General features: G+C 37.9%; 4 protein-coding genes, 1 long non-coding RNA gene and 2 pseudogenes across 6 annotated transcripts; 3 read left to right on the top strand and 4 right to left on the bottom strand.

Annotated features, from left to right (window-relative positions):
• Positions 1-16,655: 16,655 nt before the first annotated feature.
• Positions 16,656-18,117, bottom strand: LOC126609315 (chloroplastic import inner membrane translocase subunit TIM22-2-like). Its single transcript, XM_050277258.1, has 5 exons — positions 18,030-18,117; positions 17,507-17,571; positions 17,252-17,324; positions 17,119-17,154; positions 16,656-16,897 (listed from the first exon to the last, which is right to left on the bottom strand). Exons 1-5 carry the CDS (start codon positions 18,115-18,117, stop codon positions 16,656-16,658), a joined length of 504 nt encoding a protein of 167 aa, XP_050133215.1.
• An 11,384-nt stretch (positions 18,118-29,501) lies between these two features.
• LOC126609314 (uncharacterized) lies at positions 29,502-33,028 on the top strand. The gene is made up of 5 exons (XM_050277257.1): positions 29,502-29,655; positions 30,724-31,237; positions 31,314-31,539; positions 32,367-32,686; positions 32,948-33,028. Exons 2-5 carry the CDS (start codon positions 30,950-30,952, stop codon positions 33,026-33,028), a joined length of 915 nt encoding a protein of 304 aa, XP_050133214.1. The 5' UTR covers positions 29,502-29,655; positions 30,724-30,949.
• Positions 33,029-34,583: 1,555 nt separating this feature from the next.
• On the bottom strand, positions 34,584-35,612 carry LOC126609313 (xylan glycosyltransferase MUCI21-like; annotated as a pseudogene).
• Positions 35,613-35,819: 207 nt separating this feature from the next.
• On the bottom strand, positions 35,820-37,818 carry LOC126609312 (pentatricopeptide repeat-containing protein At1g52640, mitochondrial-like; annotated as a pseudogene).
• Positions 37,819-52,715: 14,897 nt separating this feature from the next.
• Positions 52,716-58,623, top strand: LOC126607230 (probable ADP-ribosylation factor GTPase-activating protein AGD9). The gene is made up of 7 exons (XM_050274749.1): positions 52,716-52,950; positions 53,134-53,252; positions 54,560-54,995; positions 55,112-55,378; positions 56,398-56,523; positions 57,964-58,065; positions 58,197-58,623. The coding sequence occupies exons 1-7, from the start codon at positions 52,882-52,884 to the stop codon at positions 58,302-58,304; spliced, it is 1,227 nt and encodes a 408-aa protein (XP_050130706.1). The 5' UTR covers positions 52,716-52,881; the 3' UTR covers positions 58,305-58,623.
• LOC126607232 (uncharacterized) lies at positions 53,259-54,316 on the top strand. 2 transcript variants are annotated; one of them, XR_007617534.1, is made up of 3 exons: positions 53,259-53,643; positions 53,797-53,905; positions 54,078-54,316. It is a non-coding gene; the product is annotated as an uncharacterized LOC126607232 (long non-coding RNA). The 2 variants fall into 2 exon arrangements; XR_007617533.1 differs by having other exon boundaries at positions 53,797-54,316.
• A 267-nt stretch (positions 58,624-58,890) lies between the features above and the next one.
• Positions 58,891-59,801, bottom strand: LOC126607231 (uncharacterized). Its single transcript, XM_050274751.1, has 2 exons — positions 59,472-59,801; positions 58,891-59,379 (listed from the first exon to the last, which is right to left on the bottom strand). The coding sequence occupies exons 1-2, from the start codon at positions 59,491-59,493 to the stop codon at positions 59,087-59,089; spliced, it is 315 nt and encodes a 104-aa protein (XP_050130708.1). The 5' UTR covers positions 59,494-59,801; the 3' UTR covers positions 58,891-59,086.
• Positions 59,802-72,089: the final 12,288 nt, after the last annotated feature.

Raw genomic sequence — 72,089 nt, 5'->3', positions numbered from 1 at the left:
AACCATTTTGTTCTAAACCTAATTTGGGCCAAAATGCAATAACCTCAACCTTTTGGGCTATGTTGCAAAACTTAAACTTTTGAGCTCATTTTGTAAAAACACAAAAGTCCACTACTTCATGTAATCACAACTAGAACCCAAAAATTTCAACAAATTGAAAAACTTCATTAAAGGAACAAAACAATTTGTCCTTTAATGATTTTGGGCCTTTACGTAAATACGTAAACTTTTGGGTCAAACTACAAAATACACAAAAGTACCAAAACTTTATGTAATTGCATAAAAGCCCCAAAAGCACTCCCTTTGAGGGAGTGGCCGGTTTTGGAGAGGAGTGAGGTCACAAAAATTTTGAAAAATTTTCAACTAAGTCATAAAGCCATGCAAGTGGAAATAGGTTGGTGTGAATAAAGCCATGCAAGTGGTGTGTGTGTAAGAGAAGTACTTCTTACACACCCATCACCATTTCTATCACCTTTCAAAATTTCAATAAATGTTTTGTTGATATATAAGTCACACCAACCAACACAAAACAAAGACTTTATGAAATCAACCAAAACTTTGAATCAAAACATCAAACCTTTTTGTTCTTGGCAAGAACATCAAGAACAATGAAGAACATCCATGAAAACCCATAAGAGTTCCATGAACATTTTCACTCAATAAAACTCAATTTTTCACAACTCAAAATGGGGTTAACATCCTAGGGTACTTAGGGGTTCCAAAAGTCACCTTAAAACACTTTTAACAAGTCAAACAAGAACCCAAAAAATCACCCTTTGGATTTGGCTGAAAATCCCCAAAAACATGGCACCAAATTTTAGCTTCAAAATTCATGCTCATATGAACTACATCTACAACATTTGAGATGGCAAATTTTCTAGCAAAATTTACATTCAAAGAAGCAAGAATAAAGCTTGTAACAATTACAACATTCAAATCATAAACTATGAAAAATACAAAACCCAAAAGGATTCACCAACTACTAGACCTAGGCTCTGATACCACTTGAAGGAAATTTTGTGAAAAACATGTTCATTTGAGCAACATCTATAGCATGCAATTAACAAATTAAAGGCGGAATCATGCTTGCATGCACTCAAAACAAAACATTACCCATTAAATTCAAAGCCTAGTAGTTAGGTGAACCAAGACTCAACTCAAAACAAAGTGAGTTGAGAAATTATACCTTTGTTGATTCCTCTTTGCATAAGCAAAGGATAATCACCCAAGAGATAGGGCCTTCATTCCTTGCTTCTTAGATCCATGGATTTGGATGGAAGAATAGGTTTCTCCAAGTTCCCAAAATTGAGAACCTCTAAGTCTCCACACCAAGGTAAGATGTGAAGAAGAGATGAGTGACCTTGGAGGAGAAAGATTACTAGCTAATCCCTCCAAGGGTGGCCGGCCTCTTTAGAGAGAAAAGAGAGTTTGTGTTCTCATCTTTTCTCCAAAAGAAACCCTAATGAAGAAAAGGCAATAAAGTCATATTTATACCTTTGTTCATTGGAGTGGCAAACTTGTAATTAAGTCCAAAATCCACTCCTTCTCTAAATGGCCGGCCATTGGGTTTCATTGGGCTTCTAGGGCCTTTGTGAATTATTTGTCATTAAGTTGTCATACAACTTAAGTCAATGGGCTTGACGTTCGAAGCTCATTGGGCCTTGAGGCCCAAAACTAACCTGTGGTCTTTTAACGAACTTTATTCGTTTGATTAATTAACATATTAATTAATCCTTGCCATAAATAATTAAACCATTTAATTATCCTTACTCATCTCCGTTGTTTCTTCAATCTCTGCCTTACACGGTGTACGATCCATTAGGTTCCTTTTAGTGAGGCAGTGGGCGATTAGAACTCTTTCAAATCGATTGTGAATTGAAACTTACTTTCAATTCTCCCTTTAGTGATTATACACGTTTAGGGCTTCCACAAACCATGAGTGACACCTAGCAGTATGTCATGGTTACCCAAGCTAATCAGAAGAGGTGGAGAACCTATTCAGTTTAGGATTACAATGCAATACGGTCTTTCTCTAATACAATACTCTTGACCACATTGTTTGGTTTGATAGTTTAATCATGTCTACTATCCAATGTGATTCATTTACTGATATGATTACCTTGAATGTGATTTGGAATAACTTCCTAAATCTCATTCATACTCTGGCCAGAGACTCTTAATCATATCATAAAGTATTCTCCCTCAAACGGTTTGAAGGTTAGAGATCCCTTGTTGCGCATTTACTTGCCTCCATGGCTAAGTGGCTTAACCCTAACTATGCCGTGGACACCCGCGAATGGAATGACTTTGACATAATCAAAGATCAAGGACCTAACCACAAGACAACTATGATGCCTCAGGTCAAATAACTACTTTGCATTATCCCAAGCATGAGTTCTCATGTGACATGAGTATGAGAACTCTTCGTTGATCGTGTTCAGTGAACTCATTCGCTATTGAGCACCTACATGCTTGTCTTGGTGTCAATCACACCAATGACTCGAGACTAGTCACTCTTCCTAAGAGAAGACATAGCATGTACTGATCTTAACGGATTGTCAATGCCCAATTGGCAATCCTATGATCAGGAACGTTTAGGATATGTATACGAAAGAGAATGGTCTCATAAATCTAACTTGTTTAAATTACATTCTCCTAATTACATATTCCTTGGACTTATCGTTTAAGCATATAACATTTATATGAGACGGCTTAAAACAATAATCTTTGCCCTTGATATTAAACTAGATTAGTTTAACATGTGAAATGTCCGTAAAGTATCATCACATGATTGGTTTTAGGGCACATTTCCAACATTAAAGTCCACTTTAAATTTTTTGGTATTCCTGCATAAACCAATAAAAAGAACACAATAATTTATCTGATAAAAGAAATGGTAGCATGAGGAAAAAAATATATGGAATAACAGTAACTTGTATTTACATCGTGTCATTCATATATAATCACATGCATAAACTCTCCCCTAACATACGCATTTCTGCCGATTCAAAAGTAGGTAAAAGGGACTTCTGGCTGGGGAGTCCACAAAAAAATGTCAGTTCCTAAAAGAAGCATTATTCGATAAAATTTAATATGTCACATGTAAAAATGTCTAAAAATGTAATGAAAACAAGATCATACGGTATCCCCTCATGCCGATCAGATAATACTCAATTTGAGTGAGTTATCTAGCTCCTACCTAAAAAACAGAAATAATCGAAGAACAAATGAATCCAACTCTACAAAGTCCATGCAATGCAACATATGATGAGATCAAATCCACAACTTGGTTTTGAAATTGCTCATAGATGACCAAGTTAGTTTTCTCTTCACATATTCTCATTTGTTGTCACGTGGGAATTACTACTCCCATTATTCAAAGCTCCATCAGTGGATTGCCCGTTCTGCTGCGGCTCTAACGTTTTCTTTCTACCAAACTTGGCATCATAAAACAATTTAAAATCCCTAAAAATATAAATAATTTAGATGAGATAAATCGATGAGTTCTTTATACAATCCTATCCATCAAGATCAAGATTCGCAACTACACAATCTGTTCAACCAAAATTTAATCCAAATCTACTAAACTCTAAGCATGTAATTAATCCCAAAACAAAAATTATATTAAAATAAAATTGAAAACATAAGCAATAAAAAAAAAGAGCAAATAAAAGGTTTGATTTTGTTTGCATATAAAATTAAAAAAGTACATGCATTCAACATCCACGTTACGAAGCCAAGAAGTGGATTGAGTTCATATCAGCCACATTCTACCCTTATCTCAATCATTACTCTATCTAAATCCTAAATTTGTAGAAAATGAATTGAAATAACATAGTAGTACATTGTGTTGGTACAATTATATAGACACGTTATCATTGACATCCCAAAGTTTGCATGTGTACATTTGAAAAAATGAAAGGAGAAAAAAGTGCAGAGCAAATACCTATCAGGAGTGATATCAGAGATTTCGATGGGAGCCCAAGACATTAACATATTTCCAACATAAAGCAAGCTTCCTTCATAGTCCATACCATTCTCTATACCTTCACCAGCAAAAATGGAAGAATTGTAATAATTATTGCTTAAAGTGAAATGAATAAAAAATTAATTAAGGAGTAGGCAAGTACCGTTAAAAGTGAAGCTAGTGGTTAGGGACGTTGTCGATGAGATTGATCTGATCATAATGAGAAAAGGTGCGCCTGAGAGATGGGAGTGACTGTTGGATTGCATGCTTCAGGTGGTCTTCTTTTCGGAAGGTCCAAATGAGGTTTGTTAATGCCCCAGCTGCTCTCGCTCCCCATTTTTGATTTCGTCTCTGTCTCTATCTCTTTCTCCTTCTCTACATGTTTCTGTCGTTGTTGATATGCTACAAAATAACTTTAATGTTCAAAAAAATAAAAAATCCAAAACATAATTAATTAAAAAAGATAACAATTAATTTGAATTAATTTTAAAAGCCCTTGAATTTCTTATAGTTTTCTGGGCAACCAAACGAAGAAGTGGAAGTTTCGATTCAGGAAACGAACCCATTGACTGTTCTCGATGTTAAATTCATAGAAGGTGACATGGGCGGCCGTAATCAGAACCTCTTCGATGAAGGGATCGTTTCTCTGCAAAGATTGACCATTTTGGTGTTATGTTTTACCTAGAGATAAAGGCAATGATTCTGTTTTTGTATGGAAAAGTAAGACATATACATAGAAACTGGAGGAGTGCAGGGGAACAGGAGTGGTTGGAGCGCAAAGGATCGTGAAATTGGAATGGAGACTACTATGGCAACTGCTTCAAATACAATTTCTTTCTTTAGTGTTGAACCTCCCAACTTAGATAGTGGAAATCTATGGGCGAGAAAACTGCCCACTACCGCTTTGCAGTTTGATAGGCTTAAGCACATCTAATTGTTTTGCTTCTTTTTTTCAATTTTCCGTTTTCTTTTCCAATACTTTTGGATTTTTTTTATTTTTTATATTTTATATCTTGTTTCTACTGTAACCTTTTATACTTCTTTTATACATATATGGTAAAGATAATATATATATATATTTTTTTTTTTATTTGTGTTTTTAAACTGTCCACTACTGCTTAGCAGTTTGTGAGGGTTAACTGTTAAGCACGTCGGTTTATAGATTTTTTTTAATTTGTTTTATGTTCAGTAATGGGTTTTTTACGAATTTGTCCTCATTTTCGAAACTTTTGTGATTTTTTATTGTGAAGGAAACAAAGGGTAATATTAGGTTTATCGACTGTTTCACCAAACTATTGCTCTCACTTTATATATATAGATAAATAAAATATTTTTCTCAATACAATTTTATTATGTACGATTAAGTGTTTCGTAATGTAGTTAAACTTTCTCACATTATAACTCTTAATTATAAATTTAATTTTTTTAAGAAAGGCTTTCCATATTTTTGCAACAAGTTCGTAACATGTATTATAATATTTTTCTGAATTATAATGAATTTATTATGAATTTTCAAAGATAAAGCCAAAAAATTAATAAAATATAACTAGAATGACACTTGGCGAGACTTAATTGGTACAACAAGAAGTGGGGCCTGATAGTGGGGTTAGGATCCTCTCCGGATCTTAACTTTCCGGATCCTGCAAGTCAACCAATCATGACCGTTCGAAACAATATCGACCAGCCAGGAATCAACAAGAAGCAGCAGCCCTCCGCCGTGGAAAGCTGAAGGCTACACTCCAAAACGGGGTGGACGACGTCTCTCAGAGGCGCCTTGCTGCTTCTCCAACAAAGATCGTCGTCCAGTACTGTGGCAAGATGAAGAAGCTCTGAAAACGGTACCAGATTCACGTCAATGTGTAAGTCTAGATTCACGTCAAGCGGATGAATCTCTGCCAGCTGGGAAGAGGGAGAATGAAGTGGACGACCTTGTTTGCGGCGGGGCTGCAGCTTGCTGGTTGATCCGCAATATCTTAGCAGTTAAGATCCGGAGTTGATCTTAACCACTGTTAATGTACCTTTCCCGTAGCCTTTTTAAGGTTGGTTTAAAGATTTTTTTTTTTTCTAACATAGTGGGCCAACCCTCATTCCTGTCATTTCACCTTCTCCGCAGGTTCACTAACCATTTTTAGTGAATACTAGAAATTGAGCTCACGCGATGTTGCGGGTTTTAAAATTATGTTAAATATGTGAAATATATTAGAACATATTCTCATCCATATCAAAATTCATATACACCCTAATGTTTATCAAAGAACCAAAACAGTTTACAAACATGGCACTTGACCCTCAATATACAGAGCCCATTCCTTATCTTCATTATGCAAAAACAATTCATCAGTGAATTTTTTCAGTTTTTTTTATACCGAAATGAAAGCTTTCTTAAGAAGCATTAATTTCATGAAAACCATTCTTACCTGATGATTATAGAGATATCTGCACACCATAACAGCATTCAAACCTCCAGTAATTGAAAGTGCAATGATCTATTGCAATTGGTAAGTAATACTTAGTCACTCAACAATTACCAAATGGACCATGTTGATGCACAAAATCAGTGAGGACTTTGGTACAACAGAAAGTGTCAAGTTTGTGACCTTCGCTAGATTGCTCCGGTCACTAGTGTGGATAAGTATGTAAATGGATAAAGACAGGGAAGCAAACACAAGATGTACGTGGTTCACCCAGATTGGCTACGTCTACGGAGTAGATGAGTTCTCATTAATTGTGAAGGGTTTACACAAGTACATAGGTTCAAACTCTCATTTAATGAGTACTAGTGAATGATTTAGTACAAATGACATTAGGAAATATTGTGAGAGAATGATCTTTATTTATAGAAGAGAGTTTCTAGTTTCATTCTGACATTGACACGTGTCGTGTTGTGATTGGCTTCTGATGTTGACACACGTCGTGCTATGATTGGCTTATGATGTCGACACGTGTCGCGTTGTGATTGGTCTCCTGGTTGGAGGGAAACTCTTCTGGGTCCTTGACGGTATAACGTTGACCGGTGCTCAATAGTTTCGGGATTGGTCAAGTATGGTATAAACAGTGCTCCCCTAAGTTCCCGAGTAAGGGAAGCTCCTCGGTTGGGGACTTGCAAGATCCAAGCCATTGAGAAATCACGAAACTTCTAAGTATCGAAGTGTGGTATCATTTTCACCTGCCTTATCTGTCTCATATATAGATGTGGCATCTTTTCTGGAAGTACTTTTCCTCCATCCAGGAGTGGTATCTTTAACCGATGAAGATGCACAAGGTAATGTATCAATTTCACTTGAAGCTTACTTGTAGTTTCAGACTTGGTCAAGTGTGATACAAACCTTATAGTAAGAGTCCCCCAAGTCGCCGAGCTAGGAGATTTGCCGAAGGAGGTAACAGACAAGGTAAGCAATTAGACTTCCAAGCAAGCAACCTAGATCAGAAGTTCGACTTCGGCTTCTGATTGATTGTTCTCCTTCTCCTTGTGTCGTAAACAGTAACAAGGATAAGGAGAAGCAAATGGAAAAGAGATGATATGAGATACTTTTGCTTTTGAAGAAGTAACTTTCCACAGGCTTATTCTTGAACTGGGCTGGAGGGTTTTCTGGTTTCCTCCAGAGTATAAGGCCGACTTAAGAATTTAAGGGTCAAAACAAGTCCATCAAATCTAGAGTACGTTCGACCCTGATGATATGAGATACTTTTGCTGTTGACAAAGTAGTGGATGTGTCAGCACGTGTTCTGTTACGCTTGTCTCCACATGCTTTCTTGTATCCTTCTCACTTGCCCTATCTGTTCCTCAAACAAATGTGGTATCTTCTCTGGAAGCATAAGATGTTGAAGATGAGTACTCGAGAGCAATGCCAGGTAAGTAATCAGGCAAGGGGTTACAGGCAGTCAATTCCTAACTGGAAGCTTGATTCCAAGTGCTGACTGATTGCTCTCTTTCTCCTTGTCTTGCAGGTAAGAACAAGGCTAAAGGAAAAGACAGGGAAAAAGCATGAAATGGGATACTCTTGCTTTTAACCCTGATGATATGAGATACTCTTGCTCTGGTGTGGTTTGTTTGCAGAGGTATTATCGGGAGGAAAATAAGCTAAGTATTTCGAGAGACTCTGCTGAGAGTGCCCTCTCGGATGTGAAGAAAAGTTAAGCATTTTTTTATTTGTAGGTCTGCCTGGCTATGGAGGATGAAGGTCGACATATATAGGAGTCTCCCTAACAACAAGTAGTAGTGATATTTCTTTACCCTTCTTGGTCATAGCAATGTAGTGGGAGTTGCAAGCTTCACATGTTTTAACTTTGTCAGAGCACTTTGAAAAAGTGGTCTGTTGTATCTGGAAAGCTGATGTTGCGTGTGAAGATTGCAAACAAGCTTTATCCAAGGAAATCTGGCTCTCGATTTTCGAACAAGCAATCATGTCGGGGATCTAGCTCTTGAGATTCAGAGAACGATGCCTTTCGATTTTTAAGAAAGCAATCATGTTGGGAGTCTAACTCTTGAGATTCGGAAAGCAGTGCTTCTTCGATTTTTTAGAAAGTAATCATGTTGGGAGTCTAGCTCTCGAGATTCGGAGGGCGGTGCCTCTTCGATTTTTGAGCACGTAATCCTGTTGGGAGTTTGGCTCTCGAGATTTGGAGAGCGGTGTCTCTTCGATTTTTGAGAAAGAAATCCTGTTGGGAGTTTGACTCTTGAGATTCGGAGAGCAGTGTCTTTTCGATTTTTTAGAAAGTAATCCTGTTGGAGTCTGGCTCTCGAGATTCGGAAGGTGGTGCCTCTTCGATTTTTGAGCAAGCAATCTTGTTAGGAATGTTTTCTCGAATGTGAGTAAAGGTTGGGCATTTTTGCTAGTCTGCCTTGCCATGAAGTATGGAGGTTGACACACATTGGGACTTTTTAGTTATCAAGCAATGGTGCTGTTCCTTTACCTTTGTGGGTAATAATAGGGTAGCTGGACCTTCAAAATTTATGTGTCTAAACTTTGTCAGAGATCTTTGGCAAAGTTATCTGTGGTACCCGAGGAGCTGATGTTGCGTGTGGAAAGTGGTGCCTCTTTGGAATCCGGAGAGTGGTGCCTCTTTGATTTTTGAACCAACGGTCCTGTTGTCCTTTCTTTTATATGGGCACCAATTGTATGCAAGAAATACATTCAGATAGTTATTGCTTGTAGGAATTTTCCCCTTACTTCAGAGATTTATTGCACCTCATTTCTCCTTTATCATTTCTCAGAATGTCTGGGACATCTAACCATCGTTTTGACTTGAACTTTAGTGAAGAGGCAGCCATGCCTTCTCAAGATAACATATGGCGCCCATCCTTCTTATCCCCTACTGGTCCTCTTACTGTTGGGGACTCTGTGATGAAGAATGATATGACCGTTGTGGTGGTGGCTAGGAACCTTTTCACTCCCAAAGATAACAGACTACTTTCCAAATGGTCTGATGAGTTGGCTGTTAAGGATTCTCTGGCTCTCAATGTTTAGTGTGCAGGTTCTGTGTCTAATATGGCCCAACGCCTATTTGTTCGAACCCGCCAAGTTGAATCATTGGCGACTGAAATGATAAGTCTCAAACAGGAGATCAGATGACTTAAGCATGAGAATAAACAGTTGCACAGGCTCGCACATGACTATGCTACAAACATGAAGAGGAAGCTCGACCAGTTGTAGGAATCTGATGGTCAAATTTTACTTGATCATCAGAGGTTTGTGGGTTTGTTCCAAAGGCATTTATTGCCTTCGTCTTTTGGGGCTGTACCGCGTAATGAAGCTCCAAATGATCAACCTTCGGTGCCTCCTCCTTCTGGGGTTCTGCCTAATACTGAAGCTCCGAATAATCACCCTCTGGTGCCTCCTATTTCTGGGGCTCTGCCGACTGCTGAGACTTCTCTTGAGCAACCTTTGTGAATGCTCCCTCTTGTTTGTTTATTTTGATTCATGTATATGTACATATTTGTAACTTATCGGAGATATCAATAAACAAGCTTTGCTTCATTTCAACGTATTGTGTTAAATACACCAAGGCCTTCTTCACTAAGTTCTTTGATTTTTTTCCTTTTGTTGAAGCTTGTATGTTGAAGCATTGTGAGTGAAGCATGTAGGTTGAGGTAGTGCTCCCTTAATTTCCAAAGTGAGCAAAACTTCTCGGTTGGAGACTTGAAAAAATCCAAGTCACTGAGTGGTCGTGAGACTTCCGAGTATCAAGGTGCAGTAGCATATGGTAGGAGTCCCCCAAGTTTCCGGTCGAGGGAGTTGACGACTGAGGTGTCTTGCTAGTAGCCAAGTTTCCAAAGTAACAAAACTTCACCATTTTCCTTTCTAAGTGGTAGCCCAAAACTCCTCTTTCATATATATTTGTTATGAAAGTTGTTAAGCCCAAAGAAGATGAGGCCTATGCAATTTTTTTTTTTTTTTGAATTTTTGAATTTTTGAATTTTCGAATTTTCGAATTTCCAAAATATATATATATATATATATATATATATATATATATATATATATATTAAGCTTTATAGGTGAAGCTTTGATGTTGAAGTTTTGTTGGGTACCATGAATTGATTTTGCTTCACACTATCTTGATCAAGATAGTGTGAAGCTTTTGTAGGTGAAGCTTTTGTGTTGAAGCTTTGTAGGTGAAGCTTTTGTGGGTGAAGCTTTTGTGGTGGGTGAAGCTTTTGTGGTGGGTGAAGCTTTTGTTGGTGAAGCTTTTGTGGTGGGTGAAGCTTTTGTTGGTGAAGCTTTTGTGGGTGAAGCTTTTGTTGGTGAAGCTTTTGTGGTGGGTAAAGCTTTTGTGGGTGAAGCTTTTGTGGGTGAAGCTTTTGTGGTGGGGGAAGCTTTTGTGTGTGAAGCTTTTGTGGTGGAGGAAGCTTTTGTGGGTGAAGCTTTTGTAGGTGAAGCTTTTGTGGGTGAAGCTTTTATGGGTGAAGCTTTTGTAGGTGAAGCTTTTATTGGTGAAGCTTTTGTAGGTGAAGCTTTTGTGGTGAGTGAAGCTTTTATGGATGAAGCTTTTGTAGGTGAAGCTATTGTGGGTGAAACTTTTGTAGGTGAAGCTTTGGAGTTGAAGCTTTGTAGGTGAAGCTTTGGAGTTGAAGCTTTTGTTGGGTACCATGAATTGATTTTGCTTCACACTATCTTGATCAAGATAGTGTGAAACTTTTGAGAATTTGTAGTTGTCCTCCATTAATGAAGCTTTTGTGGTGAAGCTTTGTTGGGTACCACGAATTGATTTTGCTTCACACTATCTTGATCAAGATAGTGTGAAGCTTTTGAGAATTTGTAGTTGTCCTCCATTGATGAAGCTTTGTTGAATTTCCCTTTTTTTTTTGGGGAAACTAAAAATTTGAAAATGTGGGAGAGACAACATATACAAATTTTGCTTCCACACTGTTGAGCAAGAGATTATGATGCAAGCCACACCTTATAGTAGTCAAAGGTTTGGATGAACCATATAAATTAAATTTTCTTCGAATAGTCTTGAATTTGCCTCGAAGGTTTGAGAATTGTAGTTGCCCTCCATTGATGAAATTTTTGTTAGCACCATAAATTGGTTTTGCTTCACACTGTCTTGATCAAGAGTGTGTAAAGCTTTTGAGAATTGTGGTTGCCCTCCATTGATGAAGCTCTTGTTGGCACCATAAATTGGTTTTGTTTCATACTGTCTGGATCAAGAGTGTGTGAAGCTTTTGAGAATTGTGGTTGAACTCCTTTGATGAAGCTTTTGTTAGCACCATAAATTGGTTTTGCTTCACACTATCTTGATCAAGAGTGTGTGAAACTTTTGAGAATTGTGGTTACCTTCCATTGATGAAGCTCTTGTTAGCACCATAAATTGGTTTTGCTTCACACTGTCTTGATCAAGAGTGTGTGAAGCTTTTGAGAATTGTGGTTGAACTCATTTGATGAAGCTTTTGTTGGCACCATAAATTGGTTTTGCTTCACATTGTCTTGATCAAGAGTGTGTGAAGCTTTTGAGAATTATGGTTGCCCTCCATTAATGAAGCTCTTGTTGGCACTATAAATTGGTTTTGCTTCACACTGTCTTGATCAAGAGTGTGTGAAGCTTTTGAGAATTGTGGTTGCCCTTCATTGATGAAGCTTTTGTTGGCACTATAAATTGGTTTTGCTTCACACTGTCTTGATCAAGAGTGTGTGAAGCTTTTGAGAATTGTGGTTGAACTCCTTTGACGAAGCTCTTGTTAGCACCATAAATTGGTTTTGCTTCACACTGTCCTGATCAAGAGTGTGAAGCATTCTACGAGTTGTAGTGTTTGTATTGTTATAGAGGGGAAATGTCTGAAGCAGATGCAAGAGGGCTGAATAGCTTGATCTTCGTATGTCATGCACTGAAGTTGTTGTTGGCTTGCAATAAGACTTTGTTGGTGACTATAACTCTTGTTGGGCATAAGTGCTCCCCTAGTTGAGTTGTCAAGCTTGAGGGTTTTTTATTATTTGTGAATGCTAAGAGTTCAAATGTACAAGTTGTACCACTCGTCTTTTGGTAGGTGGAATGAATGGTGAGTTGCTTTCATCACTTAGTTGGTGGTACGAATGTGAGTTCATTCATCACCTTTCATCACATTTCATCACCTGGTTGGTAGCACGAGGATGAGTTCCTTCTTCACCTGGTTGGTGGCATGAATGGCAAGTTGCCAAATGATATTAGAGTAGGGGTTATACATTTCATCACCTGGTTGGTGGCATGAAAGAGAGTACAGGTTGTACATTTCATCACCTGGTTGGTGGCGTGAAGATGAGTTCCTTCTTCACCTGGTTGGTGGCATGAAGAAGAGTACGGGTTGTACATTTCATCACCTGGTTGGTGGCATGAGTGGCAAGTTGCCAAATGATATTAGAATACGGGTTGTACATTTCAACACCTAGTCGGTGGCATGAAGGAGAGTACGGGTTGTACATTTCATCACCTGGTAGGTGGCATGAAGATGAGTTCTTTCTTTACATTTCATCACCTAGTTGGTGAGAATAAGGGCAAGGTGTCGAAGCACATTGTAGCAAGTGTCGAAGACACAAAGTATGTTGAACCTTTTCGAAGCACAGTTGGCTTATGTATGGATGTGTTGGAATGTATGATGTTTATGTATGAATGTGTTGGAATGCATGATGTTTATGTATGAATGTGTTGGAATGTATAATGTTTATGTTGATTGATATGAGTAATGCTTATGAATGTTTTGCTATGCATGAAGGGATCCATGTTTTTGATATGTGAACCATGTTGGTTGTAACACTTAGTATCACATACTTTGTGTCAAAGTACGCATGTTGAAGCTTTGAGTTGGAGTATAAGGGTAAGTCGGCGTAGACCAAGTGTTCCAGTGCTAGGAACGCAAAAGACTCAAAAGAAGTTGTCTGAATTCCCTCTTCTTTAAATATTTGCCGAATAGCTTGTGTGACAAAAGTCTCAAGCGGTTGAGAGTCAAAGCATTTGTAATGTGTATGCCTTCTTATAATAGCATTTCCTTCAGTACTTAGTCCTCCACTTTGAAAGAATGAGGCTTGGCCCCATAGTCATAATAGTCGATGGTAAGTTCACCCCTGGTTGTCTTGATACGAACTTTTATCCCTCTTGTTGTAATGGGCTTGCTGAGAGTAAAAATCCTTCTTCTTACCAAGAGACAGATATGTTTGGTGACTTAGCGAGTAGCTAAATGAGGCAAGAGATGATGCAATGGGTGTCTGAATGGCCAATATCTCCTCACTTGGTAGAACTTGACTTCCACTTCCCATTTGTTGATAAGGGTTAACCATATGGGGGTTCCCTTGGTATGGCCTTGCTTCGGCGGAGGCGTGGTTATAAGCATGTGCCATCACCTCATAGTAAGTCTTCCAAGTGTTGGCATTGATCATGTACTTGAAGAAACAATCACGTAGGCCTTCCGTGAAGGCCTTGAAGGTGGTCTTGTCATTTGCCTCAACGCAGCGAGAATACTCATGGCTGAGGTGACCGGCATACTCTTGTAGTGACTCGTCCGGCTTCTGGTGAATAGTGTACAAGTCATATGCAGAATGCAAATGATCGGTCTGGAAGATGTGTTGAGAGACAAACAGTTTCCTCATTTTCTCAAATGAGTCTACTATCTCAGGTGGAAGACGACAATACCAATTTAGAGCTTTGCCAGAAAGGGTAGAGGGGAAGAGAAAACATCGTTTTTCGTCGATGTGCATCCGATATGCCATAGTGGACTCAAAGAGGTTAAGATGTTCAATTGGGTCCTCCCTTCCAGTATAGAGTTATGAACCAAGCTTTTATTTTGTCTTCGCTTGAAAGGGTCGATGATCCTTCTTGTGAGAGGGCTAGGCCTGGGTTGGTTCCAGTCAGGTATCTCGGCCTGACGTTTGGCCTTCAACTTGTTTACTTCCTCAAGGAGCTGTAGGACAATGTGGTCCTGAGTGGAGTCATGTACCACTGGAATTTTCTTTCGTAAGCCTCCATCGCCTCTTGGAAATAGGAAAGTTTGAGCAAGGGCGTGTGGTTTTTTCTTGGACTCGCCGTACTGACTTCTAAGGCAAATCTATCAGAATACCTCAGAGTCCCTTATACCTTCATGTTCCTTTGGGACCTGTCGTTCCTTCCCTAGATTGGCAGCTGGCTTGGGTCGTGGGAGATGACCGAGTCTTTCAGAAACCCTTGGGTCATTGAACTTCGAGCATATGTGGAGGGGATTCTCTTGACGTTGCTTTAGGAAGTCTCGGCAGTCATGATAAACGGCTTTCGATCCTTCAAACCTTTCTGCAAGGAGATGTCTTCCTCCACTTCTTCTACTTTCGGTCGAAGCATCTGGGTTGAGAGAAGTCTCATGTTGATCAATGTTTTGATGATTAGCTCACTCCTCATCAGGGATACCCATGTCGAATGGAGGTGACCCTCCGTGTTGGGGGGGCACCTAGATGATGGTTGATGTCCACAGGGGCAACGAGCTCGCATGTTTGAGTACGCCTAGTTTCGTGGAGCGTCTCAAAGAGCTTCTCATACTGCTTCTGGATGACCTTATTCTTCATTGCTATCTTGTTGTTCTGAGCTTCTAGCTCATCGACTTTAGCTTAAAGAGCAACCTTTTTTCCTTCATTCTTTCGTTGCTTCGCACTAGGTGCAAGAGGTGTGTCATTCTGTGTGCTCTGGCTTCCTTCGCTCCCCATGTTGGAAAGGGATGCGTGGTCAAAAGAGAGTGTACAAATGGTGGAAACCAGCTTGGTAAAGCTGAAGAGAGTGGGAATAAGTGTCGTTCCCACAGACGGCGCCAAATGTTGATGCACAAAATCAGTTAGGACTTTGGTACAACAGAAAGTGTCAAATGACATTAGGAAGCAAACACAAGATGTACGTGATTCATCCAGATTGGCTACGTCCACGGAGTAGAGGAGTTCTCATTAATTGTGAAGGGTTTACACAAGTACATAGGTTCAACCTCTCATTTAGTGAGTACTAGTGAATGATTTAGTACAAATGACATTAGGAAATATTGTGAGAGAATGATCTCTATTTATATAAGAGAGTTTCTAATTTCATTCTGACATTGACAAGTGTTGTGTTGTGATTGGCTTCTGATGTTGACATATGTCGCGCTATGATTGGCTTCTGATGTTGACATGTGTCGCACTATGATTGGCCTCCTGGTTGGAGGAAAACTCTTATGGGTTCTTGACGGTATAACGTTGACCGGTGCTCAGTAGTTTCGGGATTGGTCAAGTATGGTATAAACAGACCAAATAATAAAGAAAAAAAATCTTGGTTAATTCATTTAACTAAGAAGAAAGGCTGTGAAGTTCTAAAATGAATATGCAGCCATCTTTTGGAATGTCAAAACTTATTTCTCATATTTTAACCATGATATATAGATTCTCCGTGTTTTCATCTTCTGGATTACATGGTGATTACTACTTTTCTCCTTTACCAAACCAGGAAGCAGAAACATGGGACCCTCATAATCCCTAGCCCAACGTCCATCATGTGCTTGAATTGCTGAATATAAACTCAGAGACCTTCGTAATGTGGTTGTCACTGCCTCTTCTGTCACCTCTTCTTGATCTCTAACTTTTGAGTTGTGGTAGATTAGTGGCAAATGGATTCTCCTTTGCAAACTACATTTCAAAAATAAGAAGAAAACACGTTCATAAAAATTGGAAAGTAGTGTTATAAAATATGTTAATGTTAAATCACGATTTGGCCTGAAACCACTAAAATTCTTCATTTATATTGGAAAGGGTTTAATAAATTAGGCATGCTTGAGGACACTAATTCTAAGGATGGATAGAACACCCTGACAACTATAAGTTCTATACAAAAACACTCAAAGAGCTCAAGTGGAGAATACAGTATCTTAAACATAGATCACACGAACAGAAAACACCATTCAAACTTACAATCCCTAATACCACATCATCCTACAATACTGTGTGACAAGCCTGACCATATTGTTCAACATCATTATCAAATTGAGCACAGTTCTAACTGATTTTATACATAATTCAATGATCCAGAACACTGCAACCATAATTTGAACAGTTTGCATTCAAATATCAGTAAGTAAATAAATAAATAAATACCCTTTTCCACCCATATGCAGTATATTCACTATCTTGAGAAAAAAATACCGATGAATTGAAAAATTAAGAAAAACCCTAATGAAAGAACCTGAATTCTCATAAAGAGGTCTAAGCTGTGCCGCCTTTCTGGAACAAACCTTTTCTTAGGCTAGGTGAGAAGTGCCCTTCTTGAGATTCTTAAAGGAATTGCAAAAGAAGGTGAAACCCGCTTTTAGTTGGACCGGGAGTGAAAGTTGAAGGGGGAGAACCAAGGGACGAACTTGCTCACTTTTCTTCCTCACATAAAATGGTTGTGCTAAAGCCGGCTGCTGCTTGTATAGGCCTTCAATAACAAATGAGAATGCCCCAAAAGTGAGACAGCTTTGTAGAAGAGCCTGGGGTGCACCTGTAAATTAAATAAGGTATTCTATATTAAAGATACAATAGATTGTGCAGAAACTGTTTTATTGATTAGCGAGGAAAATACTTGCTCGTTATAACAATCCAAAAATGAGAGAGAACAAAAATCGGGAGTTCTATAGATATTAAGAATTTTAATTTTAATAGCACAGTCAATGAGTTTATTGCTAATTTATAAATTATCGAACTCTGTAATACGATGGATACCTGGAAAACTAAGAGCAAGACCAATGCAACATCCAGCTACTCCAGCATTAAAAAACGTAGTGGAAGAAATAGTGAACACGATATAATGAACGAATAACGTAAAAGTACTATTTCTGCATTCAAGTTCCCATACCATCATCCTTTCCTCGCAGCCTCTTCAACATGCAGACAACCAAACAGTGCACTTCGGACAAAACTGCAAATGTCTAAAAAAGGAAAAATATAAATAAAATAAAAAAAAATAAAAAATAAAAACCTTAACAACTGAATTACAAGAAACATTCTGACATTGTAAATAGCATTTCACAAGAAAAAAAAAACAAAAAAAAAACTAAACTAATTACACTCATATTGCAATGATATCATTTAATAATAGGAATTCCCATACCTTAGCAGAAGATCCTGCATCTGCAAAGGATCCTTTAAAACCAATTTTCTTCAACAACCCCGCACCTGCAACACATCCAAGCAAGGTAAAAGAAAAAATCTCAGTCCGATTGATATGTGTATGTAAAAAAAAGATAAATTGGGGCTGAGTTTGCTGAAGCTGGGTTTGCTCATCTAATAATTCATTGCTAAACTTGATATCAAGACAATCTTCAATCTCTAGCTGTTTTTACATGTATTAAAATCAGGCGATAGCCGCCGCACTGAGTAACGCAATATCGAGCCAAATTCAACTCAACCAAAGTTTGATCTACATCCCCTCATTATGTGAACACGGTATAGAGAAATGACTGGCATTATCCAAATGGACCGATTACTCCATAAATCTAACAATCACAAACAATCGGAATTCTCTCATAACAACAGTATATTTGTTGATTTGAATTGAACATATAACAAAACAACACTAATATTTCTCATGAAACATGATCATTTTTCTTTAAATTAAACAAGATAACACTTACCTATAGCTTCCCAGATTGTATGTAAATAATTCACTAAACACAGAACAGGAATCCTCCCAAGTTTTATTTCTCCTCTCTCAGTTTTCATGCCTCCACTTTTTCATTTTATGGCTTCAGCACCATTAGATTCCTTGCACCCATTCAAGAATTCAGAAACCTCGCAGCCAAACTTTGCTATGCTGCAGGAGAAACACCGTGCTTTCCAATGATCGACTCTAGAAATGCCTCGGAAAGTAGTTTGTTTTCTATCTCTGTGTTTGCAGCTTCAGGTATGGATGCATCTCTGGAGAAGCTAATCTGTGGGGAAAGTGAGAGGGAAAGATGTCAAAAATTCGATGTAAACTACAGATTTAACCATCCAAAAGTAGGATTACTAGCCGTTAGTGATCCTTTGCAAGATTGCGTGAAAAGAATGGAGGCGCAAACAAAATCTGATTGATTGTTCTTATTATTAATTCTCTCCCATACGGGCATATATATACACATCTATTCCGTGTAGTCTAAAGAATAGTAATACAAGTGTTTATCCTAAACTAGGAAGGAATCCCTTTAATCTAGGAAACCAAATTACATTCCAATACCTATTATCCTATGACTCACGCCAACACTTCCCCTCAAGTTGGTGCGTAGATATCTTCTAGGCCTAACTTGTCAAGTGAGTCACAAAACCTATTAGCAGAAACTGCATGTGTTAAGATATCTGCCAACTGTTCCTCTGTCTTCACGTATGGAATCTCAATCATCTTCACATCTAGCTTTTCTTTGATGAAGTGTCTATCTACCTCAACATGTGTGGTTCTATCATGCTCTGATACCATGTGGAAATTTTTAGGTCGACAGGCCGAGGGCCCACTCCAACAACACCGATATTGTCCCCACTTAACCACCTACACAATCCTCAGGTGTGGGGTTTTTATCACAAAATGCCTCAGTGTTAGTTAGAGTGGGATAATTCTATTTAAAGTACTCTTTCTCCTTCACTCTGTCTATTGTGGGACAATTGGTTTCAACACTCCCCAGCACGTGAAACCCCATTTTATGGGTCACACGTGGAGATCCACACATTGGCAACCACATGGAGCCATGTTGGGACTCACCAAATCGTGCAAGGCCAATGGGGACCCACCCAATCACATGGCATCTTTGGCCTACGTGGAGCCATATTAGGACTCACCAATCACGGGAGGCCAATGGGGACCCACCCAATAACGTGGTAGTACGGGCCCATCCCCTGGCTCTAATACCAAGACAAAATCTGATTGATTGTTCTTATTATTAATTTCTCCCATACGGGCATGTATATATACACATCTATTCCATGTAGTCCAAGGAATAGTAATAAAAGTGTTTATCCTAAACTAGGAAAGAATCCCTTTAATCTACGAAACCAAATTACATTCCAATACCTATTATCCTATGACTCACACCAACAGGCGTCGGGTGGGATCATCAAAATTGTACGCAACAATCATTAGGATCATCCAAAACTCACAAAGAAAATCAATCAAATTCCTCTTTTATCTCAGGGGTGAGATTAGTGTGGGAAGCAAATGGAAAAGTGTACTGGAAAATTACCCCAAGGAATAGAAGAGGGTTATGGTTCTTTCAGTCGAGAAGGAGAGTCAGAGGAAGAGTGAGAGATGAGAGGAGAGAAGACCGTGGAGTGAGAGGGAGAAGTGGAAACGGAAGGAAATGTCGAGAATAATTGGAAGCAGAGCCTTCAACGATGATCGGCGTGTGGGTAGCCTATAAGGGAAATGGTGAGCAACACGTGTTAATGAACAGTGTTTTTCGTTTTGGGTTTTAGTATATGTAAGTATTCAATGCATATATCTACTCTGGCCGGATCCTTGAAATTGTACATTCGGAACACACTCTCTACTTTCTCTCTCTAGAAGAAAGCTCTTTATGCTTAAAACATAACCCCAGGAAACACATTCCCCGCTATCCCCCTCTTTTAGCTTGGGTGCCTGTGGCAACCCCCATTTTTCTCCTATTTCCCTCATTCTCTTCTTTCATTCGTCTCTCTTCTCAGTTTCCTTTTGAGTTTTTCTTAGTTGTCCTTCATCTTTGTCTCTATTTCGTTTTGAGTTCTTCTACTTTATTTATATATATTTGCAGGGTTTGGTGAAAGGGACGGATCCAATGATTATTTCTAAGTTCGGCGTTTTCGGTGACGAAATCTAGCTCTAGTGTGCTTTTGGTTGTGGGTTTGTAATTTTTATGAACGATGTCTTATTCGAATTGACCACTCGGTCGTTTTCTCTAGTGTTGTTGCTTGGTGGCTGCTGGCAAAGATGTTTGTGGCAATAGCGGCGGGAGTTGCTCCTCTCTGGAGGATTGGGATTAGGGTTTTATTTTTCATTTATTTGCTTATTGAGTTGGGATTTTGTATTTCAGCTTGCCCCAAGTGTGTTTTAGGTTATTCCGTCTTCATTTGAGTTGGACTGTAACATTTTTTCTTATCTAATAAATGTTACTTTTTGACAAAAAAAAAATACATTATGAATTAATTATTTATTAAATTTCACAATACCAAAGAAAAGCATGCAAATGTTACAAAATATAAATTTTTAAAACTGAAAACACATTACAAATAGAAGCATCGACGGATCTTAAAAATATACAAATCAAATGTTAATCTTATATTAGAAGTTTGGAACTCTTGACCTATTGGCCTTTTTTTATCACAACTTACCCTACTTAAAAGTAAGTAATTAATCTTCACAAGGACCAAAATGATCGATGTTCATGCATATACATCTAAGTGGCATGTCAGTTTGGGGTCCTACAAAAGAGAAGACAGGGAAAGGAAAGAGGCAAATGCAAGTAATGAAAAGAATTGGATCATTTTCGGATACTATTTGTAAGGATCATAGAAATCAAGTCAACGTAGTCGTTCACTGCCCATTTACAATGACAAATCATTTTAAATTTTAATTCTATCTCATAGCATAATAATTTGTGACCGTAAAATGTGTGGTAAGCGATTATAATGACTTGATCTCTAGAATCCTAACAATGAAAATATAGAAGGATCCAAAATCCGTAATAAAATGGGAAGAAGAAAGAAGTCGCAGGCTAAAAACGTGAACGAAATTTGAGCAAGTGGGGAAAACTCCTGACTCTGCCTTTATCTGCCTTAAACAAGCAATCATGTCTTGCTTTTTCACTTTTCTTTTTTCTAATTTATCTGTGGACCGCAGATTCAGACGCCACGCGTTCTTCCATTTCCAACTCATTCGTTTTATGGCAGGCCGACAATATCGTACACGACAGCGATGTACACAAAATTACATTCTTACTCCTTATAATTTGCTTCTTTTTCTTTCAATTGAAGAATATAGTGGTGGCGCTGTGACATGGTTATGGAGGAGTTGTGGGGGCTGCAGCATGGTGTTAGGGGTGGTGGGATCGCTAGTGGTGGCATGTGTTGATTATTGACTCAAACAATGTAGTCAAAGATCAAAAATTTCGGCTACTTTGTGGTAATGGGAGACAAACAACAATTGTGCCTAATTCTTTTGACTTGATGGTAGGCCTTTGGCCATTGATGTCTTTGAGAAGCTTTTCTTTGGCTATAAAAGAAGAAGCAAGGTGCAGCCTGTAGGAGAGGAGAAGAAATAGTGAGGAGAAAGAGCAAGAAGCCATTTTGGCAGAGAAGAATTTTCTCAAATTGTTTTTGCTTTGTATTTTTTGTTCCCTTCCTATTGCAAGTGTGTGAGCTTGGGTTATTTGGGTCTTTGGGAAATTGAGTGATAAACACTGTTGTAGGTTCTCATTGATTATAGTGGAATACTCCGTTGTCTCCAAACTGGATGTAGGCATTGCCGAACCAGTATAAATCTTGGTGTTCTTGTTGGTGTTAGTTTTAGTCTGTTCTGTTTTACTTTTTTACTTACAGTTGGATGCCGCTTCCGCACAACAAGTGGTATCAGAGCCCAGTTCCGTGAATAGTGTTGGCGCTACAGTTCCGTGAACAGTGAACTGCTACAGTATCTGTGAACGGTATTGTACCTGTGAACAGTGCAATATTTGTGAATAGTGGCGAGTAGATGGCTGGAGATAAAGATGAATCTGTAAAGAAGGGGTCAACATCGTCTTCATCCAATAGACATCCAACTACTACTACAAGGTTAGAGGTTGATAAATTCAATGGCTCTGATAATTTTGGTATGTGGCAATGTGAAGTTATGGATGTGTTGTATCAACAAGAGTTGGATATGGTTCTGGAAGATAAACCAGAAGATATTGATGACAAGCAGTGGACACGAATTAATCTTCATGCTTATGCTGCTATTCGATCATTCCTTGATAAGGAGTTGAAATACCCGTATATGAAGGAAACTTCTGCTAAGGAGTTATGGACGAAATTGGAGGAGAAGTATATGACCAAGAGCGCAGAAAATCGTCTCTTCTTGAAGAAGCGACTCTTCCGATTTCAGTATCGTCCAGGTATCTCTATGTACGAACACCTCAATGATTATAATAAAATACTTGCTGATTTAGCAAACCTTGATGTGAAAATTCCTGACGAGGACAAGGCACTATGTTTGTTAAATTCATTGCCTGATGATTATGATCATTTGACAACTACTCTGTTGTATGGAAAATCCGAGGTGAAACTTGATGAGGTGTCTACGACATTGGTGAATCATGAGTGTCGTAAGAAGGAATTGAAGACTCACAATTCACAAACCGAGGCACTTGTTGCAAGGGGTCGAACAGAGGAAAGAAAATCTGGGAAGCGGGGAAAATCTCGTTCAAAGTCACGAGGGAAGTTTCCTGCTAAAGATGAATGTGCTTTTTGTCGCCAAAAGGGTCATTGGAAGAAAGACTACCCCAAATTGAAGAACAAAGAGAAGGAGAAAGCGGGTTCTGAAGCAAATATTGCAAAATCTGGAGATGATGATTTCGAGTTTGCTTTGGCTAGTTCATATGCTGATGGTCACTCAAATGAGTGGATTTTGGATTCAGGTTGCACCTATCATATGTGTCCCATTCGGGAATGGTTTTCTAATTTCGAGGAGCTGGATGGTGGAGTTGTTTTGATGGGTAATAATAATGCCTGCAAAACACAAAGGATAGGCAAAATCTGTTTGAAGATGCATGATGGAATAGTCAGAGAATTAAGTGATGTTCGGTATGTACCGGATATGAAGAAAAATCTCATCTCACTGGGTGCATTGGAATCCAAGGGTCTCAAGATCACCATGGAGGGTGGAGTTCTTAAAGCTGTGTACGGGGCACTGGTGGTGATGAAAGGTACAAGACGAAATAACTTGTATTTCTTGCAGGGGAGTACAGTTATTGGTGGAGCAGCTGTCACCGAAGCTGCTGACGCAGATAGCACAGACACCACGAGGTTATGGCATATGCGCCTTGGGCATGCTGGTGAAAAAGCGTTGCAAGGATTGGTGAAGCAAGGCTTATTGAAAGGTGCAAAGGCATGCAAATTGGAATTCTGTGAGCATTGTGTGTTGGGTAAGCAAACTAGAGTAAAATTTGGCACTGCTATTCACCACACTAAAGGCATTCTTGATTATGTTCACACTGATGTTTGGGGACCTTCCAAGAATGCATCTTGGGGAGGTAGCCATTATTTTGTCTCCTTTGTTGATGACTTCTCTAGAAGAATATGGGTGTACACCATGAAGCGTAAAGATGAAGTCTTGAAGATATTCCTGAAGTGGAAAAAGATGATTGAAACGCAAAGCGGTCGAAAGATCAAGACTCTCAGATTAGACAATGGGGGTGAATATAAGTCTGATTTTTTCTTGTAAGTTTGTCAAGATGAGGATATTGTGAGACACTTCACGGTTAAGGAGACACCGCAACAGAATGGAGTGGCGGAGCGCATGAACCGTACTTTGCTTGAGAAAGTCCGGTGTATGTTGTCTAATGCTGGTTTAGGCAAGGCATTTTGGGTTGAGGCAATTACTTATGCAAGCCATCTCATTAATAGATTGCCAGCTGTTGCGAACGAGGGCAAAACGCCCATGGAGGTATGGTCTGGTAAACCTTGTACTGATTACAAGTTTTTACACATATTTGGTTGTCCTGCTTACTATTATGTCAGAGAAAGCAAGTTGGATCCAAGAGCAAAGAAAGCTCTATTTATGGGCTTTAGCACTGGCGTGAAGGGATACCGACTCTGGTGTCCAGATGAGAAGAAATTTGTTGTAAGCAGAGATGTGACTTTTGATGAGGCTGCTATGGTTAATCAGAACAAGCATGAAGGTGAAACTAAAACGACCGAGACCATGAGTAGCTCAAAGCAGGTGGAGTTACTGAAGACTCCAGTTGTTCCAGTAAGGTCTGATGTTACAACCACTAGTCTTACAGTTAATTCTGATGATGAGGACGAGGATGATGAAGAGGAAGCACTTACCCAAGAGCCTCCATAGCAACAAGACTATATTGCAACCAGAAGATCGAGAAGGGAAATTCGAAAGCCTGCTCGATTTACTGATATTGTGGCATATGCACTTCCTGTTATTGAAGATGATATTCCATCCGCCTACAAAGAAGCTATCATGAGTTCAGAGTGCGAGTTGTGGAAGAAATCTATGGATGAGGAGATGAAATCTCTTCATAAAAATGAGACTTGGAATCTGGTTCAGTTACCAAAGGGGAATAAAGCAATTGGTTGTAAATGGGTGTATGCCAAAAAGATGGAATCTTTGGGAAAAGACAATGTAAGATTCAAAGCCAGATTGGTAGCTAAAGGCTACGCTCAAAAGGAAGGCATTGACTACAATGAGGTATTTTCTCCTGTAGTAAAACATTCTTCTATTCGTATTCTGTTGGCTTTAGTTGTGCAGTTTGACCTTGAGTTGGCCCAACTTGATGTCAAGACTGCGTTCTTACATGGTGATTTAGAGGAAGAGATTTATATGTCTCAGCCAGAAGGTTTTAAGGTTGCTTGAAAGGAAAATTGGGTTTGCAAATTGGAAAAATCATTGTATGGCTCGAAGCAGTCTCCAAGACAATGGTACAAGCGATTTGATGGATTTATGATCGGGCAAAAGTACACAATAAGTCACTATGACCATTGTGTATACTTTCGCAAACTACAAGATGGAACCTTCATTTATCTGCTTTTATATGTTGATGATATGCTTATAGTATGTAAGAGCAAAGTGGAGATTGAAAGGTTGAAGACTCAACTAAGTAATGAATTTGAGATGAAGGACTTGGGAGAAGCTCGGAAGATACTAGGTATGGAAATTGAAAGAGATAGAGCGAAGGGCAAGATTAGTCTATGTCAGAAGCAGTATTTGAAGAAGGTACTACAACGTTTCAGGATGAATGAAAATTCAAAACCGGTTAGTACACCTTTTGCCTCTCATTTCAAACTTAGCGCTTCTATGTCTCTTAAAACTGTTGAAAAGAGTCTGTACATGGCTCAAATTCCTTACGCAAATGTTGTTGGTAGTTTGATGTATGCTATGGTGTGTACTAGGCCTGATATTTCACAAGCTGTTAGTATTGTCAGTAGATATATGCATAATCCAGGAAAAGGGCATTGGCAAGCTGTGAAATGGATTCTACGGTATATTTTGGGTACTGTGGATGTTGGTTTATTGTTCCAGCAGGATAAAGTTATTGGTAAATGTGTTGTTGGATATGTGGATTCTGATTACGCAGGTGATTTGGACAAGCGTAGGTCCACTACTGGTTTTGTATTCACTATTGCTGGAGGTCCAGTAAGTTGGAGGTCGATTCTGCAATCTACAGTTGCTTTGTCGACTACTGAGGCAGAATACATGGCTGTAACAGAAGCTATAAAGGAAGCCATCTGGCTTCAAGGGTTGCTTGATGACTTAGGGGTTCAACAAGACCATGTGGATGTTCATTGCGACAGTCAGAGTGCTATTCATTTAGCAAAGAATCAAGTTCATCATGCACGTACGAAACACATTGACGTGAGGTTTTATTTTGTTAGTGAAATTATTGACGAGGGAGATATTCTTCTTCAGAAGATTGGGACCGCTGACAATCCTGCGGATATGTTAACAAAGCCAGTTTCATTGCACAAGTTTAAGCACTGCTTAGACTTGATTGGCATTTGTAAAATTTGTTGATTGCCTCATTGGGGATTGGGAGACGACTATTAGGAGTTCTACTTAGAGGGTTTGAGCCAAGGTGGAGATTGTTGATTATTGACTCAAACAATGTAGTCAAAGATCAAAAATTTCGGCTACTTTGTGGTAATGGGAGACAAACAACAATTGTGCCTAATTCTTTTGACTTGATGGTAGGCCTTTGGCCATTGATGTCTTTGAGAAGCTTTTCTTTGGCTATAAAAGAAGAAGCAAGGTGCAGCCCGTAGGAGAGGAGAAGAAATAGTGAGGAGAAAGAGCAAGAAGCCATTTTGGCAGAGAAGAATTTTCTCAAATTGTTTTTCCTTTGTATTTTTTGTTCCCTTCCTATTGCAAGTGTGTGAGCTTGGGTTATTTGGGTCTTTGGGAAATTGAGTGATAAACACTGTTGTATGTTCTCATTGATTATAGTGGAATACTCCGGTGTCTCCAAACTGGATGTAGGCATTGCCGAACCAGTATAAATCTTGGTGTTCTTGTTGGTGTTGGTTTTAGTCTGTTCTGTTTTACTTTTTCACTTACAGTTGGATGCCGCTTCCGCACAACAACATGATAATGGTGGTGGTGACATGGTGTTAGGGGATTGGTGGTGATGATGACCAATGTGTCAATTGTTGGTATATGGTCCAGCCCATGATGAATGTTCTAGATTATTCTAGTAAGTAAGTGAGGTGGCCGGAGCATGCTAGACAATTTTAGCATGTTATCAAGTAGATGGAAGAAGCTAGAGAGTACTAGCTTCCTTGGTTGCAAATGGAAAGATCCATGCACATGCTAGATAATTCTAGCAAAGTTCAAGTTGGTGGAATAGTCTAGAAGAATGGTGAAGATTCCACCAACATACAAGATTAGTGTAGATAATTCTAGCTTACGAAGGTAGTGGAATTATCTAGATATCTCTAGCATGATGTTTCCATGCTTCTTCAAGGTTCCATCCATGCCTATAAAAGGAGAAGGCATCCACACCATTTGTATGAACCAACCAATCAAAAGAGTAGTGAGTAGCAAAGGATCAAGTCCAAAGCTAGAGTTCCACTCCAAGAGTGAGAGTAAGAGTGTTCCACTACACATTATGTGAGTGAAGTTTAGTTCCACTCCAAGAGTGAGAGAGAGAGTGTTCCACTACACATTGTGTGAGTGAAGTTTAGAAGGATAGAAAGTGTGTGTCATACTTTCTTGTATCCATCAAGCCTTGTCTTTGGCTTGGTAAGACTACTCTTATTGTATTCATCTTTTTCATATAGTGAAGATTGATCCTTGTTTCGTGGACGTAGGCATAAATTGCCGAACCACATAAATTCTTGGTGTCCATTTTCTACTTTACCTTGAGCATTCTCTATCTTGTAGTACCGCATTCCTAACATCAATGTGGTGATAATAGAGTGGTGGTGGTGACTATCAAGTCAACATAACCAATCGTCACTACTGTCACCATGCACCTCCATACCCTTGCAGCTGGAGTCACTAAATATGTTATCGGCGCCAACAAATCACAATTGAATTGAAGGCGAGAAAAATGCATTTGAAGGCAAAGAAGTGTAAGATATAATGGTCAAGTGGTCTACCCCCTACAAAACGATGATGTACGTGTCGCACATGGACATGGACGATGGACCACACGTTTGGTTTCTCTTGTAATATCCACATCCACACCCTGACTCCAAACAAGGGCTAAATCGTAGGGCCCCGCGTGTACAATTGCAACATAGATGATTGTCGTGTATTCAAATGAAACATATTTGTTTTGTTAGATAGTGCGGCATTAGGGCGGAAAAAAACCTCTTCATAAGTATAAGAACAACTTACATGACAAATGTATAACGCCACATGACATCTCGTGCTAATGAAACTAAGGATATGTGAACAAAAACTTGCAAATATTTTATTTTATTGACACAGAACGTTAGCATTGTAGTGCACTCATTCCATGTATGTCCTCTATAAGAAATGGTGAAGCCAGGAATTGTCGGGTGGAGGGGCATAAGTTTGTGAGTCTTGAAGTTTTACGCTTTGATTTTTCGAGTGCGAAGTACCCTTATTAGACTAAGTGGAATCTTACGTGGACATTTGAACTTACTTCGTATTTGGTCTCCTTTCTTGCCATAATCTTATGGTATTCCTCATTACAAACATGTGAGTTCAAGCATAACAGAATTTAGAATTAAAACAAAAAAACTTATGAAAAAGAATGTTAAGGAGATCGACTCGCTAAAAAGCGAGTGCTAACGACTCACTTGACACTTGTAGTCCTTGCTTCTTACCATTAACATTGTAGTTTTGGGCACACAAGAACTTTTAAAATATAGTAATTATTTGTATGCCTCTTCCTCCGCTTCGCCAGTGTCTGTAAGTAGCCCTAACCAACCACTAAGTGGTCCCTTCCCTCCTCCTATAACTGATTTTTAAGAGGGTAAAAGGCGCGAAGCCATTTGATTAGATTTGATATAATGAGAGGTTGAAAGTTGAAAGCAAAGAGTGTACTTGTAAGTTGAAATTTGATAAACAATACCCGGACTGGTGCCTTCTTTTCTAATATTTCTCTTTGGGGTTGTCTGTCAATGTTTTATTTTAGCAATCAACTTTCAAATTATAAAGGGTTTTTATTTTAATGCGATATTTTAAACTGAGTTTTTATTTTAACGTAATATTTTAAACTACTGTAATCTGCGAAGAAGAGGTTCGAAGTTCAACTTCAAAGTTCAAAGTACTTGTTTCAGAAAACTACGCTTAAGCTGCTTTCTTGTTGGTCCGGCGCTAAGGGAGCCAGGAGAGGCATTTTCCCTGGGCCCAGGCCTTTAAGAGAAAATAGAGACCCTAACCCATGCCTTTTTTTCCTATTTAAAAAAGAAAAGAGAAGCCATTGTCCTTTTATTCCTTTGTATATCTGCAGAGGCCCAAATTTTTCTACCCAACTACCAAATTAAAAAGGCCTAACATTTTTTTAGGTAATAAAAGGCCCACCATTTTATTACTCAAATTATATTGTATTGTAAATATGGACGCCTACATAATCTCATCTATTATTTGGTTTGAGTTGATGACCCTATACATTCACAAATTGTCAAAAGTGGCTTGGTGGAGAAAACACGTCCCACTTGTTTTCAATTATATAAGGGTGCGTTTGGTACGTGGGATGGGACGGAACAGAGTGCGCGTACCGTCCCACGTTTGGTGCGCTAAAATTATGTGGAACGCTTGTCCCATGAAACGAAAATGGGTTAAATTTTGGTTCTCCCTCCCCCCTGGAACGGGTTTTTCCATACCGTGGAACACAAAAATGATAAATTTTAAGACAAAAATACCCCTTAGCTTTTTCAATATTTACACCTTTTAAATTATACAACAAACCCTAATCCTTCCTTTTCCTCTTCTCTGCCGCTGAAGTTCCTCTTCTCTGTGCCGCTGAAGTTCCTCTTCTCTGCTGCTGAAGTTCTTCATCCTGCATCTCCCCTTCGCAAACTTCCTCCTCATCCTCTTCCGTGTGCCTCTCCGTGAACTTCAGCTCTGCATCTCCGTTCCAGGTTCGATCTGGATTCATTTTTTTTCAGTGTTCAAGTTTCGATTTTTATGTGCTGAAATGTACAAATCTGATGTCTTTGGGTTTTGTTGAATTGGATTATGTTTTGGATTTTCCTCTGTTGGATTGGGTTCTGTTGGATTGGGTTCTGTTGGATTAAATATAAACTAGAACCTTTGATGAATTTATCTGGGTTAATGTCAACACCAATAATTTTATATGCTCCTCTAGCTCTTGCTCCTTCTCAGTGACCTGATCCAGATTGCAAGCCGCATCTAGTTGAGTAATTTGGGGATTAAGAAACCCCAGTTGAGCATGGAAAAGGAATAATTAAATTAAATATTATAAAGCAAAATCATTCAAATTTAATTTAAGTTCATATTCGTGTTAATTTAGTAGAAAATATTGGGTTAAGCATCGACATATTTTGTATAAGTTAATACCTGGTGAATCGTGTATGTTAAAAAATAACTGGTGAACATGCAGTGCTTACAACTAATCTGAGAATTTGACTTCACATTTCCTTCTTTTTAAAGTGAAAAAGTGTATTTACTAACACCTAAAAAATCATCATTAATAAGCAAACTCTCGGCAACTCAACAAAAAGGTTAAGAAACTCACAGCAAGTCCCACAGATCCTAAACCGAAGATCGATCATATAGCAGATACAGGACATGGAACTATCAATTAGCTATAAAATTGGTCTTGGTTAAAACTGAAACAGTTGCACACAACTTCCTGAAAAATCGAACACCAGATGAAATTGGCTAAAACTAAAACAGTTGCTCAAGTACACAACTTCCTGAAAAATCGAACACCAGATGAAATGTATGAAACTTGGAAGTGTACTGTGTATAGTATCCACTAACCCTATGTTGACTTTGTTTTTATTTGCAATTTACTTATTTGCAATTTACTCTTTGTGGTTCAATATGTCATCCCAGGTTTTAGTTTGGACACTTTTATCATTATCAATTCCTATTAGGGTTCTTTCGATGTTTCTGAAAATTTAGTATCATATTTTGATTCATTCAATAATTGAATCTTGCGTATGTTTTTTTTTCATGTGAAGGTGTGGATGAATATGAGGCTCAATTCTTTGTTCTTTTGAATGTTTGGATTATAATGGCATAAGTCTTTAGTATGAATTGCCAATTGTTGAGGTATAGACAACAACAAAGGAGACAACGGGAAAAGCTAGTTTAGAGCAAAGGACATTTGTTAGACTTCATGTTAGGAGAGAGGAAATAAATCGTATCACGCAATTGAGTGATACTAACTGTTTGTGGGAGCTGCAAATGGATAGGAATGCATTTGCAGTTTTATGTGATTTACTACAAACTCATGGTGGGTTGGTAGATGATGGTCATGTTACAATAGAGGAGCAAGTTGCTACTTTTGTTAACATATTAGCCCACCACAATAAAAATAGGTTAATGCAAGTTAGATTCATTAGGTTTGGTGAAACTATTAGTCGGTATATTCGCAGAGTATTGCGTGCGTTGCTCAATTTGCAAGAGGTGTTGTTTGCAAAACCAACCCCTATCCCGGAGGATTGCACGGAATCGAGATGGAAATGCTTTAAGGTAAGCATCATAGTAAAATCATTAATAACATAATTATTTGTAGTTGGTAATTAATATAAGTTTTTCTTTTGCCTAGGGTTGCTTAGGAGCGCTAGATGGAACATACATAGGGGTCACTGTGCCTGAGGTCGATAGACCAAGATATAGAACAAGGAAAGGTCATATAGCAACTAATGTGTTAGGCATATGCACACATGACCTCAAATTTGTATATGTGTTATCCGGTTGGGAGGGATCAGCTACTGATTCGAGAGTTCTTGGTGACGATGTTACTAGAGCTAATGGCCTCAAGGTCCCAACTGGTAAGATAGACAAGACCTAGTATTCTTCCTTACCTTTGTTGGCCAACAACTAAAATTTATTATCAACTAATGTAGGTACATATTATTTGGTTGATTCCGGATATACGAATGGTGAGGGTTTTCTGGCACCATATAGAGGCACTAGATACCATTTGCAAGAGTGGGAAGGCAATTCACTGGCACCTATGAATCATGAAGAATATTTTAATATGAAACACTCACGTGCTAGGAATGTCATTGAGAGATGTTTTGGCCTCCTCAAAAGACGTTAGGCTATCTTACGAAGTCCTTCCTACTATCCAATTAAGATTCAGGGACGAACGATCACTGCATGTAGTTTACTTCATAATTTTATCAGTATGTACATGGCGGTTGATCCTGAGGAAAATGCAAGGCTTGCATTTGATGAATTGCCTATAGGGGAAGATTTACCAGAAGTATTAGCATACATTGAAACCGTTGAGTCAAGCCAAACATGGACTCAATGGAGGGATGATCTTGCAAGAGAAATATATGATGAGTGGAGAGGAATGAGGGCTTGAAAATGGGTTGACATAGTAGTTGTTGTAATTATCTTTTATTGTTTGATGACATTTTACTGAGATGATTGCTGTAATTGTTTTTCATTGTTTGAAGACTATTGAGATGTTTATTAAGTGGATTTGTAATGTGGTAATTGAGATCCCTTGGTGTAAGTGCATTTTCTATGTTTATTAAGTGCATTTTCTATGATCTTTAAAATTTTTGTTTGTAAGTGCTATCCCTTGGTGTTGCCATGTAGCCTTGAGCACATGGATAATAAATTGATAATTGATTACCTTTGATAGATTATACAGCCACCTCACGTAATTGGAATGATAATGAGGAGGATGTGCTGCTTACCATCCTCGAGGAGATGGTAGTTGATGGTGTTAGGTGTGAGACCGGCAGTTTTAAGGCTGGTACATTTGTAATGGTTGCCACCAAGATGAGGGAGATGATTCTGAGCATTAATATAGAGCCAAAGCATATACAAAACAAGCTGAAACGTCTGAAAGAAAAGTATTCCTCTGCATATGACATGATGAATACCTCTGGATTTGGTTGGAATGACGAAAAAAAATGTGTTGTTGTGGATAGTGACGATGTACTACAGCTGTGGGTGATGGTATATTTTGTTTCTTATTCTTTTTCAATTAGTTGCTTTAATAAGATTTTTCTTCATTTGTAGTTAAATACCAAATTATTATTAACTCATAGGCCCCTTCCCAATATATATAGTTGTCTCACCCTTCCCAATATATATAGTTGTCTCAAAAACACAATCTTGCACAGGTTCTACTAAGTTCAATTTTATTTTAAAATATTCAATTTCAATATTTGATTTCTTTGAAGTCATAACTTTGATTTCTTTGGGTTCTTATTGTAGAAACATCCTAATGCATATTACAAACCAAATAAGCCATTTCCATTGTATCCACGCTTGTGTACGGTGTTTGGGAGAGACTGAGCCACGGGTAGTATGGCTGAATCAACAGCAGATGCAATGGAAAACATGGGAATGGAAAATGAGGATTGCGATGAGACCTTCAAGATGCCTCCGACTTCACCTACCCCATCTCCTTATGTTGGTACATCCAGTGCATCTCAACCTATTAGGAAGAGGAAGAAGAATAAGAATGATGCTGATGCAAATATTGTAGCTGTTATTCGTGAAGGTTGGGATAAAGCAGTTACTGAAATGAAGAATTTAGGGGAAAGTTTTACTTTAAGAGAAGTTAAAGCCAAGTTACCTTCTCAGCTTAAGGCCATGGGTATCCCATATGATCAGGTGCTGAAAATTTCAATGAAGTTAGTGAAAGATACTGAAATGTTTAGTTTTTGGTGTACCCTGGATGACTCTGACAAGCCAGATTTCATTAAAATGTTTATGGATGGCATCTGAGCATTAGGGGGTTTAGTATGATATGAACTATATCAACTTCTAGGGCTTAGTAAGACCTTATCTTTCTTTTTTTTCTTAAGTCAGGACGAATGTTTAATTTGGGATTTCATGTTTAAGTTCTAGATATTTCATGTTTATTGCTTTAGCAAGATAATATGATTAAACTTATATATTTTTCATCCTTGCATGACAACCATTACATGGTTCTCATGAATAAGATAATATCATTAAACTTAGCCATGGTGCGGGCTTATATATAGAAGAAATCTGAGGACTTGGTTCTCAATTACAGGGTGATTCAGGGCAGGTGATTCTGTGCTAGATTCCGGAGGTGAGGTGCCTCGCTAATATGCAATTTTTGGACTGTAAATTTGTAGTGAAAAACAGCCTTTTCATTTACAGTAACTGTTATTAAGCAGTAGATAGTGATCTACAAGGATAAAATTTATATATATAGAGAGAGAGTTACTGAGACAGAACTTTAGCTCAAAGGTTTGTCATTAATACTTGCAGCTGATATTGTGTTTAAGATAATGAGAAACATTGATTCTTCTGGACCTCCACGTAATGGATCCGGAGGGAATTCATGTTCTCCATAGACACCCCTTAGCATTTCTCTCACGTAAAAGAAAAAACTCGTTGAGGGTTGCCGGCTTCATTGGTTCCAAGATAATATATATGAATACAACTAGTGAATACAAAACTGAAGGAAGCAACGACCAATGCTCAATTCAATTTATCAAATACTCAACCTTAAAAATAACCGGAAAAGAAGTTGAAGAACAACTAGGTAAATTAATTTCATTGATTCAAGCTGTCCTATCTATCGCTAGAAAGTAAAGAATCATCAAGAGAATAGAAAACGAAAAGACTATTCTTGGCACGAATAATGCTTGTTTACCAAGGTAAGCTCTCATGCTGCCTTCTCTAGACCGAATAACGCTTGTTTATCAAGGTAAGCTTTCAACCGAACATGACCGGACATGACCACTTTGTCCTCTTGGTTGGCTTCAGAGGATTCTTGTTATCTTCTGCTCCTTTTGGTGAGAAATTTGGAGATCATGTTTGTTTAACATCATCCGTGCTATAAAAAATCAGAAAGATATGAAACTGCAAAATATCATGGAAGATTCATAACTGCCAGCAGGCTGTAAGACTGACCACCAAAGCATAACAGCAACAATAGTTTACATACCAAGTAATAAAAGTTTCATTGAGCATGCCTATACAAATAGACATGCAAGAGAAAGATACCTATATTAATAGACAAACTTGGATGCCGATGTATTTCAACCCGAGCTTCCTTGCAGGTTCCCCATAGTATTCCTCCGCTGCCCACTCAGTTCCTAGGGGAACAACTTGGATGAACACAGACCCAGGCCTCATGAACATAAAATGTGTCATGGCAGCGCCATGAACCCCGATCATGACATCACTCGCATTAAGGGCCCGATAAATCTTTGCTAACTCTGTCGTGCGGTCAGGTCTCACAACATTAACTTCAAACCCAATTTGCTCAACCATTCTAACCAAGAAATTCTCATTGGTTATCGCTCTTGATCCATTTCGAGATATGATGACTAGCTTTGGCTTCTTGAATTGATCTTCTTGCACTTCACTCTCAGGTTCGAAAGAGCTTTCAAATGCTAGAGACGCAGAATGCTTCCCCAGTGCTTCCCGTTCCTCATCTTGAATAAGACTTCTAATTCGAGGCCAGTAGGCTATGTCTAGAAGATTTCGAAAGTCAACAATGCTCACATTTCCCTCCATCGGTGAGGAATCCACAGTAAGCTCGTCGTGAATCCTCAGACCAACGGTGACCTTAGGGAAGCAATGAGTTCTTGTATCTCCACTAAAATCTATATGTTGATAATCTGATAGTTGAGAAACAATGTCTCCATATTTCGTCACTTACCAATTATGGTACTCGAGAATGACAAACACAACCTTCTTGTTGAAATGCTGGGAAGTAATGAACAACGGCATAATCCCATCATTGAATTCGTGATAGACATTACCGGTATATCCCCCGGTTACTCAGCATCTGAACAGTAGAAGAGTATGGCGATATACCTTCATCGATCATTATCTCAAAGTATTTACAAGCCTCGTCTAGTTTACGTTTCTTCTTGCATAAGCCATGAATCATTATCTTAAATGCTTGTATCAATTTCATAATGTAGTTTATTACAAAGATTAAGAAGTGAAAATTACCATAGCAGTAGTGGCAGCTCCAAAAAGGGCAATGAGGGATGGCTGGCATAGCTACTTGGCCAACTTATGTGGCTACGGCTTCAAACACTAAAACCCAGTACAATGCATAAAAGGATGTTGTAAAAGAATTAACAAAAGAATAATGATCGCAAGAAACAATTCAGTATAACTTAAAAAACTTTGGGAAGTTGATGGGGCATAATCGTCATATACCAATTGATTCATGAATCGTGGCCATCCATCCAAGCAAACACATCTACATACACTGTGGTGTGATAGATATTTTATGTGCTCCAGATTCATTATCTGCAAAATATGCATCTATCAAACAAGATAATAAGTCTGGAGCATCATTCTGGCCAACAACTATATCTTTTAGATCGAAGTTTAAATTTTGTAGTTCCCATGTTTGTAGGATCTATTACATGATTCCACTTCAAGCATTCTGGCCAACAGCTATGCGGTCAATTAGACAAATTAGATGGTGTATAGTACGTCCTACGTCGTCAATCTCTAGCCCTATATCAATATTGTGGAGTGGGGAACCTTTATCCCAAAAAACCTCAATATGCAGATGAGATATAACATTTGAATCAAGTAATTCATAGATACAAAAATTACTTATTAAATAATTTTGAAAGTAGGTAAAAAAAACTGTTGTATGCCTATTACCTTCGCCGAACCCAAAAAAAGGTGGGAAATGCTTGAAATTGGCCAGAAAAAACTCGCATCTTCATCAGAAAACGCACCGCAAGCTAGGCTTATTGTACTCTTCCATAGAGGGGTAAATTCGAACATACAAAGATCTAGTCTTGTTGTTACTTGTTAGGACTCTCCTGAGTCCCGGGAGAACTGCAAGAGGAAAGAGAGAGAAGGGATAAGGAAGAATTAAAAAAAAAATAACAGTGCATATCTTATGTGATCCAGGGACACCATTGGAATAAGGTTAAAACTGTGAGGTTGAGACTCACCCAGAACATAAGAAATAATTGCATAAAGTATTAACACATAAATTATCAATTGAAGATCATATCATGTGCAGCAAGCCAAAACAAACAATTTGAAATCAAACCAACCAAAACAAACAAAAGTCATTTCCCATGGAAGATTATCACAAAATCGCAGGACCCAGACAATCTAAATAAAATGGGTTCTATGGGGTGGAAGAAAGCATAAAAGGTGGAAGATCATCCACCTCACAATAAGTACGAATGAAAATCGAATAGGTACAAGCATCCGGTTCAACTCCGTTCGACCCCATCTCCCGAAATATCTTATACGCCTCGTCAACTTTCCCACCTTTACACAGAGCCTCCAAATAACTATCATACGCAGGCACATCAACCAAACATCCTCGTTCAGTCATTTCATCAAACAGCTTACGTGCTTCATCCGAATCACCAACGTCTCCCCAACCTCTCATAAAAAAATACTATAAGTTTTCGCATTCAACTGAAACCCACTCTTAACTTTATCAAAAAATTCATGGGCATACTTGACATGCTTTCTTTTACATAATGTGTAAAGAAGCTGATCAAGATCATGAACACTGGGCTTAATTCCAAACTCACCCATTCAATTTAAAGCTCGAATGGCGTCGCGAGGCAAATTAGCTCTACTATAAACTTGAAAAATAACCCAGAAAATTTCCGGGCCAATATCACAACACTTGGACTCTCTCACTTCTATGAGGAAATCCCACAACCAGCATATTGCTTGCTACTTCCTAAAATGTCAATCAAAATGTGATAGCTTTCAACACTATGTCGAAAACCCGGAATTGTTTTAGCCCAAAGAATGAACCTGTGTGCAGAAAGCCCGAGATTTTTGCAGCGTTTCAGAACTTGCTCAACCAAGTCTGTGGAGATTTGGGTAGACAGAGCGTTGAGGGAGAGCTCCAAGTCGTGGTGAGGGTTCCTGTGGTCGTTGAGGATGCGGGAGAACTTGCTTACTAGGTACGATGATGGTGGAGATGGCGGGTTGTGGTGGGTGAGAGAAGAGAAGGGGTGGCGATGAATGTTGGGTTTGGAGGGTGAGAGAAGAGAGTGAAAGATAAAGATGAAGAAGCAGCAGTGGCGATGTTCTGTGTTGCCGTAAGAAGGGTTTTGGGTATACCAAACACAGGACAGAACAACCATCATGTTCCGTCCTGTGCGTACCAAACATAACATAGAACATCTGTTCCGTCCCGTTCTATCCCGTTCAGTCCCATCCCATCCCGTCCCGTCCCGTTTCGTTTACATACCAAACGCACCCTAAAGGAACACAATAGCTCACAAAGAAGACACAAGCAGAAGAAAACAAACACGGAAGGAAGAAAAGAGAGGAGAGAAGAAAGGCTAGAGTGAACATGAGAAAATAGTTACTTATCTTTGTACTCTTATAATTCATGATAATGAGAGTAACAACTATTGTTGCCCGGAGAATATAGGCACACTTGCTGAACTTTGTAAATATTGTGTCTTATTTACTTTATATTCCACCACACATATATCGTCAATTTCACAATACGTTATCAGCACGATAAGCTCTTGTGTGAGTAGAAAGCACAATGCCTTGAATCTGGTGAAGCCCCACCTACCCTTCACTTCTGACGGCTAGAATCTCACATATAAGAAAATCTTCTCATTTTGTTCTCATACCTTAGTACGACTAATTTGGTTAAAGCAAGTATATATATTATTGTACGACTGTATATCATTATTTGCAAAGCAAAAAGGGTACAAACTTGAAATTCGCAAATTATCTGACAGTCATGTTACGAGCTTTGAAACTCTAACTTCATGTGCTCAAATAGAAACTTTTCCATCATACAAGTTGTTCCTTATCCTCTCTCTCATAACATATCATCCCAAAAACATCCAACAATGAATTCATTCCAGATCTTAGAAATACTTATAGACCTAAAAATCCGCATAAACGCAATTGAAAAGCACTGAGAAAGCCCAAAGAAAAAAGGGATGGAAGAGATGACTACAGGAAAACATGAATTATGTGTCGACAGATATTCGTCACATAAATATGAAAATTCGTTACATTTAACTATATGTGACACATTTTCAATGTCTATAGTTGCGTCACCTACGCAACATCACATATAGTTTAGGTGACGAATTTCAAAACCGTCACATATTTTCGACAAATGTGACACCACATACGTCACCTAATACCTGTATGTGTGACAGATTAGGTGTCCCAAAAGGCAAAGGTCAATGACACATAAATTCGTCACATATCAAATGTATAAGTGATGAATTTAACATCTCCCATTATAATCCCAAATGCAATGGTTGACGATAAGTGACGCTGATAACGTCACCTATTCCCTTGATATATGGCACAAGTTATGTCACATGTCAAAACCAAAAACTTATTAGGAACAATATGTGGCAAACTAATTACCACATATTCCCTATTTCGTAATCTAAAATTACAATTAATTACAAATATAAGGAATACTTCATTAATCAACAATTTGAGTACATTCCAGCACAGACACCAAGTGTATGTCCCAAAAGTTAACATAAATATCCCTTGACTTATTGAGGTGCTAACAAAACATGCTTGTTTGAAACTAACAAAACATAATATAATAAGTCATACATCCATATTATGGTCTTCCAATTCAACATAAGTATTGTTGTCTTCTAAAACATCATCATCGGTACCTCTAAAGTTGCTACTAGTCTGGCCCTGACTTGCGCCACTGACTTGTAGTCACAAAAACCTTCAATTGTGATGCTTAATCTAATCTCTCAACTTTGTCAAATCCAATCGTGCTCTCAACTTTTCACTCTCCTTTTGCAATTAGAGGAAACCAATTGATAGAAGCTTAATCTAATCTCTAACTCCTCATCTTCTTTTTCTTCACCTTATCCTTATATGATAAAATAGAAACACATGAGCACATCACACCAAAACAAAAACAACTATATTCAATAAAAGAAGTTGCAATTCATAATTCAGTGCCTCCATCATTGTCAATTAACAAAGTTGCAATAAAACATGCAGTCATTGTTGTGTGTTTATCCTGATAATATCAGGCACATTGGTGCACTGAGAAAGAAATACCTAGCTCTAGACTAGCAAGTAGCTTTACAAACTTGTAGTCATATAATAACTCATCAAAAGTGGTCTCTAACTTAAATAGGAAAAAATTGTATAGAATGCATACAAAAAGGATTCTCTGTACACCAAAATAAGGCGATTCTAGCTAAGAATTCAGGTTTATCCATGATTTCAACACTAGTATTGAGCTACATATTTTGACATCTGTTAAAGAGTTTGACATATCAAACTTTCGAATAAGCCTAAATTTTTCAGATAGATTCATTAAATTGTCCACAAAAAAGAAAAGAAAAAAATCATTAAATTGCAAACGCCCATTAACAAGCCTTCATACTGCAAATAACTCTAGAGTTTTTTAATGATCTAAACAAAGAGAAAGCACATACACACATACACATTACACACACACACACTACACACACATACATAAATTACACAAACACACATAACATACTACATACGCGCACACATTACACACACAGAGATTACGCACATACACACACACAAATTACAGACATGCACATACACAGAATACACACAAATACAAAGATATCATTAAACCCCTAATTAATTTACAATACATCAAAAAGAAAAAATAAAAACCTTATGCAAAATTGAATCTAAAGCCCCAATTTCTAGATCAACAACAGTTTCCAATAAACCCCCAATTCTGATCCCAATTTGAATCAAAAATTAAAAATCAAAACCTTAATTTTATAACATGCAATAAGCTCAAGAGATTCACTTACCATTTATTATTGGAGTGGCGGTGATTGCGACTGGAGGAAGGAGATGACACGACTAGAGGAAAGAGATGATGCGACTAGTTTTTTTCTAGGATTTCAAACTTTCTATCGACTTCGGCTTTGAGACTGAGAAGTGAGAAGATAGGAAAAGGGGGCTTGGGAGAGAATGATGGTTGGTGAGAAATATTGGAGAGGAGGTGGAGGGCGGGAGAGGGACTTCGTTGTTTGAATGACAAGTGAGAAAATAGCGAGTTTGAGAGAGAGATCAATGAGAGCAGAGTAAATGACTGATAAGATTTGGGTCTTTTTTAGTAAAACGGGTGAGACATTACTTGTCATCACGTGTACGTGGCCTTAGCTTATATTATGTGAGAATGCTATATTTCCATTACCTCAATAAAATTTATTGGGCGGTAAATTTTCCCGCACAATAATTTGTGAGGAATTTAAAATGTTTATATGACGAGCAGAATTCTGAAAAACATTTGTATCCTGCTCAAATCTTTATGTAACGCTTTCTTAAGATTTATCACTTATTTTAACAAAATCTGATGAACTTTTGTGCGTCACAAATAATTCCGTCACCTAAGCGTTGTTTTTTTGTAGCCCTACCATTAAGAAAGAAATACAAATACGTTTATTTGAAATAGATGCCATGATGTACATGCACCCATATGTAAGAAAAAAAAAATACTTAAACTTAGGTGGTCATTAATGTGAATCATCGACCAACCTTCCTCCAACTTTTTGCACCAAAGGCCACAAAGCCCAAGAAAAAAAATATCACCATCTATCTCTGACGCTCTCATTTGTCGAGCCCCCCCCCCCCCCCCCCACAAAAAAAAGTATAGTAAGTTACTATTTACCATCTCCTTATTATTAATAATTTTGTTATTAATATGATAGGTGAGGTATAATCGCATATCATGTGCTATTTATTAATGAATGATGGTACATATTGGTCATCTAATATGTGTGTGTGTGTGTGTGTGTGTGTGTGTGTGTGTGAATGGTTGCAGCATGTCACTCTATTCATATTAACAATCATTACCTTAGACTTTTATATTTATGTGGATGATGCTGAATTAAAGCTCTTGTCACAATCTTAACTTTTTTAAAGCAATTTATTTATAGTGGCCCGAATTACCGTTTTTGCTTTAATTTATTTATTGTACAACATTTTGTTATGATGAATTTCTTTGATCCTTATCATATAAAAAGATCGGACATGAAGTTCATTGATTCTCATCATATAAAAAATTAGACCCGAAATTCCTTGATTCTTGTAAATAAGGACCAAAAGTTCCTTAATACATGTACATATTAAGTATGTCATAAGTTCCAAAAATATCAACCTAAAGGTTCCAACAATGTGGATATCAAGAATAAATTTCGAGTACATATGTATAATGTTTTGACCTGAAGTTCAAAATACAAATAATGTTAATAACTTGAAGTTTTAACACTGTGTGGACAGATGTTTATATGGAAAGAATTAATTATCACAATTTTCGTCATACCTTACTTTCTTCCTTTTTGGGAATAAGAAAATAGTGAACTTAGCAAAATTTGATTTTGTTACCGTCGACATCTTAGGTAAGAAATAATTTCATAGATTCATGATGCCTGAAAATTTATGTGGAAATGATATTAGAAAACATCTTTACTTAAAAACTCATGTTTCATTTTAATGGAACCAAAAGTTTCCAGAGTTTTCTATATCTAACAAGCTGAATTAAAAGTTTCAGGCATGTATAAAACTAGAAGGGAGAGAATTTTTCTATACATACACATAAGTTACAACTGAAACAACAAATAAAAGAAATGAGCTTTCACAAAGGTTGATTATGTGGAGCCCTACTTGGCAAAACTCTAGAAAATGGAGGCACCAAATGCCTTTGGAATATAGCCACGAATCTCTGGTGATCACTTTGAATCTGACCATTGGATTTCTAAAACTGGTCGAGCTTTCTTCTCATGTTCATCGAATGATTAGTTGCAAGTACATGCAACTCTCTATTCTCATGCTTGAGTTCTCTAATCTCTTGTCTAAGACATTCCACCTCAACCATTAGTGATTCAACCTAGCGAGTTCAAGTAAGTAGACGTTGGTCCATGTTGGATACAAAACTCACATACTTAACACTGAAAGCCAAAGAGTCCTAAACAGCCAATTCATCATATCTTTTTGAAAGTATTATTTTATCTTTGGAAAGAGAAGATTCCTAGTTACTACTATGACGGTTATATCATTCTTCGTCACAAAGCCTCTAACCGTTAAATGAACTTTAAAAAATAAGAATGATGGGCACCATATATTATCATGAAAAGGCATGTGCGTATCTTCCACAATATTTAAATCAAAACAACGGTTACATGAGCAAGCCATTTTATAGAAGAATAATGAAAGAAAAATAAATTAGATAAATTGGAAACTCAGAAATATAGCAAGGGCAATTTCCACAAGAGGTCAACTTTCCGAGCTTAAATTTTGGATACAATTGATGCCCTTATAAATGGACAGGCAACATGGCCATTTGTTAAAAAATCAAAAAAGCACCCTTCTTTGAATTTCAAAAGTCTGGATTTTCTTGAATAAAGTTAGTTGGTATTTCTTAAACGCAATCTCAATTTGGACCCGGCCCAAACCAGTAATTAAGTGGACCCGTCCTGCCTGGCCTTGTTTTATGTTTAGATTTTTTGGATCCGCTGCGTACTTGTCATGTACCACATGGACTCGCCTCAACTTGAGGGTCCAATACTAGTTTGCCTACCCCTAACTAGATATAGGTAGCAATCATTAGATTTTGACCCTCTAAATAGTTATTGATGAAAACTCTAAATGGATCCCCCTCAATTTGAGAATGGCAAGGATTTGTGTATTTGTAGAAGAAAGAATAGTTCCATGTTCAGTTTTTGTTAAAGTTTGAAGTTGTAATCTGTGGATTTATATTCGTCAATTTTTCATTTTGAGTTGGATATCTTCATAAAGCTTCTAGATTTCATTTCCTAATCTAAACTCTCTCTCATAGCTTTAATTTCAAATTAGGGTTTATAGCCTTCAATTTAATTTTTGGAGTAACCTATTTTAGTATTGGGTTTTCAAGAATTCTAGTTTGGGTTATCACAAATGATCCCTTAAATTGACACCCTAGACACTTTGGTCTCTGAAGCTGAAAATTGATCAATGTCGTTCTTGAAGTTGACTAGAAACATTGATGTAGTCATTTCAGTCATAGTCCTTGGAATAAACCCAAAATAGAAGGATATGACATTTAAGTTATCATCTATATTTAGGGAGTTGTATTCAATTAGGATGGTGTGATATTTTAAAAGAGTTTGAAAATTCATGGGTATTCAATTAAGATTTTAATTGAACCAATGAAATGTAGGTTTTATTCAATTTAGATTTATATAGAGTCAGTCAAAATCTGGTGGTATTCAATCTAGATTTTTATAGTGATTTTCCAAATCAGAGAGTATTAAAAAAGTCAAGAAATTTGTAGGATTTAATAAATTTGTTGATGATGATTCTAGAGTGTGAGGTATAAATATCAAAGGTGCTCACAAATCAAACACCCATCCTCCATATTTCAACGTGATTCCTTATTCTCAAAGCTGACTACAAAATATGAACAACTTCATCAAAAATCTTTCTTCAGGTACTGTACACACAATATGCTATGTGTTTGTGTAAATGATTTTTATTCTGAGTACGACAAGACGTATGGTTAGCGATTTTATCAATGTCATAGTTCTGAAAAAAATGAATCGCTTTAATTTGAAGATATGTAGATTGTTAACCTTTTAGCATCCTATTCATGTATTTTTCTTAGGTGATTGTGTAGGTAATATGTCTCAAAATATGAATGGGGTGATAAAATAATTCAGAAACACTTGTTGGAGGAGGAAGAAATTGAGGGGGAAATAGGGATGAAGAAATTGAGGATGATGAACAAGAAAGTGAAATTGACGACAAAGAATTAGAGCAAGAATTGAATTTGTGGCCTGCATTCCAATGAATTCAATAAAGATTTTACTCTTACAAAATAAAAAGTTACCCAATAACTCTATTAAACTCCATAAAAACCATTAAACTTCATAACAAAATTCATATCAAATCCTTTTACATTTAACTGATTCTATGAATCTATTAAAATTCATGAGATCCGTGGAGTTTACTAATTACATTAAACTATATTAAATTCCTGGTTGAATACACCCTCCTTAAAAGATGGCTACCAAATTCAAGGTGGGCATCGTCCGGTTGACTCTTTAAACCAAACTAATTATTACCATCGCTCCAGTTTGGTCCTAGAATGAAACTTTTTATTACAAAAATCGAACCAAATGAAACAAGCTTGGATTCGTTCGATTCGTTCGCTCTCGGTTTCTTCTATATCTTGTTTTTTCACATTCTTTTCTCATTTTATGCAAGCTAAACGGCGGAGAGAAAGTGAGAAACAAGAGTGAGATAGAGATTAGGGTTCCAAAACTAAAATTAGTCATGACAACACAAAAACTATTTAATGGGCTTTGATAAAGAAAAAGAGAAATTTGGAAAAATAACCAAATTTGGACGCTAAGTAAAATTATAACCATCCTTTTAAGTTTATAATAATTATAACCAAAAGTTGATATGAAAGTATTATGTACCCTTAAAATAAGGCTTTCTAAAAAAAAAACCAAAAAACAAAATTAAAATGAGGCTCGGGTGTCTTTTTACTACCATCTCTCTCCTTTCTAATCTATCAGCTCAAGCTTCTCACCGTTAATAGTTATATAGAACTAGAAGACGTGAAAAAATGAACTTGGTTCGATGATTATAGGATAGAAGTCGACTTGCAAAAAAAAAAGGAATTAGCGGAGGTGAACATGCAAACTTCGATGGTGGGTTTGATCGAAAGATGAGGACTTTAGTCATAAAGCTAGTCCAATCCTAGTTAATAAGGTGAAATATAAGGGCCCCACGGGTAAGAGCAAAATAGGAGGATTTTAGTCATCAAGGGAATATTAGTAAATTCATATCAACTTTGGTTATAATTATAATAAATTCTAGTTATTTTCCCCAATCATTCCTAAAGAAAAATTATATAATTGCATTGGGCTGTGACAAAAACAATTGGATTGGGCTTATGAATTTATTGAGTTGGTATTGGAATGAAATAAAAAAAGGTTAGTGTTATCACCCATTTTTACTTCTTATACACTCCTCTCAATTTTCAACTGATAGATCAAATGAACTGAAGATCAATGGTTGAAAAAAGGTGTGTGAGAGGTAAAAATGGGTGTGTGAATGGAGTCCTAAAATTAAATAAATACATATATTCTTTCTAGCTTATTAATTGATTTGCCTTATGAAACTGCCATTTAATATCATTTTACCCTCTGAAACTGGTCATTTTTGTCAATTCTGCCAAATAAATGTAAAATTAAAGGGTAGAATAATCATTTTATTTTTTACACAACTCTTTACCTCGAATCTACCTACTAAAGCAATCATAATTCCATTTTTGATAAGTCTAATTCAAATCCTGTCTATTTTTATTGGGGATAGATATGGACATATAGTTGTAGCCATTGAATTCAATAAGTGGCTTGAATTAGATTTTGGATCACACCCCATTATTTTCTTTTGAAACACAGTCCATCTGTAGCTACAACTTCACACTAGTTCGTAAGAGAGACATAAGGTGTGATAGCCTGTCCCAAACGTATGTATTATTTTATCCTCGAGAGCGTGAAAATTTCTATTATGCCCTTTAATTGTTGAGTTGTGTGTGTGCATAGGCTAAGGTTTTGGACCAATTAGTTCTATTCCTAATTAATTGGACCCAATTAGAACTAAAAGGCCTAAGATTTTGGTTGATTGGCTGCAAATTGGACCACACACACACACACCAACCAATCCTGTTGACTATCTCTCTCTCTCTCCTCCCTCTCGGATTTTCTTCCATTTATGTACAATCATACTAACAACCTCGAATCTAGCTCACTAATTGCAGATCGGGATTTTGGTAGTTGTTTTCGTTCTCCTTTCAAGCTCAAGAGTCGAGCAATACTTTTGATTGGACGTGAAGACGTTGGGAACTCGGGAACCAGGAAACCCTCGAAAAGGTGCACAGTGACTCGACGTGATCGTGAAGGTTTTAGGTAGTTTTGAGACTTAAGAAGGCTCTATTCTTGCTTTTCTAGTACTTTGGATTAATTTTGGAAGGTTTTGGACGTTAGGAAGCTCGGGTTTGATAAGTTGCACGGTGGCCGGATTATTGTGACTTTTTCCGGCGAGTTTCCGTTGGTTTTAGGTCCCCAAAGTGGTAAGGAATTGTTCCTCTCATCATAAGCTTCAATTTGGTACAAATTTCGTGAATTTTGGTTGAGAAATGAAGAAGATATTGAAGTTTAAAGTTTTTTCCAGAATCCGGCAATCGCACAGGTCACCGGCACCGGACTCCGGCGAACCAAGGTTGAAGGAGGAGAATATTCCATCAAAGTTGACGAAATATGCTAACTGTGTTAGGTATATATAACGGTTTATAATATTATTTAACGGAATATTCCCTAACGCCGTTAGGGAATCCATCAGTGTGCCAGGCACGTGCCTGAGCGTAGGCCGCGCATCTGGCTTGCCTTGGCCGGCGCGTGAGTGCTCAGAAAAAATTTCTAAAAATATGGGGATGTTCCTGAGGTTGAGTAGGTCACGGTGGTATATTCAAATACCCCAATTGAGCAATGTATGAGAAGTTATTACCTAGTTTTGTGTATGTGCTTTAAAATAACGTTTAAATAGTTATTTCGCATATAGGTGAGACCTATCCTGAGAACGAGCACAGTCAAGCAAGGCTCGGGGGTTACGATCCTTCCACATATTAGTGAGTGGGCTTTTGGTTTTCAGTATATATTTACATACTTGGTATTTTTCCCAGAAAATATGTTTAAATGAAATTATGTTTTGAAATGTCATGCCTATTGATTTATGCTTAGACTGTGAATTAGTATAATAATTGCATATATCTATGTTCGACGCTGTGGACGCTCAGGTAAATACATGTGAGTTGTAGATTGTTTATGTGAATTGATGATTATGTGAGATATGTTGAGAACTCATAAACCTGCACCCCGGTGTTAATGCTCTCGCCCGTGGTTAGGGCACAGCCCTTCACATGATGTTCACCTCTCGCACCATACGCTCACCTTGGATCCAAGTTAGGTGCACAATCTTGTCGTACATACCACTTTAGGTGGTTTCGACTCGTAGGTGACCCGCGATTATTCGCACAGTCTTCACGTGATCATAGCACTAGAGCGTATTTATTTACACCCAATCCTGTCGTATAGACCACTATAGGTGGTTTCGACTCGTGTGCAGGCATACTTGTTGAGCTATAAATTCAGTCGTTCAGGCTACTTTATGAGGATTCGGCTGATATGTTATTTCTCATGAATTAGTTCACCTGAGTTACTTATTCTGTCATTTTGAGATATTTGGCATGGCATACCTATGAATATCGATGTCTGAGCATGGTTTTGTGATATGTATATATAGATTCTATTTTCTGGGAAATTATACAGGTTTTACGGCGAGGGGTTAGAACTTTTGATAAATGAAATGGTTTTGAAATGCTTTGTTTTTTGCCCACTCGCACTTTCTGTTTTGCGCCCCTCCAGGTTTTAGGTAGGAGTGCTCGTTGTTGGCTCACGAGGAACTCACGGCAGCTCTGATAGATTATCACTAATGTAGGACCATATTTGATACTGTATAATTAGTATTCGTCCTACTGGACTGCACTTAGACTTCTTATGCTCTGATCATCGCACTTACACTTTACCTTATTTAGTGTTCTAGTTGGTTTTGTTTTATTTATTTATTCAAATTTTCTTATATTAATATTGCTTCCACACTGTGCACATGGCTACGTCACTCTCACTGACAGCCAGCATGCCTGGATCTAGGTCAGGATGTGTCATACGGGGCCTGAACTAGAGTTTCAAAAATGGAATTGGGATTTTTTAGTAGGTAAGTTGGAGGCAAAGAGGTGTTAAAAATAAAATGTCGATACTATCCTTTAATTTAACGTCTATTTGATGGAAGAGATGAAAATGGGTGGACTAAAACTAAATGAGACAAAAATAGCAGTTTCATAGGGCAAAGTGAGACAAAACCAATTTCATAGTGTAAAATGGGACTAAATGAGTTTAAGGGTGCAAATCAATTAATAAGCCAAAATTTATTTACTAGTTCAGTTCGAGTTGGGGTTCTTCGAAGAGTTAAGTGTAGATATTAAATTGGGCCAACAAAAGTACCCAATTAATAACATACCACTTCTTTGGAGAAATGCCTCCTTAACCCCCAGAACTCAGAACCGGAGCATTTTTCTTTGGCCTAAATGTTAAATTAGTCCTTGTGTTTTACCCATTTAACAATTTAGTCCCTCTATTTTTAATTTGATTGATTTCGTCCTTGTGTTTTACTTCATTAGTCAATGTGATCATTTCCATCCAATAACTGTATTTTTTTTAAATATGTCTCAAATTGATATAAAAAATAAGAGTAAAAGATAAAATAAAAAGAAAATAAGAAAACCTTAAAAGATTACGAAATAATAAAAACTATAAACAAAAAAATTGAAACCCTAGCCCATCCAACCCTTCAACGGTCCCCTATCGAAGGCAACACACAACCACCATGATAGCCCCAATAGCCACCCCCTCCTCATTGGAGTCGACTCCACATGAACATGAACTCTACCTTCGTATTTTCATCAATCACCCTACCTCTAGCCATGTCATCTACAAACCCAACACCTTTATCGCTCGATCAGCTCCGAGCTTTCTCTGTTGATCCTTTCCCTTTCATGCCCTCATGATAGGGAGATTTATTTATTTATTTTGAACACAAACGATATTATCTACACTAAGGTCATCTCCAATCGAGTCGACCAAAGGATTATAGGCCAAAACATAACCTGTTTTGACACAAAACCCATCTCCAATTGAGGGTTGGGCCCAAAAAATTTGAGACCCGCCTGACCAAAATATAGCCAAATGGTCAGAAAGCTGGGCAAACATAACTAGACAGCCAACTCTAAAAGTTAGGCCCAACTGTGTTGCTAGTTGACGTCATGTAGGTTTTCTTTAGACAAAATTTAAAAAAAAAATTAAAAATTCTAATTTTTCCGATAAATACCTAAACCATTTCTACACCATTTCTCACATCATTTTCACAATTCCATACTATATTACCTCATTTCAATGTCAAGATTGTTAACATGCATGTAAAATTAAAATATTTAATAACATGAAACTTAAGATAACATTTAGCGACAAATGACTCTCAAAATATATCTGAAACCGTATTTAATATGGTAGTTTAATTTATTTAACCGATAAATGAAAGAACAAACTTAAAATAATAAATTATTGAGAGAGCTAAAAAATAGCCCCCTTTGGTTGGAGATTGTATATAGATATGGCTTGACATTGTTCATTAAAAAATAATTTTTTGTAGGGCTATAATCTGGATGGGGCTAAACGTAGCCCCTTCGGTCCTCCAATGGATTGGGCCATAGGGCTATATGTTCTTTTATAGGCCAAAATGAAGAAAAAAATCATCTCCAATGGAGGTCCAGGCCAAAGGAAAAAGGAGATCCATTGGGCCAAACTTTAGCCCATGACCATCAGGCTGGGCATTTGAAGCCAACCCGAAAGCTAGGCCCAACTGTCAGCAACACACATGTTAGCTGACGTCAGCTAACTGTTAGATTGAATTTTTTAGATGAAATTAAAAAAAAAAAAATTAAAAATCTATTTTTTTTTTCAGGCCCAGGTCCTCTTCGGAGCTTTCAAAGCGGAGCCTGCGGAGCCTGCGGACCAATTTAATAATGGGCGTTAGATGAATATCCTATGACTAATCATTTATTCTTCTTTTTAATGGTTTTCACGTCAAATCAATATCTCTTTCCTCTCTCAATTTCAGTTGAAAAAAAATTTCGGAACTTTCTGAAGTTTTCTTCCCTTTTTCCATCAAAAAGCTGTAACCATTTGAAGTAGAAACGATTTCAATTTCACATCAAAATATCCACCTCTCTATCTTCTCTTTCAACATTGAATTAGCAAGTCCGCTGTCACCGTTGCTTCTCTTTTAGAGGGCTGCTCCTCAAGTGTTCGAGTGCCGATCTGCGGGAGACAGCCCAAGCGACGATCTTCGGTCTTAATTGTTTTCGCTGTTTAGAGATTTAATTTCTAGGTTATAAGTGTGTTTGGAATGGAGGACTTGTTTGGGCATAATTGAAATTAATTTTTCGGAGTGTAAGAAATGGTGAAGAGAAGAATGTGAAGATTGAGAGAGAAGACAATGAATAAGAGGGAGGGAGGCGTTTTGTAAAGGGAAGAAAGAATTCAAATTAATTATGGCCATCCACTTTTTAATTTAACACTACTGCTTGAAGATCCCTAGGATCCTTTTTCCTATATATATATATATTTAAGCCATTTCTCACGCCATTTTCATCATTCCATACTATCTTACCTCATTGTATTTATATTCTTCGCATTCTTTAAACTCTTATCCAAAAAAGTAATTTTTCTTTTGAAGCAAAACAAACATAGCATTCCGAAAAATTAGTAAAATTACATAAAAAATAAGAAATATGAAGAGTTACTCATTTATAAATATAGTTGTTTAATTCAATTAACTAATAAAATTAAAGAAGAAACTTAAAAAACAATAAATTATTGAGGAGACTAAAAAATAGCCCTTTTCGATTGGAGATGATATATAAATATGGCCTGGCAGTGTTCATTATTATTTTTTTTGTTTGCATGGCTATAATTTGGACGGGGCTATAATTTGGAGATGGCCTAAGAAGATGGGGGAGTGAGTTAAGCCTCACAATGGGCTAACAATAATGTGGTTGAAATTTACCTTTTGTGAGAATTGAACTCTCACTTACAAGTGAAAAGGAATACCACTAGACGGTATAGTACTAAGTGACTTCGGAGTTGGAGAATAAGAGCATCTCCAATGGAGATCTCAAAAGATAAATTTCAAATGTTAATTTGATGGCTGATGTGGCAATGTCAGATTTTCTCTTTCTCCAACCGATTTTTTTTTGTTATAAATGATATTTGTAGGATCCATTTTAAAAAAGAAATCAATTAAAATAAATTTTCAAGATCTATAATTGGCGCATTGATGAGACATACACAATAAAATAATTAAAAAATTATTTGACATCACATTTTCTCATATGTCAAATTTGTTGACATATGAAAATTCATATGTCAATCCACATAAGATTGATATTTTGGTTAGACGTTCTTGTTACCTTCAAATTTGATTACATGACATTTGACTTAGGATTTGACATCTTCTTCGAAGATAATCTAAAAAAAAACTTTCCATCAAATAAAATGCCCTTCCATATAGATTGTCGCATGAACTAACTTTGTCAATAAATTACTAGCCTTCCTATTGATCTTGATTAGTTTCGGCTTGTTGAGAGTTCTCTTTTCTTTCTAGACCGATCCTAGTTTTAGACCTAAAACACTTGCTTATCTCGCATGTGCTTTCGAAGCCCCCCACCCATCCAATCACTAATGGACTACACTAACTGATGGAGTAAAACATAAGAATCAATTTGGCCAAACTTAAACACGAGGATTAAATTGGCATATGAATAAAACTCAAGGACTATTTTAACATTTAAGCTCTTTTTTATTTTTATATAGTAGCATTTCAAAATGATAAAACTCAAATTGCATCTCATTATAAACAGATATTTATATGTAAAACAGTAAAAGTTATTTTCTCTTCATCTATTCATCTCACTTTTTGGATGAATCCAGGTATCTTCTGCATGCAAACAAGGATTAATCCCTCGAGTCGAGTCGAGTCGCACCTCATTCGGAGGGCAAGCTCTCCCAATGATTTTAAAACTAATAATTTTTTTTAATTTTTTTAACCAATGATGTCATTTACCCTAAAATCAAAACGTTTTAAATTAAAAATGAACAACTCATGGTTCAGCTTGGCCCATCTATACAAGCCCCCCCCCCCCCTCCCCACCCATTAACAGTTGGTTTCGAAATTAACCCTCATCCAAGTCATTAATTACCACTCGACATAACCAAAGCACGAATGCCGCAAATACCCCAAAAACACCCGGGTAATTTAGTCATTTTGTCCAACCGTGCATCATAAAATGCTTTCGTTTAAAAAATTTTGCGAAATAAAAATTCCAAAAAACAGAAAGCTAAAATCGATTTGGGGATTTCACTTCAACCTTTTGTCTCCGTCTCTTCTCTCTTTTGCCTGAGGAGGTGTTCGAAGCACCTCTTCGGATTTATTTGATTTCTCTCTGTTTCTCTGGGATTTGAATTGCCTTCCCAATGGCGTCCGAAATCTCAAACGACAAGACCGCTGTTTTCAGAAAACTGAAAGCAAGGTCAGAAAACAAGGTTGGTTTTCTTTAGTTTCATTTTTCCTTTTTTTTATTTATTTTTTTTCAATTTTTTGATGGGTTTTTAATTTTTGTGAAAAATTCGATATGGGTTTGTGAGATCTGATTCAGATCTGTGAATTCTTTGCTGAGATCTTTATTTATTTGCTTTTTAATTTATCTTGTGGTGTATTTGGTTCAGATGTGTTTCGATTGTAATGCAAAGAACCCGACTTGGGCGTCGGTTACATATGGGATCTTTCTCTGCATCGATTGCTCGGCCGTTCATCGCAGTCTCGGCGTTCATATCAGCTTTGTTAGGTATGATTTCGTATAGCAATAACAGATTCTTAATTCTCTCAATCTTCGATTCGTTAAGTTTTCGGTGTTGGCTTGGAGTCACCACATATACATATATGTATGTATGTATGTATTTATGCTGCTAATTTATGTTTGGAACTGGAAACACGGTGAAGGGGTTGATGCATGTAGCCTGAATGTTGGGGATCCAAGCAATAGTTTGTTTCATTAATTAAATCTTAGGAATTTGGTGACTCGATGCACATTTGATCGAATGGAATTGAGGGTGTTGCATTGTCCATAGTGCACAAGATCATCCTTTATTCTAGAAACCATAAACTGTCACATGCATTGTTCTGAAATATGCAAAAGTAGACAAGAAACTGCAGATACACAAACAAACAAATACCAGGTACCTTTTAGTTTTATGTAATTCAGAATGCATTGTTGTTGTCGTTCTGGATGTTTCTGCAATAACATATGCTTTTGTTGATTGTTACTTTCTGACTTACTTGGCCGCTCTGCTTTTTTTCTGGAAATCTTTGCTCCTGCTCCTAATTTGAAGGAGGAATTTTGGTTTGAATAAGCAAGCCTTTTTGCTTTTTCCCTGTATGGTGATAGTAAATTGCAGACTAGCTCTAGCAATGAATAAGACGTTAAGGTTATAAGAAAAGGTTAGCTTCATGTTTTAACCTTAAAATCTCCGTTTAGTTTTTTAATGTAATTTCTAGTCAATGGCCAATAGAGTGATGGCCACAGTTGTTCATTGGCAAATCTTATCTAGTGTTGTGCAATATACAATGCTTGCATAGAAATGTCTTAATAGTTGCTCCTCTTGTTGTTAAGGACGGGGGAATCTTCGCCTTAAGGACATCAAAGCTTCCTAGTCTTTGGTTTGTTTGGGATCAAGGCAGCAAGCTTGGCAATTAGAGAGACAAATCTTCCACATTCCAACGTTAGGCTTGCTAAGAAATAAGAATACAGCACCATCATGGGTGGATCTGATAGTCTGATTTCAGATTTTATTTCCATCAAATTGTTAAAATCTTATTTCCCTATTTAATGATTCTAACTTTCTAAGTTTACATCTAAGTTACTTTTTAATATATATTTTGTCTTCATAATGCAAAGTACAACTGAAAGATTGTTTATTTTTCAATTATTTGAGGTTGAAATCAATTTGATGTTAGATTATTTAAATTTTAACAAGATTTTATTTGATAATTTATCATATTGACATTCTTATTTAGATTTTTCTTTAAAATAATTGTCAAATCAACAATGAAGGCAATGACAAGTGTCTTACATTTGTTTTTAACCTTTTATAGATCTACAAATTTAGACTCGTGGACTCCTGAACAGCTGAGAACAATGAGCTTCGGGGGAAACAACCGTGCACAAGTTTTCTTTAAGCAGCATGGATGGACGGATGGAGGCAAAATTGAGGCTAAGTATACATCAAGAGCTGCCGAGTTGTATAGGCAAATACTTTCTAAAGAAGTTGTCAAAAGTATGGCAGAAGAGGCAGGTCTTCCACCATCACCTGTTACATCTCAGTCAGGACAAGCATCTAATGGGATTCTTGATGTTAAGACCCAGGAAGCTCCAAAAGAGAACTCTATAGCAAGGAAAGAAACGCTTGAAATCGCTGCTTCCCAGAAAGCCCCCCATACATATGTTACCAGTACTGTTAAGAAGCCTCTTGGTGGTGCTAAGAAAATTGGGAAGACTGGGGGGCTTGGTGCTCGCAAACTTACTACAAAGGTTGTGATTGCTTACTTAAATTGGGGTAGATTATTCATAGTAGTATCTTTGAATTCTGTTTCTTATTTGATTATATGTTAACCTGAAGTCCTCTCTCTTAACTTTATCAAATGCAGCCAAATGAAAGCCTGTACGCTCAGAAACCTGAAGATCCAGTTGTCCCACTGCCAGTGTCTTCCTCAACTAACAGCACTCCAACAGCTGGATCATCCTTTGCATCTCGCTTTGAGTATGTAGAAATTGTCCAAAATACTGAGACAAATCCCACTGGCGCTCATGTAATTAGCCATATTGCTCCACCAAAGTCATCAAATTTCTTTGCAGATTTTGGAATGGACAGTAACTTTCCCAAGAAAACTAGTTCAAATACCTCAAAAGTTCAAGTAAGTTAGTTGTTTTCTCACAAGAACTAGTTCAGATACCTCACAAGTGATGGAGCTATTTCTGTTTCCGTGTCACTTGATTATTATATAAAGGTTCCTTACAAGCCCTAAATTGTGGATTTAGCGTATGCAATTTAAAAAATGTCATGTGCCCAATTCCTTAGATACATGTTTCACCATGCAAATTTTTTATGTGCCCAAGTCCTTTGATACATGTTTCACTATCAGACCAGGAGCAACGAGTTGACATGATTTAGAAGTGTCGGTGATAAATTTAAGACAACCAGACAGGTTAAACTTTTCCTATCATCCTGTTGAGGAAAGAAGAAAATAGACAGGCACTATATTCCTAGGAAGCGAAGCGAAACAATAGTCAGGCACAAATCTATTCTTTTTTATTCTGATACAAAAGTAAGAGATGATTTCAAGACAAATAGGCAGAGTATGATCTTTAACGAGGTGAATGAGATTATTCTTTATGTTACTTTAACTGGCTCATTGATGCTTGGTGAGGAGTGCTCTTTTTTTATCCATTCCCCGTTCTATGTTGTTTTTAAGCAGCAAACCATATACCTCAAATGGTAAGTCCTTGTTTATTGAATAGTAGAGTTACATTCAGAATAAATTTCTTATGACGGTTGGAATATGCAATCCTCGCATGACACTAACCAGTCCAGCTGACTTGGCTCTGCTATATTATATGTGGAAATAAAGTGTGCCTTGTGAGATTGTGTTAACTATAAACCTGTTCAGGAAAATTTAAAACGCATATATTCTTCAGAAGAATGTATACTGTTGGTGGTTTCCTCAATCTAAAAATTGTCTTATATTGTTCGCTCTTTTGGATGTTTGCAATTGGCCTTTTGCACTTGGATATTGATTCCTAGAGACACCTATAAGAATAAATTTGTGACATGTGAAGACTTAGTTATGTCATGGTTCAGAACACTCTGAAAACCAGTGTTCATTTCTGTTCATGTTATTTTTTCGTTAAACATTCAGGTTTTATTGTTTTTCAGATTCAAGAGTCTGATGAAGCAAGAAAGAAATTCACAAATGCAAAATCTATCTCTTCCGCACAATTTTTTGGTGACCAAAGCAGATCTGCTGATGTTGATGCTCAAACCTCCTTGCAGAAGTTCTCGGTGTGTCATTACTATTATAATACCATGTTCATATTCATGTGCTTCTTTTGAATTATGGTACCACATCTCTGTTTTTTTTTTCTTTCTTTCTGGTTGAAGTCATCTTACTACTCTTGGTCAGCTAGACCTCATATTGGCAAAGTATATATATCCTAGGGAAAACATAAAACCAAAGTAAATTGTCTTTTGAATATTAAAGCGTCTGTGAGATGCAAATTAGTTTAGATTTTTTATTGGTAACTACCATAGTGAGATAGTGAGTAAGCACACATGGTACGCCTACATACTTTTACATTACAATAACAACAACAACAGAGCTTTATCCCACTTAGTGGTTGGCTGTAGTATGAATCCATGTTTTGCCGTTTTATTAAACAAAATGAATACAAAAACAACAACAATAAAGCCTTATACCATTAAGTGGGGCCGACTGCTTGAATCCTAGAATGCCACTGCACTTGGTGTTGTGCCAAGTTTTCTATTAGTTCCAAGTACTCCATGTCTTTTTTTTAAAGTCTCTAAGTCTTCTTAAGTCTTCCTTTACCCCTTTCACCTTGAGCCTTTGTCCCATAATCACATTTTCTATTCGGAGCTTATGCGCTCGGGACCCATCTTTTCTATGCTTAATTTTTTTCAAAGTTACAACCACTTCCTCTTTCCTGATTCGGCGATAGAAGAAGTTATTTTTACACCCTTCTGAGTTACCCAACTCACCCAAAGAAGTACTCCTTTCGTGTCTTTCATTGAAAATATTATGAAAATAAGCTCTCCTGCCTATAACCGCGTTCTCTGTAGTTAAAACATTTTCATTCTCATCCTTTCTTTGCCTCCTCCTTCGATCTTTTATACCTCTCAAAGTTTTCATCGGTTCTATTCTTGTGTAAGGCTTTACAATGTTCTTTCTTAACCTTAACCTTTTCCTGTACCTCCTCCCTCCACCATCAAGATTTCTTTTGATGTGGAGCAAAACGGCCTCTTCAAATACCCCTTTTGCAACTTTTTGGATACAGCTAGCCATGAAATCCCACATTTGGCCAACGTTACCATCTGTATCTCTAGTGCATTGGCCGAGTACTTTCTCCTTGAAAGTGACTTGTTTTTCTCCTTTTAGATCCACCATCTAGTAGGCTCTTCCTGGTAATTTGCAATCTGTACCAGTTATACGATCTCCCTTCCTCATTAAAAGGAAATCTATTTGTGTTTTTGATGACCCACTCTTGTAGATGATCACATGGTTTGATTAAATTTTTACATATCTTATGCTTATTTTTCATGTCTGGACATGACATTTGGGAGTGCTTGAAGTTATAAAACTTTCGTGTGAAACTTTAGCATTGAAAGTCAATACCAAATTGCCAATATATTTGATATGCTGAGATAGTGAGAAATCTAAGAGAATGAATTTAGCAGTTGATAACACAATTGTCCTTCTACATCCAGGGTTCTGCAGCCATCTCCAGCGCTGATCTATTTGGTGACAGGGGAGATAATTCAGCTATTGATCTTACTGCAAGCGACCTAATCAACCGACTGTCGTTTCAGGTATATGCCTTGCACTGGTAGACAATAAACTTTGCCGGTCGTTTTTTTGTGTTGTATGTCTTTGCTTTTGAATTTCCATCCTGAGTTTTGTTTAATTAATTTGGGTTTAATCGGTGGGTGATCCTTTCCAGGCACAACAGGATCTCTCTTCCTTAACGAATATCGCGGGAGAGACCGGGAAGAAGCTTAGTTCCTTGGCGTCCAATTTAATGACGGATCTTCAGGACAGAATCCTGTGATGTTGATATGCTGTGTGTCCATTTGTTAAAGCGTATGTAGGGATTGCAAGGAGGGGTTGATGAAATTCTTTCAAAGAAGGCAAGACTTGACGAAAATTCTCGAGGCCTAAGAGTGGCGGGTTGGCGGGTGATTTTTTTCGTAGAACAGGAAACTATTATTGTTCTGAGATTGTGGAGTATATGTGCTCTTGTTTTTGTAAACCACCGTAACATTACTGCTTTGTGTCAAGCGAGCAACGCGAGAATACTGTATTCTCTTAAAACTGTGAATTTGTCCCTACCCAATTTTAATTCAATCTCGAATACGGGTTCCTTGCAAGGAACGTGTCGTTGAAGGCTGCGTTATACAAGGGATGGCAGCATGCAATTTATTAACATCCCACGACACTACGAATTGACACTAATACAAGATATGTGCAATTTGATGAAACATTAACACGAAGACAAGATAAGTGTCAAAGCAGTTACATGTACAAGTTAAAATATAGGTACCTTGCCGAATATGACACAAAGCTACACGACATGCCGGATTATTATTTTTTGATAGAAAAGGAACTTTATTAAAGAGAAAAGCCTCTACGACAGATTCTTTATTTTATTTAATATATTTATTTAATAGAAAATGACTTTATTAAAGAGAAAAGCCCCTAGGGCATCCAGTTTGGGTACAATCAAACAAGAAGGCTTGACAAGTAGCCAAAGGAAGAGTTCTATCCCATACATGAAAATCACCAACAGAGTAACCGCTACTAGTTATAGCATCTGCCAGAAACTTGGCTTCCCTAAAGACAGGTTTCCAACAAATGTCCTAAAAGAAAACCAGCAAGCCAGCGAATTTCCTCCAGGATGGACTTCAATCTCCAAGGGGGGTTATAAGCTCCATGGATGGCCTCAATCACCAGCTTCAAATCACCATCCACCACAATACGAGACAAACCCTTAGACCTTGCCATCCACAAACTATCCCGTAAAGCTAGACATTCCGCAATAGAGATAGTATTCTGACCTATAAATCTAGCTCCCACAATAATAGGCTCCCCTTTCTCATTTCTAATCATAAATCCAGCAGCAGCACCTGATTCACCACCGAGCCATCAAATTAAGTTTAACAAAAACCAGGATTTGGAGGGGACAACCGGATAGAGGAGGGCGGTGGAGACCTCATACCATGACAACCTTCAGGAACCATGCTGTTGGCAATGATGAAGTCTCTTCCAAATTTGGAACACAACCAGATTCTTCTCTTTCCAAATTTGCCAGCAAATTAGTAAAGCTTTGCTAAGATCACATAAACCTTCATCACTCTTGACAGCTAGAGCATTTAGCCAGTCATTAAAGAGGAGAGATTGATTTAAAATGAACACTATTGATTTAAAATGAACACTTTTCCTAATACCTAATCCCCCATTTTCCTTTTCCTTAGAACTACACGATTTATTCCAAGCCACAAGGACAAGCTTTCAATCTTTACCCCATGAAAATTCCTGCTTTCCCTATCAATAGCATTTGTAACTTTCTCTCAGGACAGTTAAAACAAGACATAGGGGTGGTTTGGGAGTGAGGTGCTTAAAAAAAAAGCACCCATGAAAAAAAGCTGTGAGAGTTTTAGGTGTTTGGTAAACTGAAAAAAAAAGGGCTTATTTTGGAAGCTGCTGTGAGAATAAGCTGAAATCAAAGGAAAAAGATGAAGCTGTTATTTGCAGCTTTGGAAAACTGGCTTCTTTTCAAAGCACACGGAGCTACAGTGCTACTTTAATGAAAAGACCCACTATCAGACTGTTTTTTTTTTTTTTTTTTTCCAAAAGCACTTTTACAAAAAAGTTTACCAAACACTCTGTTGATTTATTTCACAGTCGTTTATTCTCACAGCACAACTGCTTATTCTCACAGCAGTTTTTTTTCAAAGCACATCAATACCAAACCAGCCCATAGTATGGTTGGGGACACCTAATAAATTAGCTTTTATAAGAGTTAGCCTTCCAACTTTAGAAAGGGTATTTGCCTTCCAACCAGAAAGTTTATTTTTAATCTTGATTATAAGCTCCTTTGCATTAACTTGATCCTTCCAGAAAATGATATTGTGAATGCCTAGGTACCTACCAATAATGGTTTTATGTTGGATCACTAGAATATTAACAATATCATTCTTGGTATGTTTAAGCGTATTATTTGAAAAATAAAGAGAAGACTTATGAAAATTTATCTTTTGACCTGAGGCATGAGAGAAATTATCTAGCATCTTAGCAATATTCTTGGCTGCAGTACTAGTGGTTTTGCAAAAATTAGACAATCGTCTACACACATCATATTTGTAGTTCTAAAACCTCGAGGGGCAGTCAACAAGCCAACATTACTTTTAGAAGATTCTCCAATTTTATCTAAATGTCTAATCAAAGGTTCCATACAAAGGATAAAAATATAAGGAGATAGAGGGTCTCCTTGCCTAATAGCTCTGGAAGGACAAAAATAACCATGAGACTTACCACTCATAAGGATAGAGAAGGATGTCGAAGTAATACATTCCATGATAAGCTTGATCCAATGATCATTAAAACCAAATTTAACAGGCACAGCTTTAATATAATTCCAACTGAGGAAATCATAGGCCTTTTCAAGGCCTAGTTTAATAGCCATTGCACCATTTTTACATTTAAAAGAGGAAAACGCTTCATGAGCCCTAAATGGATCTTCCTGAGCAAAAGCTCCCTGGTTCTTGGAAATGCACCTATTTAATAAAGGCTTAATTCTACTCACCAATATTTTAGTAATAATTTTGAATGTGACACTACATAGGCTAATCGGTCTAAAGCTAGAAACCACCTCAGGTTTCTCCACTTTAGGGATAAGAGCAATTTTAGTATGATTAATCAGTCTAAGACTTGAACCATTGTTGAAAAAGTCCCTAACTAAATTAACTACCAAGGGACAAACAAGATCCCAGCAATTTTGATAAAAAGAAGCATGAATTTCATCCGGTCCTGGTGCTTTCAAAGCACCAATGCTTTTAACAGCATCAACCACCTCACTTTCAATGATAAGGCTATTTAACCTGCCATTTTGCTCAGCACTTATACAAGGATCAATAATATCAATGAATTTATCAAAAACTCCTGGGGAAGGCATGTTAGAAGCAGATAACCTATTTTTAAAATCATCCACAAATACTCTCTCCAAACCATCACCCTCCCACCACCAATTTCCTTGGTTATCTTTCATTTTATTAATTTCATTTCTTCTTCTTCTTATTTGGCCACTGTTTGGAAATATTTAGTGTTCTTATCTCCAAGCTGTAACTAGTCAGTTCTAACTTTTTGGGCCCAAAAAATTTACTCATTCTTTAACACTTCACTCAGCTTGTTTTTTTTTTAATTTTTTTTATCTCTAGTTCTTTATCAAAGAGATTACTTGGATCAGAAACATTCATAATCCCTTTGCTGAACTTTATTCAGGTCTCATAGGAGACATTTCTTCTTTTCAAATAAATTCTCAAACACATCTTTATTCCAATTTCTAACCAGAAACTTAAATGTCCCCAGATAACCAATAATCTTATCACAAGCACTACCAGGAATGTTTTGTCTCCAAGCTTTACTTACAAAAGGAGAGCTTGAACCTATGTACTTGTGTAAACCCTTCACAATTAATGAGAACTCCTCTAATCCGTGGACGTAGCCAATCTGGGTGAACCACGTACATCTTGTGTTTGCTTACCTATCCCTATCCATTTACTTACTTATCCACACTAGTGACCGGAGCAATCTAGCGAAGGTCACAAACTTAACACTTTCTGTTGTACCAAAGTCCTCGCTGATTTTATGCATCAACATTTGGCGCCGTCTGTGGGAATGTCACTTATCCCCACTCTCTTCAGCTTTGCCAAGCTAGTTTCCACCATTCGTACACTCTCTTTTGACCAGGCATCCCTCTCCAACATGGGGAGCGAAAGAAGCCACAGTACACAGAATGACACCCCTCTTGCACCTAGTGCGAAGTAACGAAAGAAGGAAGGGAAGAGGGTTACTCTTCAAGCTAAAGTCGATGAGCTAGAAGCTTAGAACAACAAGATAACAATGAAGAATGAGGTCCTCTAGGAGCAGTATGAGAAGCTCTTTGAGACGCTCCACGAAACTAGGCGTACCCAAACACGCGAGCTCGTTGCCCCTGTGGACATTAACCATCATCTGGGTGCCCCCAACACGGAGGGTCACCTCCCTTCGTACCTGATGATGAGCGAGCTAATCATCAAAACATTGATCAACATGAGACTTCTTTCAACCCAGATGCTTCGACTCAAAGTAGAAGAAGTGGAGGAAGACACCTCTTTGCATAAGGGTTGGAAGGATCGAAAGCTGTTTATCGTGACTGCCGAGACTTCCTAAAGCAACGTTGAGAGAATCCCCTCCACATATACTTGAAGATCAATGACCCAAGGGTTTCTGAAAGACTTGGTCCCCTCCCACAACCCAGGCTAGCTGCCAATCTAGGGAAGGAACGACAGGTCCCAGAGGAACATGAAGGTACGGGGGATTCTGAGGTATTCCGACAGACTCGCCCTATAAGTCAGTACGGTGAGTCCAAGAAAAAACCACATGCCCTTGCTCAAACTTTCCTATTTCCAAGAGGCAATGGAGACTTACGAAAGAAAATTTCAGTGGTACATGACTCCACTCAGGACCCCTTTGTCCTACAGCTCATTGAGGAAGTAAACGAGTTGAAGGCCGAACGTCAGGTCGAGATACCTGACTGGAACCAACCCAGGCCTGGCCCTTTCACAAGAAGGATCCTCGACACCCCCTTTCAAGCAAAGACAAAACAAAAGCTTGGTTTACAACTCTATACTGGAAGGGAGGACCCAATTGAACACCTTAACCTCTTTGAGTCCACCATGGCATATCAGATGCACACTGACGAAGAGCGATGTCTTCTCTTCCCCTCCACCCTCTCTGGCGGAACTCTAAATTGGTATTGCCGTCTTCCACCTGAGACAGTAAACTCATTTGAGGAATTGAGAAAACTGTTTGTCTCTCAACACATCTTCGAGACCGATCACTTGCATTATCCAGATAACTTGTACACTATTCGCCATAAGCTTGACGAGTCACTACAAGAGTATGCCGGTCGCTTCAGCTATGAGTATTCTCGTTTGCTGAGGTAGATGACAAGACCGCCCTTAATGCCTTCACGGCAGGCGTACGTGATTGTTTCTTCAAGTACATGATCAATGTCAACATTTGGAAGACTTACTATGAGGTGATGGCACAAGCTTACAACCACGCCTCCGCCAAAGTAAGGACATACCAAGGGAACCCCCATATGGTTAACTCTTATTAACAAATGGGAAGTGGAAGTCAAGTTCTACCAAGTGAGGAGATATTGTCCATTCAGACACCCATTACATCATCTCCTGCCTCATTTAGCTACTCGCTAAGTCCCCAAACATATCTATCTCTTGGTAAGAGGAATGATTTTTACTCTCAGCAAGCCCATTACAACAAGAGGGATAAAAGTTCGTATCAAGACAACCAGGGGTGAACGTACCATCGACTATTATGACTATGGGGCCAAGCCTCACTATTTCAAAATGGAGGATTAGGTACTGAAGGAAATGCTATTATAAGAAGGCATACACATTACAAATGTTTTGACTCTCAACCGCTTAAGATCTTTTGTCACACAAGCCATTTAGCAAATATTTAAAAAAGAAGGAATTTAGACAACTTCTTCTGAGTCTTTTGTGTTTCTAGCACTGGAACACTTGGTCTGCGCTGACCTACCCTTATACTCCAACTCAGAGCTTCAACATGCATACTTTGACAAAAAGTATGTGATACTAAGTGTTACAACCAACATGGTTCACATATCAAAAGCATGGATCCTTTCATGCATAGCAAAACATTCATAAGCATCACTCATATCAATCAACATAAACATTATACATTCCAACACATTCATACATAAACATCATACATCCCAACACATCCATACATAAGCCAACTGTGCTTCGAAAGGGTTCAACATACTTTGTGTATTCGATACTTGCTATAATGTGCCTCACCACCATGCCCTTATTCTCACCAACCAGGTGATGAAATGTACAACCCGTACTCCAATATCATTTGGCAACTTGCCACTCACGCTACCAACCAGGTGAAGAAGGAACTCATCTTCATGCCACCAACCAGGTGATGAAATGTACAACCCGTACTCTCCTTCATGCCACCAACCAGGTGATGAAATGTACAACCCGTACTCTAATATCATTTGGCAACTTGCCACTCATGCCACCAACCAGGTGAAGAAGGAACTCATCTTCATGCCACAAACCAGGTGATGAAATGTACAACCTGTACTCTAATATCATTTGGCAACTTGCCACTCATGCCACTGACCAGGTGAAGAAGGAACTCATCTTCATGCCACAAACCAAGTGATGAAATGTACAACCTATACTCTCCTTCATGCCACTAACTATGTGATAAAATGTACAACCAGTACTCTAATATCATTTGGCAACTTGCCACTCATGCCACCAACCAGGTGAAGAAGGAACTCATCTTCATGCCACCAACCAGGTGATGAAATGTACAACCCGTACTCTAATATCATTTGACAACTTACCATTCATGCCACCAACCAGGTGAAGAAGGAACTCATCCTCGTGCCACCAACCAAGTGATGAAATGTGATGAAAGGTGATGAAGAAACTCACCTTCGTACCACTAACCAAGTGATGAAAGCAACTCACCATTCATTCCACCTACCAGAAGACGAGTGGTATAACTTGTACATGTGAACTCTTAACATTCACAAATAATCAAAACCCTCAAGCTTGACAACTCAACTAGGGGATCACTTATGCCCAACAAGAGTTATAGTCACCAACAAAGTCTTATTGCAAGCCAACAACAACTTCAGTGTATGGCATACAAAGATCAAGCTATTCAGCCCTCTTGCATCTGCTTCAGACATTTCCCCTCTGTAATAATGCAAACACTACAACTCGTAGAAAGCTTCACACTCTTGTGATGTGAAAAATAAGTTAACACACAAAATTAAACCCTCTTTTTATCAATTGTAGCAAAGTATGTAAATAGGGATCGTTCTAGACCGGGGATTAGGAGGGATTGCTAAACACTTGAAAACTGACTTAGAAATGTAAAAACAAAGTTTAAAGCACTAGATTAGACTCAAAAAATGCAAAACTAAACTCTAAAACACTAAAACGAACCAAAAGAATCAAAACAGCAACCAAACACTCAAAACTGCCTAAAAACCACTTTCTGGGCAGTTTTGAACACAAAGCATCAAATTGGATGAATTTGGGTTTTAACTTGTACCAAAACACTTAAAAACATAAACCAACACACTTTCCAATTAATCTAGGAATTCAAAATAATTGGGGATTTGATTTGGACGAAAATAAACTTAAATGGCAGATTGTAAGAGAACAGATTGTAATACAAAGTTATGAAGAATCAATGGATGATGGAATGGCTAAGGGGTTCTTCTCCACACATGAAATATATGCAACCTAAATCGATTTCCAGTTATCAATTGAATAAGTTATGAACCTCAACACTCCAAGTTAATTAGGTCCGCTTAAATTAACCTTCAGATTTCCCTAGCATCATTGAATTGGATGAATATGCATCGCAAACAAATTATTCCTAACAAGTTCTTTATATGAACAGCATGATAAAGACACAAGTTAGAATCATTACGTTCTTTGGAAATCATAAGCATCGACAAGGCATTCGTAACTATGAAAAGCATGATACTCTTGCCAGGAATCTACTTAACACGATCGTGACTAGCGACCTTCACTACTTACGAATATAAATTCATAACGATTAGGTGAAACAAATTTATATCCTAGCATCAAATTCAAGCATGCAAATTAAGCGTGCACTCTCAATCAACATACAAGAATAAGTTCTAAATCAAATGGTTAAGCAAATTGTATTCACGACTTATGTAACAATAACTGGAAGTAATCAACTCATTTCACATATATAATCATGGTTTTGAATACACCCTTAGCCAAAAACGAAATTAGCCAATCATACTTAAAGCAAAACAAAGATTACATGAATTAGACATTAAAATCCAAAGAAAGAAAACACCTAGAATGCTCCAACTTGGCAGCAAGTGCATCCAAGATTCCTCCTTTCCCTTGCTTGCAGCAGATTGGGTTATGGACAGGTTTTGGGTAGTTTTATGGTGTAAAATGGATGGGGAATGGTATGGAAAGGTTTAGGGTGAGTGTGGAGGAGTGTTTGATGGTTGGAGGGTGGTAGAGAACTCAGCAAAGATGGTGGAATAAGGTGGAGTGGCTGTTATGTTTTTTTGGCACTAGAATGGTGTTTTTGGGGTGTTTTGCTGCCTAGGGTGAGTATTGACGAATTTTCTGCATGAATGATGAATATGGGAGGTTCAACCCTTTGCCAAGGGTTGTAAACATGTATATATAGGCCCCAAAAACCCTAGAGAATCAGATTAGGCAGTGGGGAAATGCACAGCAAGGAGGGTGAATTTGTGGTGTGCAATGGTCCAAGGATGAAAATGGAGCAATGATGCAAAGTATGGAGGGTAAAATGGAGTGGTATTTCAGCTAGGGAGCATGAATGATTGTGTTCATTGCATGGAAATGAAAAGGGGAGGTGAAATGTTTCAAAAATTAGTTAAAGGTGCAGCAACATGTGTTGCACAAGGCATTGGATCCCAAATGTGGATGATGGAGCATCAATTGGTGCATGGAATGGTTGTGAAATCTGATGGGTGAAGGGAACAAGAGGTATGCAGCAATTGAGTGTGATAATTGAGTGTATTGAGGCATGAAATCAGAAATATTTTAGGGGACAAGGATGATTAAGCATGCATGGGAATCCAAAGGGAATGCTATGTGGATTGCATGGCAAGGATGTGTGTCCTTTTGTGGCTGAGTTCATGATCCTTTGTACACTAATTCTTCACATTCTTAGCCTCTTTAAGTCTTCAATTTCGTCCAAACCTTGGTTCCAAATATGTGACATGCATTCCAAGCTCCATTTTGCTCCAAAATGCTCCAAAATGCATCTTCTTGCCTACTTTGTCCTTAAAATCTGAAAACAAACGAAAATGACTTTAAACATTAAAATAACTAAGGAAACACGACATAAATGCACAAGAACAAGCCAACTAAGTCGCATAAATATGCTCCTATCAAATTCCCCCACACTTAGCTTTGCTAGTCCTCGAGCAAACAAAGAAATAAAACGAAACGAAACAAATACAACACAACCTAAACCTTCCAACATTTGCCTCAGGGATTTCCAATGCACATGACATGTTAAAGATTATCATCCCCACAGATTTGAGTCATCTCTACACTTAAGCACATACTTAATCATAGTCACTACTTACTTGTTCACATTAATCAATTAAAACAATGTTTTGAATGTAGTAACATGCCGTTAGAGAGTTCGCTCAAGTCCTTACAAAGTATGCACTCAATTTTGACTCAGATTTCTAACTACACACCCTATACTAGTCATATGTGAGAAGATTGATGTAAACATGAAAACGAACGCTCACATATATGTATTACAAAGAAAGCGATTTCTGGAGCATGTTTAGATATGATCTCATGAATGGAATGCTACTACTTAGATGCGAGAACCAGTGACACCATATGCTCATATCAATTTCAAACTCCACATATTTAAACGCATGACACTCAAGATGAAGTTAAGGGTTGTAACGGGGCTTGGGGTGATGGCTAACAAATGAAGGTAAGGGAAAACAAATGTTCTTAAAGCAATAGCAAATAAAATAATGAACTTGAACTTAGAATTCACTTAGATTGCAGAAATCAACTTTTAGACGTAAGGGAAAGATTTAAACAACTCTTCGGGTCAAATTCAACTCTTTTTTTTTTTTTTTTTTCTTTCCACCCGTGCCTATGGCCTACTACTTACATGAGAAACACTTCCCCCACACTTATTTTCTGCCATACATAATTACAAGGAATTCAATTTGAATCATGCTTTACTATGCTTTAAGAACAAGGGTATGGATGGTCCTAATCTAGGCTAGGTGAGGATAACGTGGGTTAACAAAGAACGTAGGCTAACAAGGCTCAATGGGGTTAACTTAAACAAATGATGAAGTAGGATACAAGGCAATTTGGCTTTGGTGGTGGTAACTACACAACTTCATCTTGAATATGTGTTATGCAAATCAATATCATGCTTTGAATGAAATGGGCATGAGTTCTAGCATTTGGAACTAAATGATGAAACGCCTTCTAAGTAGTAACCAAGCAAAGAATAATGAGATCATGCAACGACTTAGAAAACAATAATGCACAGATTATCAACTCTCCAAATAACGTTTATGCTCAAGTCTCACAAGGTTGTAGCGTTTGTTTGAGTTCCTTTCTTCAAGCATGTTACAAAAACTAATTTTTCCTTTATGATTGCATGTGAATTCATAAATTATAACTACAACCAAGTATAAACCAAAGAGCATATCAAACTTTCATCCATGTTTATAATTCTCTTTAACAGTCATGTAATTAAAAACCAAATCCTCATCATTGTGTTGGAAGGTACCCTAAGACACAAAATAAACAAACAAAAACAACTCTTTTTGGGTTTTTCAAAACAATTTTTTTTCAAATTTTTATGAGATTTTTGGATTTTTATGTCAAAACACACTGAAACACTCCAAAACAGCTTGAAAACACTTAAAAGAGCAAGGTACAACATTAGAAGTAATGGGTGATAAACTCCTACGAATTTTATGCAAAACAATGGTTACCCCCCCACACTTAAATCAAACATTGTCCTCAATGTTTCAAGTATAAACTCACACCAAAAACAAGCAAATAACAAACGAAAAATAAACATGACAAATATGGCAAAGTAAAAACCAGACATAGTAGAGTTTAAGAACGCAAATCTGGTTTTTGGAGATAGTTGATCTTGTTGACTTTCCACAGCTTTAATCTTGAACTGGATTGGAATTGTACGGCGAAGCTTTGCTCTTTGGCGATGTTGCAATTCCTTATTTGTTCTCCAAGCAGATGTGGCAGCTTCTCTAGTTCTTCATCTCAGACTCCTTCTGCTGGGTTGATTGTGCAAGCTGCATTCTTCTCTGCTTGTTTCTTCTGCACGACGGGCAGGCACGAGGGAGAGGTGTTGGTCTGTTTCTTTCTTCAATCTTTCCAAGTGCCCACCTCTTGCTTTCTTTCTCCTTGTCCCTAGTTGAGGATGAATCAGCACGTTGTCTCCACATGCTTCGAGGTATCATCTTCACTTCCCTTATACGTGAGAGACGAAGAGGAAACACAAGATGATGAGTACTCGAGAGCAGGTGCTGGCTGAAGAAAGGACAGAGAGAAAGCATGATATGAGATACTCGTGCTCTCAACCTTTATGATATGAAATACTTGTGCTCTGGATGGGTTGTTTGCAGGGGTATCCCAGGGGATGAGAAATACAGAGTGACTCGAGAGGGTTTGTTAGAAAGCCATTTCAGAGAGGATGAAGGGTTAAGTGAGGCTGAAAGTTGGGTGAGACTGCTTCACTTTGAAGTTCAACATTTATAGAATTTTCTTAATGGCTGGGAAGGCATTGTTCCATTACTCGTGTCGGCAAGCCTGGGATAATTTAACAGTAGTTTTCACGTGCATTCCGCTTCTCCAGAAATTTTCGACAGATTGCGCGTGATTTTCGCAATGCAGATGTACAATTTGACAGATGCTGACACGTCTCGATAAAGCAGAGGCCTTTTTAATATCCGGAATTTGCGCTTCGAGTTCTAAGCTTCGTTGAGGGCAGAGATTGCATGTGACAAGTGCTGACGAGGCTGAGAGAGACAGATGGTTGGAATCGGCGCTTCGACAGACTGCCCGTGATTTTCGCAAAGCTGAGTTGCATGTGATGGGTGCTGACGAGGCTGAGAAAGCTGACACTCTTCGATATCTGGAATTGGTGGTTTGTGAGCAAGCCCAACTTTTGAGAAAGCTGGCGCCTCTTCGATTTTTGAATGGCTTCTTCGATTTCTGAGCTCTCCTCTTCGATTTCTGAAATCCCATCGCGTGCTGATTTTTATAGAGGTATGCAGGACGTTCAAAGCACACTTGAATTTCTGCCTGTAAAAACTCCCGTTTTGCACTTCTACGATCTTGACTTGTCCGATCTCCTCTTTCTTTAACACCTCTGAAAAATGTCTGGCCCTTCCGACCGTCGTTTTGACTTGAACCTTGGTGAAGGAGCAGCCCCTCCTTCTTCAGACAACATATGGCGTCCGTCCTTCATATCCCCTACTGGTCCTCTCACCGTTGGGGATTCGGTGATGAAAAATGACATGACCGCTGCGGTGGTGGCCCGGAACCTTGTCACCCCCAGAGATAACAGACTGCTCGCTAGACGGTCTGATGAATTGGCGGTTAAGGAGTCTCTGGCTCTTAGCGTGCAGTGTGCGGGTTCTGTGTCCAACATGGCCCAACGCCTATTTGCTCGAACCCGTCACGTTGAATCGTTGGCGGCTGAAATACTGAGTCTTAAAGAGGAGATTAGAGGACTCAAGCATGAAAATAAACAATTGCACAAGCTTGCACACAATTATGCCACAAATATGAAGAGGAAAATTGACCAGCTGCATGAATCTGATGGTCAGATTTTACTTGATCATCGGAGGTTTGTAGGTTTGTTCCAACAGCATTTGCCATCGTCTTCTGAGGCTGTACCGCGTAGTGAAGCTCCAAATGATCAACCTCCGGTACCTCCTCCATCTGTGGCTCCACTGACTGCTGAGATTCCGCCGACTACTAAAACTTCTCCCAAGCAGCCATTGTGAAGGCTCCCTCTTGTCTATTGCTGTGTTTCTTTATTTCCCAGTTTCCTGTTCATTTCCATGAAGTTTAATATTAAAATCCTTTGCATATTTGTTAATGTTTCAAAATAGAAAGTCATACCCCAAAAATAATTAAACAAGCAAAAATATTAACAATCAAGCAAAATAAATGGGTTGCCTCCCTTGAAGCGCTTGCTTTAACGTCTTCCAGCCGAACGATGCCACATTGATCAACCTTCATGGGAACCCACGGCATGCAGTGGGATCTCCTCCACAACATGCTCCACAAAGTTCTCGTAGTACGGCTTCAAGCGATGTCCATTCACCTTGAATTCTTGCCCGGTTCTCAAGCTCTTAATTTGGACTGCACCATGCACAAAAAGATTAGTAATAACAAACGGGCCAACCCACTTGGAACGTAACTTACCAGGGAATAGATGAAGACGGGAATTGAACAACAACACTTTATGCCCAATTTCGAAAGTCTTGCCTCGAAGCATCTTATCATGGAATGCCGTGGTCTTCTCTATGTAAATTCTAGCATTCTCATAAGCTTCATGCCTTATCTCATCAAGTTCACTCAATTGAAGCTTTCGATGAATTCCAGCTTGGTCCACATTCAAATTGAAGGTCTTGATGGCCCAATGAGCTCTATGTTCTAATTCCACGGGAAGATGGCAAGGCTTGCCATACACAAGTCGAAAAGGAGACATACCAATGGGGGTTTTGTAAGCCGTTCGATACGCCCATAATGCATCATCCAACCGTAAGCTCCAATCTTTTCTATTTGGCCCGACGGTCTTCTCCAAAATCTGTTTGATCTCACGATTCGACACCTCGGCTTGGCCATTGGTTTGGGGGTGGTAAGGTGTGGAGACCTTATGCGTCACATGGTACTTCTTGAGTAATACCTCAATGGTACGGTTGCAAAAATGAGACCCGCCA

The sequence above is a fragment of the Malus sylvestris genome, chromosome 16 (assembly GCF_916048215.2).
Source record: "Malus sylvestris chromosome 16, drMalSylv7.2, whole genome shotgun sequence".
Classification (NCBI taxonomy): domain Eukaryota; kingdom Viridiplantae; phylum Streptophyta; class Magnoliopsida; order Rosales; family Rosaceae; genus Malus; species Malus sylvestris.
The sequence above is the reverse complement of the archived record's forward strand: the minus strand, read 5'-3'. Positions and strand labels throughout refer to the sequence as shown.

Coding starts and splice junctions, on each gene's coding strand:
- LOC126609315 (XM_050277258.1), bottom strand. CDS start 18,117: ATGAAAACTGAGAGAGGAGAAATAAAACTTGGGAGGATTCCTGTTCTG. Junction 17,155..17,251: donor GCTGCGAGGAAAGGATGATG/GTATGGGAACTT, acceptor ATGCTGGAGTAG/CTGGATGTTGCATTGGTCTT. Junction 16,898..17,118: donor TCTTGCTCTTAGTTTTCCAG/GTATCCATCGTA, acceptor TTTAATTTACAG/GTGCACCCCAGGCTCTTCTA.
- LOC126609314 (XM_050277257.1), top strand. CDS start 30,950: ATGGATAGGAATGCATTTGCAGTTTTATGTGATTTACTACAAACTCAT. Junction 31,238..31,313: donor CGAGATGGAAATGCTTTAAG/GTAAGCATCATA, acceptor TCTTTTGCCTAG/GGTTGCTTAGGAGCGCTAGA. Junction 31,540..32,366: donor TGGCCTCAAGGTCCCAACTG/GTAAGATAGACA, acceptor TACCTTTGATAG/ATTATACAGCCACCTCACGT.
- LOC126607230 (XM_050274749.1), top strand. CDS start 52,882: ATGGCGTCCGAAATCTCAAACGACAAGACCGCTGTTTTCAGAAAACTG. Junction 52,951..53,133: donor AAGCAAGGTCAGAAAACAAG/GTTGGTTTTCTT, acceptor TATTTGGTTCAG/ATGTGTTTCGATTGTAATGC. Junction 54,996..55,111: donor CTCGCAAACTTACTACAAAG/GTTGTGATTGCT, acceptor TATCAAATGCAG/CCAAATGAAAGCCTGTACGC.
- LOC126607231 (XM_050274751.1), bottom strand. CDS start 59,493: ATGGTTCCTGAAGGTTGTCATG. Junction 59,380..59,471: donor GGTTCCTGAAGGTTGTCATG/GTATGAGGTCTC, acceptor GTGGTGAATCAG/GTGCTGCTGCTGGATTTATG.